The following is a 72089-nucleotide window of genomic DNA, read 5'->3' as shown; positions in this document are numbered from 1 at the left end:
GATGAATACTTTGATTTATCTTGTTGCTTTCCAGTTGCTTGTAGAGAACTGATGTGATTACTATGATTATCTTTATGATGTTTTCCAGTCACTTGTATAGGACTGAGGTGATTTTGCTATGATTATGTGATTTTTGATTTCATGAGCTTAGGGTAGGTTATCTTTATGCAGTGTGGGGAAGTGGCTTACAATGGGGGCCAAGGACCCTAAGTGGTCTTGGGGGTAACCCATTGTAAGTTGTTTAATAAGTGATAACTTTACACTTAATACTAACTTAAATGAACCTAATAAGAAATAATTGTATGTTCTCGCCCATGCCATGAGTGCTATTACAGAATAGGATGGGAGTAGAGAGAGCGCTTGGTTATGACCTTGCATTCCATAGTATGCCTTGTCAGTGCGAGAGGATACTAGTGGCCGCAGGGATCACTAGGGACCGGGGAGTCCTAAGGGATTGCTCGGGTAACTCGAAACGTGATTTGTGCAATGACACTTTCTCGCTTACATAGTAGATACCTACATGTCTTTGTGGTGCCTCTGGGTTTAGATGTCGATCTATTTTAGGAACCTTTGAGTTAGAATACTTATAGGATTTCCTGGCTTAGAGAGTATTTATGTTACATGTTTTTTTATCATATTGGGACTTGAGACTATCTCCTCAGCGCGGTGGGAGTGGACCATTTAGGTTCCACGTGATCGGGTGGTAGTGCTTTTTACTCTTACCATTGAGATCCGTTCGAGACACCGTGGCTGGAGTATTCCTGTTGGCATATACCTTCATTCTGTTCTTGGATCATTATGATAGATGGTTATATTATATGTTTGATGTAGTATCATTTTATGATGGATGTATATCTCTTGATGTATGGATTTATTATGAATGATGGATGGTTTCATTTATTTTATTGCACATGTATCATGGATCCGAAGAGGATGATGTATATTTATCTTGCTTATGTACATTCTTTTAAGCCTTTCATACCCTGTGACATGTACAGTGGATGAATGAGCATTCCGAATTAATTTTCCAAGAGGCATTCGGAACAATTGTATATTTTACAAACATTAGACTTTTTATTATTCTTTCATATGGATGTATTAAATGATGGACTTAGTTTTAGATTAGTTTTTAAATGTGATTCAACATCATGGGATCTTTAAGGAATGCAATATGTTATGTATGTTATTGCTTCTGCTACTTTGTGTTTGATGTGTATGTTATACTTTCTTTTTTAAAAAAAAAATGCTATCAAACTTAGTCAAACTTTAGGTTATTTCTTTTGGATCTCTTGGCAGGGCGTTACAAGGTTACTCACATGTTCCAATCTGTACATGTCCGTACACTCAAAATTTGTTGTGCTTTACAAGGAAAAATAGGTTCTTTATTTGATTTGAAATAAAAAAATTACAATGTATGACTTCCACCCACCTAAAAGGGCTATTTGAAGTCCTTCACAAACCATCTCAACCAAAATTCAATGGTTGTGACCATTGGGGGGTGTTTTAACAAATGTTGACAACTTTTTGGAAAAGTTGTCAAGCAACTTTTTGTTGCATTTAGCAACTTTTTGTAATTTTAACAAAGTGTGCAATATGACCCTTCTAGGACCTTTTCCTTGTGCCTTAGTGGCCTGTAATATTTTTATAAACTTAAATAAATTATTTTTCTATCCTAGATCTAAGAAATGCCTCTTCAACATACTCAAAACGCATGGTTTATAAAGTACCAAATTGGGACTAGGTCTTACAATTAGGCTCAAATTATTGAATAATTATGACTCCCTTATTAGAAATGTCTCTTAGGCTTAAATTCCTTTTATTAGAACTCATAAATAGTTAAAAATTAAGATTCCATGGTGAATGGAGGGTTAGGTGCTCGTACACCATACTCCCTTGCTTGAAAAACTCAAGTCTCACTTGAGGATAGTTGTCCAACAAATGTGCCATGATTGGAAATGTATTCTTCATTCATCCATGTAGTATCTATGTCTAGTAGACCCTTCCATATGAACAAATAGTCAGTATAGGTCTTCTTCTTTGTCTTCTTGGCAACCCTTGAAACCAAAATCTTTTCTGTCGGAAGTGGTTGACTAGGTGGTAGATCTTTGATCCGTTCTACCTGAATCTCATCAGTATCTTGCATGTCATCATTAGTACCTATATCACCTTTGAAAATGGTAAGATTAGAAATATTAAAAATAGGGGAAATTTCTATTTTAGGAGGAAAATAAATTTCATAGGAATTTTCTACATATTTGGTAAGGTACCTTAAAAGGTCGCCTACTGATTTGTTCACTACTTTAGTTTGCCCATCTATTTGTGGATGGTAGGTAGAACTAAAGGATAAGTTTGTGTCTATCTTTTTCCATAAGGTTCTCCAAAAATGACCATAGAATTTAACATCTTTTTCTTATATTATGGATGTTAGCACTTCATGTATCCTGACTACTTCCTTAAAAAACAAGTTAGCAATATGAGACGTATCATTAGAGCTCTTACAAGGAACAAAGTGAGCCTATTTTCTAAATCTATTAATAATGAAAAAAATGTTATGAAATCCCTTTCTTGCCCTTGGAAGTCCTAAGACAAAGTCCATACTCACACTACCCCATGGCTTTGTTGGCATAGGCAGGGGTTGATAAAGTCCCTGCTTTATCCTTACTCCTTTTCCTCTTTCATATATTGTGTAGCATTCAACAAATTTCCTGACATGAGTAGATAGTTTGGGCCAAAAATAGTTTCTTCTTACCAATTCCAAAGTTTTACCAATCCCAAAGTGTCCTCCTAAAGTACAATAGTGCTTCTCTCTTATTAGGTTTTCCCTCATGGAGAACTTAGGAATACAAAGTTGTCCTCCTCTGAATAGAAGGCCATTCTACAACAAGTACTTTGAATATGTGGTGTCATAGGCATCTAATAATTTAGAACAGACCTTGTGGATCTCTCCAAACTCTATATCATCCTTATACAAGTTTTTAATGGCATTTGTCCCCATACTTTGCATTTGAACTTCTTCTACCAAGGTGATTCTCCTACTTAGGGCATCTGCTACCTTTTATGCAGTACCTTTCTTGTGTTTGATGGAGAATGTGACAGCTTGAAGTTTCTCTACCCATTTCATATGTCTACAACTCAACTTGTCCAGGCTATTGAGAAAGCTTAATGCATGGTTGTCTGTATAAACAATGAACTGCTTAGGAAGAAATTAGTTCCTTCATTTCTTTGGGGTCTAAACCATAGCATATAGTTCTAGGTCATAGGTACTATACTATTTCTTGTCATCACTATGTTTTTCTAAGAAGAAAGCAATCGGTCTCCCCTCTTGACTAAGAACTATTCCTTTGGCAAGGTTGCTAGCATTAGTCTCTACTATGAATAGCTTGTTGAAGGTAGGTAGTGCCAAGATAGGATATTGTGCTACTCTACCTTCAAATACTCAAATGATGTATCTTCTTGAGTGGTCCATTGAAACTTTGTTTTCTTACCTCCATTGATTGTATCCAAGAGAGGTGCGCAAATGTGACTGAAGTTCTTAATGAATTTTCTCTAAAATGTGGCCAATCCATGAAAGCTCCTAACTTCTCTAGATGTCTTATGTGTTGGCTAATTTATGATGACCTCTATGTTTTTAGGATCTATCTTCAATGTATCCTTTGAGATGACAAAACCCAAGAATATCAACTCTCTCTAGAGGAATGAGCATTTCTCAAGATTGATTTCCAATTTTTTGTCATGCAACCTCTTGATGACTTGTTCAACATGTTTCAAGTGTTCCTCCTTACCGCTATTAAAGATCAATATGTCATCAAGATAGACAACTACAAATTTTCCTATGGAGTCATGGAACAATTTATCTAGTGTGACTCCTGCAAGGATTCCTTTGTATTTCTGAAGTAGGTTATTGATTTGTTTTGGGACTTCTTGATGGTTTGGTTATGTCATTGGCTTGAGGACTAGGGCATACCCAATCTAAGAGTCCTAAATGGTTTGTAACATTTCCTGTTCACCTGCCATAACATTTAGTTGTTCCTTTGGCTTCTCTTGGTGATGGTCAGGGTTGGGAAGGAGATTGAATTTTCTACCATCTTTCACAATTTTTTATTTGTTTGTGACCCCATAATTGTTTTCTTTGAGGTCATAGTGCCATTGATGACCTAGAAGAAGGTGATATATGTCCATGTCCACAATATAATAGAGAACCCTACCCATATAGTCTTTGATTGAGAAATCTAACCAAACTTATTCATTGATTAGGGTTTTTTGGCCTTTTGTTAGCCAAGATACATGGTGGGGTTTGGATGGGGCATCCTTTCAAGTTTCAATTTTTCTACCATTTCCTTAGAAACAAGATTTTTAGTAGAACCAAAATCAATGATAACTTTGTGTACCTTTCCATGACTTTTGTAGTTGGTCATGAAGAGAGTTTTCCTTTGTGGAGGTTCCACTAGCATAGGTGCTTGAATCAATGTCCTCTTCATCATGAGAGTAGCCCCTTCTTCACCAAAACAATTTCTGACTCCATCATCATCATTTTGTTTGAGGGTCAAAGCACAAACATGTGTCACCCTTTTGTGAAGGAAAAGGCTAACAAAAGTACAACTATCCACATTCAATGATATTATTATTTAGAATTTGAAAATGAAGTAAACTAATGAAATGTGTGAAATTGATCAAGCTTAAGATTATAATTTTTAACAATTATTTTGATTAAGAATTGATATAATTTCATAATTTTTATAGAAACTTTTTAAGTTACTAAAAAATACTAAAAATTAGGGGTCTAGTTCCCACCACAAACCTATATGGAAATAAACTTATTTCCCTTTGATCTCAGACTATGTTACTGATAGCATATATATCTAGAACATTCAAAAATAAAATTTGTCTTTAGACTTATATTTTCACTTTTATAATCATTCAAAGTTCAACTCACCTGAAATTGATAGTTTTTATCTCCCACCACATTTTTCAAAACAAATCTATTCTAACCAGAATAAAAATTATACATTCTAGAAGAGGACTCTCTCCTCTAGAATGTCATATAAGTTTTAAATTTTTATGATATGATTTACTATTTTTTCTTTCTCAAAATTGACATCTTTTTAAGTGTTAAAATATGTGCTTGTAGAATATTTTAATTATAATATGCTATATCTAATTAAAATGCTATAAACTCTATATTAGAATATTCTTGACTTTGGGCTCTATAAAATGATGTTTATAAGTTATTAAGAATATATCATAAAAAATGTAAGAGTTGTTGAAATGTCATTTTTTTGAAATAATTATGTTTCTTAAGTAATTGGATACAAAGTAGTATAAAACATTAATTTAATAGACATTTGTAATTGGAAAAGTGGGATACCATATATAACTTAGCTAGAGTGAATTTATCTAGATCATATCTTTGAACAAAATTAATTTTTAGATAGAAAAACTCAAATTTAGTCATTCTGATTAGTCAGCATGGAAGGTGACACAACTTTGTAAATTTACCCTGGACAATATTGGTCCTTCTTTCTCCTTAGTTGTTTTGCTTCTCAAGACACTTGTTTATGTAGTGGCCCATCTGATTGCAGTTATAGCACTTGATCTACCCATTGTTCTTTCCACCATTTCTATCTCTACCATTACCTCTCCTACCTCTAAATTTTCTCCTTAAACTACTTTCTCCTTGGGTATTCTCCTTGTTAGAGTCTCCTTGAGGTTTGTTATTCTTCCCTTTGTTTCTACCACTCTATTCATTTCTTCTTCTAAACTTCTCCTCAACTTTAAGTGCCAATTGATAGCACTGATTTGTAGTGGTAGGGCTTGTCAAACTTAGTTTATTTTGGATGACAAGCCTTAATCCTTGTATATACCTTGCAAGCTTTACACTTTCTAGTTCAACCAATTTGGATTTCATCACCAACTTCTAAAATTCTTTAGTATAAGTATGGATGTCCATCTCCTTTTGTCTCAAACTCATTCTTTTCTTATGAAGTTAAACTTCATATTCCTCAGGGACATATTTCTCTCTAAGTAGAGCCATCATCTTCTTCCATGAAGTGACTGGATTCTTCTCATTCTTCACCTTATCATCTTGGATGAAGTTCCACCATGTGAGTGCATCACCTTTTAGTCTAGATTTGACAATCTTCACCTTTTGGTTCTCAAGGATATCTTCACAGTAAAATAAATTGGTTAGGGCATCCATCCAATCCATTACAACATCTGGGTCCATCTTCCCATTGTAGGTAGGAAAGTCAAGCTTGGCATCCATGGTTCTCATCTCCATAGATTTGAGAGTCCTCATCAGCAGCCTCTGTTCTTTAGGGTATTCTTTTTCCTCCTGGTCAAGGGGTTCTTCATCACTCCTTTGTCCAATATCATTAGAGTTTCCACTATCTTTATTCTGGAGCTCTTCCCTAAGATTCTCTACTTCTTGTCTCATCAACCCTATTTTCATTTATGGGGGACCATGAGGGTAATAAATTCGAAATTTTCTTGGTTGAATTCAATCAATTATAGTAAAAGGAATGTCTTTACTTAATTATATTGTTGTCAAATTATATTTGTTTGTTTTTAATTTGAAGTGTGATAATTAAGATGATAGTTATAATTGGAAAGATATTTCTTGTTAACAATTATTATTTTTCAAAAAATAAGCTTTAATTTGTTGTAAAAGTTAAGGAAGGAAGGTATAGTTATTGTGAAGCAATTTTTTAAAAATGATTATCAACTTTATTAAGAATTATGAATTGTAGTATACATATTTGATGGTTATAATAAAGTATTTAGTGATCTATTTTTATAAATATATTTAAATTTTTAAAAAGAATAGCATATCATCTCAATGAGTTTCTTTAGAAACAATTATATGTGGGTGGAAATAAAATATGTTTTAATGTTTAAAAGAAAATCTTAATTAAATAACAATGAACCTTGACTACAAGTATTCTCCTTAACAATCAATTACTTTTGATACTAATGTTTCATGAGTGAGTACAATAGTTCTAATATTTTGTCTATGAAGCTCCCTGTTACACTACTAACTCTATATAAATTTTAATTTATTAAAAAATGTAAAATATGAGAATAGTGATTTAAGTTCAAGAAAATCTAACATTTTAAGAAATTAGTATTTGAAAGTGATTTAGATTTGACAATTGATGAGTGACCTCCCGGGAAGTCCCGGTGCTTCACCCCTGTGAGCATCACCTAGATCCAATGAGTGCTAAGTGTTCCATTTATTCTCATGAGAGATGGATTCATGTTGAATCACTACTCATGAAACATGGGTCAATGAGTTTGACTCAAAAATTACACAGTTAAATCCTAATAGCAATATCACAATTTGACTTACTATGGAAATTATCTCCTACTTATCAATTCAAATATGCTTAGTTTAATTATAACTATATTAATTAGAAGCATAACTATATAATGGCATCACCATTCTTACTATTGTCATAAAAAGAAGAAGAATAAACTTTCACTTGTTTTCGTATCTAGTTAGAAATGATAACGTTGTCTTCCCTACGTACAATTGTATTTCTATTTTTATTTTATTTTAAAAACTTGTAAAAAACAAAAACAAAAACAATAAACACTCTTCATTCTAATTTCTAAATGTGAAAAGCTTGTGAATAAAATTATATTCCATATGGATCTTTAAATTACATTCTATTTGCAATATAAAATTTAAAAAATAATAAAATAATTGTCATGTATTCTTTTTTAGTATATTGATTTTTAGTTGAAGTATTTATTTAAATCCTGATAAATGTTGTTATTAACAATTAAAATGTTGTTTATGATTATTTAGTTGAAATATTTTTCATATTAAATGTTAGTATTAAAATATTTAGTTGAAATATTGATTTTTCAAATTCTATAAGATATTAGAATCTTTTTATGACTAAAATTTATTATTAAATCTGAAAATAAATCTACCAAATTTTTCCTAAACAAAATTCAAATTATCATGCATGAAAACAGAAAAATGTGCAAACTATTCAAATGAAGAAATTGAATCCAATAAATTCTCAATAAATTCTCACTAGAAAGCAAAATACCTATACAGTTTTAGAGATTCGCATGTAATTATCTCAGCCGCTCAACAAAACTTATTCTCCCTTTTTACTCTTTTGCCCTCCAACGGCGTACGAGAAACTTTCAAAGGATTTTTAACTATTAATTTTTGTAAAAATCTTATAAATTATATTTTTATAATTAATTATAGTGAAAAAATGTGTTTGAGGGATAGAAGTCTCTTGTGAATGAATTAATCACACTTAATGTGATTCTAAGTATAAAACCTCTATTTACTAAATATAAAATTATAAGATATATAATAGTAATTTTTAATTTTTAAAATAAATCTATGATAAAATCGTTTTTTTTTTTTAAATTTTTCTATATCATATTTAGAATTTCATTAAATTCAACTACAAAATTAAAGTAAAATTTAATAAAATTTTAAAATAATTTTTTAATGTAATATAAAATTAAACTTAATAATACACTATTAAATATAAATAATATAAAATTTAGATAACATAATATTATATATTACACAATCTAAGATATATTATTTGAGAAAATATAAATGACACTTCAAATAAAAAATTAAAGACACACATTTAAGCATAAAGATTGTATATAAGGATATAAATATTAAATTGCATTGGATTTGAAAGTGACTTCAATATAGGCACAGGCTAACATTCTGACACATGACATTGGATGAGAGACACATGCATGGTATGGGATTGAGGGCCATGGCATCTAGTGCAAATAGTCTATGCGTCTGATCACTGAAAGTGATATGAGATTTATCTCTTTCTCTCTAACTCAAGAAGATTTGGAAATCGATTATTTCAAGCTAATCTCCAGACAAAATGCACTAAAGATAAAACAAAGTCAAACTAATTTTTTTCCAATTGTACAATTTGTAGGGAGGATAGCCGCATCCAAAAGAAAAGCATTTAGTTAAGCAACATCTAATGTCCTTAAGAACTCTCTATTTCTATTTGTTCTCATGCGTAATTTAAAAGCTACATGTTTCTTTCTATCTACTATTAGTATAAAATATTTCTATCAAATATGATTATAGTAGAAATTGTGAATTGTAATAGGCACACAAGAGAAGGGGGAGAATGTTCCACTCACATTATTACATTATGGTAAATATTCTTTCAATTAAATCAAAAGGTTCACTCCCATTATAAAATGTAGAATAATTCTACATCTAGATGAGAATGGTCAACTCACATTATTAAATAAATATTCTTTCAAATAAATTGAAAAAAAATACAACATCAAAAGGAAAACACAAATTTTATAATTCATATCACATAGATAAAGATTCAATCTTAATAGAAAGAACAATCACAACACATAGAGGGAGATTCAAATTTATTCAAGTAGTACCTAGTCACTTTTTCCCTCTTCTATTGGTCTTTTAGTGTATGTGATGTACTTACAAAAAATAGTGTGAATAACTAAAAAAGATCAATAAATTATTAGTCCCACCTATATAGGGGGAGACTTATGTTTTCACCTCATATTCTACCATTAGTTTCCCTCAATTATAGAAATATTAAATTATATTTGTAATGTTTCACAATTATCTTATTTTAATTTTTAATTTTTGACAACTATTTCTTTTACCTAATTGGTTCCTCTTAATTTCCTAGTGGTTTTTTTTTTTTAAATTATTCAAAAATTCAAAATATTTCTTTTGCAACTTGTAATTTCCCTCTGTTAGTTTTCCTCCAATCTAGAAATATTAATTACACTTGTAATGTTTGATGGTTATCTTATTTTTATTTTTATTGTTTAACTACTATTTCTTTTTTCTAATTGGCCCCTCATATTTTTGCTAGTACTATTTTTTTTTCTTTTCAAATATTCAAAATGTTTCTTCTACTGCCCATCAAAAGAAAACAAAAATAAACATTTCTACACTTAGTAAAAAATTCCCGAAGAAATATTTCAACATTTCTTGAAAAAATCCTTATGTATTTTATTTTTTGTTTACATTAATACAACTACTCATATAGCCAATAGTAAATCACTAAGAATGAAAAATGAAATTTTTTATTATGTATTTTATTTTCCTACATGAAAATAGATGCCCAAAATAAATCATTGATATGCATTAATATGATTATGAATGAAAAAAAAAAAATTGATTAAAAAACTTGTTACAGGACACATTTTCTCAAAGTTATTAGCACATTCTTTTGCTATTAATTTTTATTTTATTTTTGCATTAGGCAGGACTCTAGTTGTATCTCAACTCTTGTTCAATTAAGTTCTTGAAATATTATTGAGAGTTGATTTTTTAAAATTAAAATTAATGAAAAAAGAAGAAGATAAAACCATTTGTGAAGGACAATAAAAAAGAATCATATTGCATGTTATTAGTGTAAGTATCTAGGATCATCTAGAGTGTATGGATTCAAAAAGGCTACATGTAAGAAGTTGAGGGAACTTTAGAAAGCTTGTTTAATTATTTTCTTTTCCACTTTTGCATTCCATAATTTTAGTGGAAGGTTCTTTGTATATGTAATCTTTGCGTTCAACTAATTAAATTAGACAATGCTTGGAACTTTCATGTAATTCAAAATATTGATCAAAAAATGTTAAATTTAGTTTTGATATATTATATTTTTTTTAAGTAGAGGATTCTCATTGTAAAGTATATATTTTATTTTATTTTAAGTGGATAATTCTCATTGTAAAGTATATGAAAAACATTGTCTTTGTATATAACAAAATGTTACAATCTAAGCATAGTAGTAGAGTGATAAAGAATGGAACTAATAAATTTATAGCACCTATAAATTTTTTATGAAAACAATAAAAAAATAGTAATAATAATAATCCAACTAGTATGAGAACCTAGACTTAAGCTTGAGTCTTAATGAATTAGTCCATGCTCATTAAAAAATAAATAAACAATTGTCATTAAATTTTTTAATACTTTAATATAAAGGTGGTGTATTTCTATTTGTAAATTTAAAAATACAATCACTCTAACTAAAATGTAGTATAATCAAAGAGTGGTGGAAAAGAAGAGAAATGCTAAATTTATACCATTTATATATTATATTATAGAAACAATAATAAAAAATTAATAATCTGACTAGTGGTGTTGAAACCAAGAGAAAAGATAAATTTAAGCTGGAGTCTTAATTAATTAGTGCATCTTAATTAGAAGAAACAAAGGGTTGTCACTATTATTTTTTAAAATTTTAATAGGAACCTGGTGTGTTTCTATTTTGAAAATCTAAAAATAACATTTAACAACTAGTGGAAGGAAAAAAAGGGGGGTGGGAAAGGAAGGCTGAGGACTATAAATACAGAGGGTGTGGACCATAAATGCCTACCCCTCTCCACTCTTGTTTTTCAATTTGAATAGGAGAAAACGGGCATATTGAGGACTAGAAGGAATGGCGTCTTTAGTGAAGTTATTAGTTTTGTGTATGTATTTGTGTGCATTTGCAAAGGCCACGGGCACCCAGTATGTTGTTGGAGACGAACAGAGGTGGGACTTCGGTGTAGATTATACGGAATGGGCTTCCACCAAAACATTCCACATGGGCGACACCTTGGGTAAATTTATCTTTTAACTCTTCTATTTTTCCTTGCCAATAGTAATAGTAATAGTAATAACAAGAGGTTTATTGAATCAACTGAAACAGTGTTCAAGTACCGAGGTGAATGGCATAACGTCTTGGAGGTTGAGAAGCGGGCATATGAATCGTGTGACACAAGTAATCCAATAGAGGAGTTTCGAGGGGGTAATAACAGGATTTCACTTACTAGCACTGAGACAAGGTATTTCATTTGTGGAGTTCCGGCTCACTGCAATGTAGGAATGAAGTTGGAAGTCACCATTTCCCTTGGTACTCATGTCCCTAAACACAACAGCATGCAAACTGCTCCAGCCGGTAATTTTACTCGCACATCCACGCCTCCTTCAAGTGACACTGCACAGCCACAGCAGCAGCCTACCTGCGTAGGACACATGTTACAGATGAGAAATGTGCCTACCTCCCTCCACATCATTCCATTCTTTTATCCTTCCATCCTCCGGCTTTTCTTTCTCCTTCCTCTTCTCCTTCTTTTCTCTCTTTTATTCTCCTCTCTTTTTCTTCTTCTCCTCCCCACCCCGAAACTCTTTAAAACTCTTTCACTCCCTCTTTAGAACTCTTTCACTCCCTATTGTACCAGATTTTAAATTCTAATGTAGGAACATGCACCAGATTTTAAATTCTAATGTAGGAACACCACTCTGTACTTATCTACTTTTCTTATATTTTGGATTAATTGAAAAAATTAGATGTAAGATTTCTCGCTGTAGTTCACTTTTTCCATAGAATAAAATGAAAAAAGTATTTTTGTACAAATGGTGTGAATTAATTCCAAGCTATTTGGAACTAAAAACTGCTTTCCACATTCATTATTCTTTGAAAAGGGCGAAACAACCGGCAACCACGAAAACTGGAATCTTTGAAACAACTTGCGCATAAATAATTTCTGTGTACACGATAAACTACCTTGGTCCGCCGCCATTCACCTCTAATCGTTAAATAAATAATTATTTTTTAAACACACAACAACATTGGAATTGTTGGTAGTTAACGCAAATATTTGAAATACATATCCCTTCACAACACGTTTAAATAAAAATAGAGTTTGCGTGTTTCTTCACCACATCAACGGAATCCATACGAAGTCCACCGCATGAGTCATAACAAGAATGCGTGATGACGCACCTGAAGAAGTAAATATGGATTCTGAAATGGTATTGCTTTTCTTACCAAATCAATCCAATTTTAGTCATGTCCCCATTAATGATTTTCATTTTAAGATACTGTTTTCCCTATATCATATAAGTTTGTATTTTATCTAAAAATAGATTTCAATTTTTATTTTTAGAATATATTTTTTTGAAATAAGAGATAAATATTTAATACTTTTATTATACTTTAATCTATTTGTTTAAACTAAATTTCATATTTTTTAGCATAATTTAAATGAAATTTTTTTTAAATATAAGATTGAATTGATATTATAAATTAATTGTAAAATTTAGTTTGGTTTAGTTAATTAATTTAATAAAGATTAAAGGTTTTTTTTTTTCTTTCATTTATTGTTGAATTATATTTATTTCTAAAATTAGAATTAATAAAGATTGGGTTGAGCTATTCAACCCTAATAAAATGATTACAAAAAATCAGATTAATTTAAATTTTAAAAAAATAAAAACAACTTATTATTTAAATTTAAGTAGTTGCCTACCTTTATTTACATATTTTAACTCCGAAGTAACTTAGTTTAATTAATTTAAAATCTTGGTTTCATAAATTGATTTAATAGTTTTCAATTTGAACAATCCAGAATAACCAAATTTTATCAATGCTAAGGTTACAATTAAATTAAAAAAATTCAAACTATCACAACTTTTAATCTACAGAGATTCTACTCTAGTTTTTCCTATATTGATGGCTAATAGGTAATAGCTAATAGCTTGATTAAGTTGAGATTATTTATGAGGAGATTGATGATATGCTATTTATAAGGGAACTGCCAATGTGAATCTAAGGTTTCACAGAGAGAAGATGGAAAAACCAATGAGATGGAAAAATCAATGAGCGTGTGAAAATGTATTTTAAATTTAGTTATGTGTTGGATACTAGAACAAAAAAGTCAACTTTGACTATTTAACACTTTTGCTCTACGAATTAAGCTTAGTGTGTGATATTTTAGCCATTCCCAACAATCACAAGTGAAACTGAATAAAATTAACAAGAAGAAGGAATCATTGCAAGGATTCATCGTCACGTAACCAATCATGGATAAATTTTTGAATGATCTCTTGTTTTTTTCAAATTTATGCCTCATAGATTTATAAAATAATATAATTGTAACAAATTGTAAAGTACACGTGAGAAACTTAGAAAATTAGTTCATTGTAACTAAGAAAAAACAAACAGTTAGTTATTATATTCTTTTAATATTTTAATATCAAGTAAATCTAAAAATAACAATAGAAATATAACAGGAAGAAAATATTTATAATAACTATTAGAAAAAATATTCATCATAGTTATGCGCCGGAGTTACCTCTCTGAGGTAGTTAGATTAATTGGGAGACTGCATATATCCTCTGCCATGAATTGCCATTTGTGTCTCCAATTACCGATGGATGGTTGTGTACGACGTAGATGCGAATGCGATGGCTCCAGATCACGTGATGGGAAATTTTTGTTTTATTTGGGAAGTGCCTACTCTCTTCAATTTATAATTTATAGAATTGATATCTAACCTCCTAAATTGTTGATATTCTCCATGTTTTAATGTGTTGACTTTATGAGAAAATGTGGAAATTTATTCAAGATTACTGGATAGATAGAAAAATCTACGAGAAAACAATGAAATAAAAGACAATGTAATTAATCTATATCAGGACAACTCAGTTAGGGTTTAAAGGCACCAATCTTATCAATTGATCTTCAATTGATTTTGACCCTTCATTATAATTAAACATCTATAAAATATCAAGGGGCTTATCATTTGAAGAGAGATAGGGTATTGATTGATTATATTAGGGTAAGATAGCAGACATATTGGATGGTTTTTCATAATGGTATCAAAGAGGTTGAAGATTCATTTTTTCTTTTATTGAAGTGGTACACGATTACCTCAATACCTCACTTAAAATTTATTTGATTTTGACTTGTTTAGATTAGAATTTTCTACGAGTAACTTAGATGAAAAAAATTATGAGCTCTTTTTTGTAGACTGAGACATAAAAAAATTATGAGCTCTTTCTAACTGTAATCATATACTGCATTGGAAGCTAATAATTGCACTGTAACACCATATGATTCCTCCACAGTGTAATCAGCAGTAGGATCATCTTGAGAGACATGGGAACAAATCGTGTCGACATATCTGGTTCTGAATGAAATTCCAGATGGGTCACCACCAATATCCTCAAGTAATACTAATACATTGTTTGTGAGGTTTAGCCAAGAGCGAGGGACATGGTACCTGATAAATGAATCAAATTTTTGCATCAGAAACCATGCAATAGCTATAAAACAAATGTTTTCTTAATTCATGTAAATCCAATTACCATTCTTGAGATGATTTTCGACAACCGGTGACACAGTGATAATCACATGTTTTTGAGCACCCATGTGTAGGAGTGAATGAAGGAAAATAGCGCCCAATATGATGGCCATTCACCCATGCTTGGCCTTTACTCATGGTGCTCAGGTCTAAAGCCACTGCATTGTCTCCTTTTGGTGCAGTGAACTCAGTCTACAGGATCCAATGGACCATATTTTCAGTTATATACGTGACAGCCTTTGGCGAAGGAAAACCAAAACTATAAATTATTCAAAATTGCAAACTGAAGCATAATTAAACTTCTTACCTTGTACCATATTAGGGCTGTATTATTGGGAGGGTTTGTTCCTGAATTCCACTGAACAGCATTTGCCCCTTTGTCTGAATATAGACGTTGGTCTTCACCTGCTAAACCAATCTGTATGGAAGATACAGAAAACATAGCAGTCAAAACAAATACTTATGATGTTCTCAGTTCATAGTATGACATGACAAATCTTTGATCACTATTCTCAACAATAGAAAGATTATATGCAGCAATTTTTAATTTTATTTTAAATTAAGGGTGTGCCTCTGCTATCTGCCCAGCAGTCTACACATGTCTGTAGCACATACACATGCACATGCACACCTCAAGCTGGACCATTAAGCTAATTTGATCACATTGTTCCAGAAATAATTCTTCAAATTTTATACTATCATTGATATTACACAAATGTCAATATTAATCAAACAGAGTCTGGCAATGTAGGAACTTCAGTGTTAGTGGATTCAAGTCTGGCAATAAGGGAACTTCAATGTTAGCCAAGTACAATTGGGCAATAAAGAAATCAGTGTTAACTAAGTAGTCTGACATCAAAGGGATCCTATATCAATAGTATTAATCCAGTAACACTAGATTGTACTTGTTAATTAATTGACTAATTAAGGTTGACTAGTTGGATGTGTAATGGTTATTTGAAAAGTTATTCAAGCCAACTTGAGAAATATGATGATTGATATAGCTTCTTCTTTGAACTATTATGAATTTGACCAAGTTAAAGAAAGTCCAACTATATTTGAAATGTGGAAAAAACTGCAAAACATTTATGGAGGTGACAAAAATTTGCAAAGAGCCAAGGTAGAAAGTTTAGGAGGCAAGTTTGATCAAATAAAAATGAAAGAAGGTTAAAATATTGACCAATATAGTAAATGAATCAAATAAATTGTGAGTGCAATCAGAGATGCACAAGAAAAAATAACTACTAAAATAGTGGTCCACAAGGTATTAAGAACTCTTCTACCTATTTATGCAATTAGATTTTCAATAATTCAAGAGATGATATGTAATCCAAAAAATGATATAACCTTGGATGCACTTGTGGGAAGATTGATTACTTTAAAATTGGATAATTTTGATTACTATTCTCCTAATCCTAGCAACATTGAATCTGTATTCAAAGCCAAACTACCTCTTGGAATAAAGGGAAGAAGCTAAAAAGGAAAATAGGTAGATAGTGAAGAAGAAGCTGATACTAATGATCTTGAAGTCATTGAAGCCCTAATTGCAAAATTTATTACCAAGAAGGAAAGGTAAATTTAAAGGCAAAGTTTTATTAATTTCTTTCTTATGTGAAAAGGTTGATTATATTGTTCTAAGATGTCCAAACAAAGATGATAAATATGAAAGAATAAATACAAGGTTCCAAGGAAACAAAGACATCAAAAGCTACAAGGATTACAAAGACAAACGTAAGAAACCTTGTTACATCAATAAAGATTATGATAGTATGATCATAATGAAGAAGAAGTAGTCTATATTGCTACTAAGGATGAATCTAATAATGATGAAGATGAAAAGATGATACTTATTTCTCATGTTAGAAACAAAAATGATACATAGATAATAGATAGTGTTTGTTCTCATCACATGAGTAGGGACAAAAATAAGTTTGAACCTTTATAACACTATGATGGTGGAATTGTTGACATTGTAGTCAATTTGTCTATTAGTGACTCAACACTTAGTCAAATGGTTGCATTGCTACTGAGCTTATCAGGAAGTTTGCAATGTTAGCCAAGTGATTTAGTGGTTCCTAAGCCAAGTAGTCAGAATATAGTATCTACCAAACACCTGAGTTAGTTTGTAGTGTTTGCTAAGCCACACAGTGTTGACCAAGCTTCAAAGACAATGTTCAGTACAAATTGAGTGCAGTAGATGCTACCGAGCTATTCAATACAAATTGAGTGCATTAGATGCTACAAAGTGAAGAAGATCATAGTGTTAAGCGATCTTACCATGTTAATAATATGAATCTAGTGTTGATCCCGTCATGTAGTGTCAACCAAGTGATTTAGCAGCTACCAAGTTTCTCAGTGTTCACCAAGTCGCACAGTGTTGACTAAGTTTGAGCTACTTCGAAGTGATCAGTATGGACCGAGCTTCTAGTTCAACCAAGTGCCAAAGATTGTCAAGCATTGAAAGTGTTTTTAGAGTATTAGAACATCTCTGAGTTTGTGTCTAGTATGTTGTGATTTGGTTTGGTATATATGTAATGCATGTTATTATATCCAAGTAAGTATGTGAAGAAACAAGTAATGAGCAGGAGTATGAATTGAAGAAGGCTACAAGTAGTATAAGTGATAATAGAGACTTATCTATCATAGTCAGGTGATCATTGTAATATAAAGAATCTCATTTAGTAAATCAGTGTTGTAGATTAGACATCAACCACTAGTTCATCCTAATAGGTGTATCAGTTAAATCCTTTAATAGGGTAGACTTAATAGTCTTTACTAAATTTCTTAACTGAGTGCGTACTTCATTGTATGCTTGTAAATCCTTTAATAAGGTGGACCTCATAGTCCTTATTGCTCTTAACAGAGAAAATCACCAAAAGTTGTTAGCTGTAAGCCTTAATAGGTTAACTTTATACTATAGTACAAAAGCTTGTGGGTACTATCCACACCGCATTTTTACTTTCTAATAGGAAGGTTTCTGGATACCATGGGTGAACCACTGAAGAAGAGAGCTAAGCAACAGAAGCTTAGAGAAGAGAAGAAAGAAAATCAAGTTCTTGAAGACGTTAAGAGCATATTTGTTGATGCTCTGAGTATTGAGGTTGATTGTAATCAACCCATTCTAAACCAATTAGCAGAAATTGTTCACAAATTTAATGAAGACTTGAATGGATAGGAGAAATTGCTATAAAGAGATGAAAGAAAGTTTGAAAATAGAGTGTTGGAACATGTTGCATAAAGAATTGCAATAGATCAAGTAGAGGTAGCTACTATTCTTGGTTCATTGGAAACCTCTGTGAATAATGTTGTTTCATTATTTTTCAAGCTAAGTGATACATCTATCTTTAGAAAGGAAATAAAGGAGAAGTTGTCCAAAATAGATAAAGACATGAAGTCAAGTGCACACTAGTTGTCACTTGACCCATGTCATAGTTCTGCACATTACACAAAGATTAGATATCTAACAAATCTATAGGCATAATTATTGAAGGAAGAAGCCAAGATTAGGGCCACACTTTCAAAAATCCAAGGCATGATTCTTCCAAACATGGATGCATTGTAGAAATACACTGAGCATGCAAAGACTCTCATTCATAACAATAACTTCTCCATAGTTGATCACATGATGGAAATATCAGCAGAAGTTCAAATTACATTACATGCAAGTAGGGTTCTACAAGAAAATTGGGACAAGACAATGGTATGTATTCTGAAGGTACATTCTAATTTCTTATCACATTTTTGTATTAGCATATAGATAGTATACACCTTTGGCATTTATGTCAAAAAAGGAAGAGAAGTATATATATTATACTATAAAAAGGGATAAGATATTGTAAAGGAAGAGAATTATACTATACTCCAAATACATACATCTCCTATATATATATATAGGAGATGTATGTATGGGGGAGTAGTATGGTATTATGAAGATACTTGTACAGATAAGCAAAAAATATCTTTACAAAAGCAATTTTGAAAAATTAGAAAAACAAAGTATGTCATCGAGTTATAGCTTCAAGAAGTCAACCCGAGTTGAAGACATGAAATGATTATAAAAGAAGTGTTTGACTTATAGTTTTGAAGTTCATATTTTTTGTTTGATAAGTGGCTTTGCCACCAATGCCAAAGGGGGAGATTTTTGACATTATGTTCAATTTTTCTATTAGTGACTCAACACTTAGTCAAATGGTTACATTGCTATGAAGCTCTATAGTTGCTACCAAGCTTATTGGTAAGATAAAGTTTTATTGGTTCTTGATTCACCCCTCCCCTCTTAGTAACCTTTCCTACCTTATATTTCCAACTCACTATGATGGTGGAAGTTTTAGGTTTTGAAATAGTGAACCATGTTACGTAAAAGGAAAGGGATTTATGACATTAATTGAAGGAATCAGAAGTGACAATTTCTATTAGGTTGAACGACTTAGATGCAATATACTAAGAATGGCACATCTAAAAAATATAGGATACAAGGTAGAATTCAAGAATGGAAAAGGTAACTATTGGATGGTAAAGGAAAGCTAGATGGGACTGACAATAAGACAAAAGGTAACTTGTTTTACCTAGATCATATCAAAAATACATGTTTATTGGTACAAATAGAGGACATTTGGATATCGCATAAAAGTATGTATCATGTTAACTTTGGTAACTTGGTTACCATAAGCAAGAATAGAAGAGTAAGAGGCATATGAAATCTAAGGAAACCTGAGATGGCCATGTACAAACAATGTCAAATTGGAAAGATAAGTAAAATAAAGTTTAAAAGTAAGACTTTCAATACTAAAGAAGTCTTCGAAATAGCTCATATAGATCTTTATGGACCAATAGGTATAGAAAGCCACTATGAAGGCATACATTTCATTCTATTTATTGATGACTATTCTAGGATGATGACTAGAATATTCTTAAAAGATAAATGTGATACTTTTCAGAAGTTCAACTGAGGAAATGTACAAACCAAACAACTCATGAATTATAGTATCGATATAAGCCTAATGCTTTTATTTTTAAGGTATTTGGAAGTAAATTTTATATCTTGGAAGATATAAGGAAAGGAAAGCTTAATACAAAAAGTAATGAAGTCATATTCCTAGGTTACTCCAATAAGAGTGACACATATAAATGTTTGAATCTTTCTACTCACAAAGTTATAGGAAGTGCACATGTGAAGATTGACGAGTTTGAATAAAGAAGTGAAGAAAAAAGGTGCAAGGACCCTAAAGACTATAGAAAGTTTTCTTACCATGAGAAGGAACTTTAGACATTACCCAAGTACAAAATAGCTAAATCTAAGTAGAAATAAAATGAACGTACTCAGTCACCTAGTTCATCAATTCAACTTGAGTTATAGATAGTGCAACCCAAGTTGTAGCTAGTTCAGCTAGAGGAACCCAAGTCAAAGATAGAGGAGCCCAAGAAAAAGGAAGAAGATCACAAGCATAGATAACCAAGTGAGCCTAGTTTAGAAACAAGAAGGAGAGAGCCTAAACTTTCAAAATATGTCATAAGATATTATGCACATGAATAAATAATTAGAGGAGAGATATATGGTATATTGAAAATGAACAATTTAAAAGGTACATGCTTTCTTAGTGTATTTGAACCTAGATCAGTAAAAGATGCTTTAGAAAATAAAATTTCAGTAGAGGCAATGAATAAAGAAATTAAGCATATAGAAAAGAATAATACCTAGACTCTTGTACCTAGGCCTAAGGATAAGAATCTGATTGTTATAAAATGGGTATTTAGAAATAAATAAAATGAAAAATGAGAAGTAACAAGAAACAAGGAAAGGTAGTATGCATAGGATGTGCACACGAAGAAGGTATTGACTCTGGAGAAAACTTTTCTCCTCTTGTAAGACTTGATCGAGTCAGAACACTAAAAGCATATGTTGCACATAAATGATACAGATTTTATCACATGAATGTGAAATCAGCTTTCTCAAAAGGAACCCTAGAAGAATAAGTCTACATTGAATAGCCTCAAGGTTTTATTGATCCAAACAAAAGAGACATGGTATGAAAACTACAAAAAGCACTATATAGACAAAAACAAGCTCTACGAGAATGGTATGAAAGGCTACACTGATATCTAGTAAGAATTGGTTTTTTTTTTAAAAATGATAATAATATTCTATATAGAAAGGAAGGATTATAGGACAACATATTGCTAGCCAAAAAAAAATTTATGATATCATATTTAGAGGACATGAGATGTGCAAATAATTTGCTAAAGAAATTAGGAAAGAATTTGGAATATCTATGTTTGGAGATATGGAATTCATTATTGGCCTACAAGTACATCAAATGAAGGATGTTATATACATCATTGAATCAAAGTACGTCAAGGAAATATTGAAACAATTTGGAATGGAAAATTCTAAACGAGTTGGGACACCTTTATCTACTAGACATAAACTATCAAAGAATGATGATTCAAAGGAGGTAAATTAGACTACCTCCAGATCTATGATTTGGAAACTTCAATATGTGGCAAGCACCAAACTTGATATTGCATTACAAGTTGACATAGTTGAAAGGTTTTCTACAAATTACAAACAAAATTACATGATGATAGTAAAAAGGATTTTGAGGTATGTAAAAGGAATTGAAAAATATGGTTTATGATATGAGAAAGGAGGGAACTTTGAGTTAAAAATCTTTACTGATGTTGATAGGGTAGGAAGCATTGATGAAAAAAAGAGCACTGGTGGAGGAACATTCTTTACTGACATCGATTATACCAAAAGACTAGAACTACATCAAATCTCAATTATCATGAATTTACAAAAATTATATACCTTTCATTAGGTATGAGATATGGAGATTTAAAAATTGTTACTTGGTTCTACTCCAGTACACCTTGGGAACACTTACATCTTGCATATGCTAGAGCATTATTGATGCTAAATGAATTAAAAAATTGCATTACATTTACCTAGCCAACTATCGATAACAAATCTGAAAGATTGGTCCTATGATGAAATTTGGAAGATGAACTCTTTAAATTATTTTGATTGACCATGAATGCAACTTTTTCTACTAATTAAAATGTGCCCACTGTGATGAGATAAAGTGTTGTATCCAAAAACTAATCTCTATGCAAATGGAGCTTCTTAACACTATTCTTATGAACTTCACAAATCTCCAATATCATCATGAGGTCTTAAATATCATCATCAAAAAGTTTTTACCCAATTCTAGTTAGTTCACCTTGGGAACACTTAGTTCCATCATGTGTCAGAGCATTCTCTATGTTACATGAATGAAACAAGGTCTCTACTAGTGATTATCTTGCAATAAGGAATTGACAGAGCTAAAATTTACTAATCCCATAATGAATAGTCTTGAAGATTACAATCTTTCACTTTATTAAAAAATTAAAATTTTTGTGCCAACTAAGATATGTTTTCCAAAAAATACCAATTAGAGTATGTCAAAACCGAGCTACATGTATTTAGGCCTTCTTAACGCAATCCTTGTATAGTTCATAGATGTATATTATATATTACAAGGTCTAAGCTATTGCCAACCAAATATTATTTTTGGAACATTTAGTCTTGGAACATGTCAAAGTGTTCTTGACACTAAATAAATGAAAAAAAATTCCAATAGTATCAATCTATCCAAAAAGTGATAACAAAGCTGATACATTGGTCTCATGCTGAACGGTTCGGAAGATGCACTATTTAACTTTAATCTAATTAAGAATGCAATTTTTTATGCCAAGAGAGATGTTCTCAACAAAATAAGACCATCTTAATTATCCCAAAATTGATCTATGTCCGCTTAGCCCTTTTTGATATCATCCTTGTGCACTTCATGTATCTTTGATAACTATCACAAGGTTCGAGATATCATCACAATAATAAAAATTCCAATTGCACTTAGTGTGCCTTAAGAACAATAAGGACTAACATGCGATAGAGTGCTCCCAATGGGAAATGAATGAAATAAGGTGTCTAATAAAATTTACTTAGAAAAAAGGGGCTTAATATTCTGAAAAATTGGTCAAATCATAAACAATTTAAAAGATGTATCATTCAACAGCTTTTAACTGATCAAGAATGCAATTTTTTTTACCAACTATGATGTGCTTGTAAACATTAGACCAAGAAGAGTATTCCAACATTGAGCAATATGTACTTAGGCCTTCTTAATAGTGTCCATATGATCTTTATGGATGTATGATACCTATTAGAGTAAAGGATTAATTTAATTTAATTTATTTAATTACCGTTTACTCATTCACTTTATGCGATGTATGCATTTCCATTTAATAATTAAATAGGAAAATATAAAATGTCATTTACCTCTTAGGGATAGTCTATAAGGGTTTTATGATCACCTTTATTGGGATTGATCCATTGTATTTTCATTCATTCTTTTTAGTCTGATAATATATTCTTCTATATTAATATATTCATCAAATCCTTCATGGCATTGAAGTTGGAGCAGTTATTTCTTGTTCTTGTTTGGAGGAAAATAGGAATGAGGGTTTGAGAGAGTAGATCTAGCTTTTTTGAGTTGTTTGTGTGGAAATATGGTGGTCTTTAAATTTTAGGAAACTTTGAGTCCAAAAAGACCTCACAATTGGATTTAGAGGATGCCAAAACACCTATTTCCATATAAAGCGCTTCATTTTTGGAGTCTAGAAAATTTTGAGGCAATTTTTGTTTTTCCTACTAGGGTCGTGCAACCCTTGGCACACATTTTGATGTGTTCTCTATCAAAAAAATTGAAAAAATAAAATAAAACATTCAAATGAACACATTTAGAATTTAAAAAACTATACCACCATCGTGCCACCTTATCCCTACCATTGCGCTACTACTATTGATGTTCGCAGCTCGTACGCCACCTTGATTTCCCACCTCTCATGCATTGTTTGTGTGCTACTACTACTAGCTTCTCTTCACATGCACTACTCATGCTCCATTTATCTCTCATGAAATGTGCATGAAAAACATCTCCTTAGTATGTATGAGGTAGAAGATCAAGAAGATCCTCTAATGGGAGGGAAATTGATGTATGGGGGAGAGAGTGAGATCTCCTATAAGAGAAATTATTTCTGATGACAATGAGGACAAACATTTAATGCAGGAGAAGCTAAGCCTTGTTCAATGTGTGAACCACTAATGTGAGTAAAAAAAGTTGCAGAAAAAAGTATTTTTCATGTGAGATTCAAATTTGATTAATGAAGAGAATTTGAAAGGAAGAGAACAACAACACTTGAAATAGAGTGTTATTTTGGTATTCTTTGAACTTATATGTTTTTAATATATGTTACCATCAATTCCAAATGGGGATATTGTTAGCATGAATTCTGATGGTATTCCTTTGGGGTAGTATCCTAAGCATTGGAGAGCATTTAGTATGATTGACATGTTGCATTCATGAATGATAACATAGTATGCTTTCTATGAAGACTAGAAGAGTAGCATACAAAGATCGAGGTCATACAAATAGAGGTTTGATGCTTAGGTCAAGCATGGTTAAGAACATGTTCTATAGTGTGTCTTGATGATGAGGTTAAGTGGGAATCAAATAATTTGAAGATGTAAAGAAGATATATTTTATTTATACAAAGCAATACACAGATAGAGTACTTGATAAGAAGTTATTGGTGATTGGATTGTAACTCCTAGTAGAGATAGAATCAAGGTATGTAAAGTTATACAATGAAATAGGACAATATGATGATGACATTGGTGAGTGTACATGGTCTAGAGTCGCGAATGTGAGAAGATGTAAAGATTGTGAGCTGATAGTTTGTGTGATCATGGAATAAATAACTATCTTAATATAGTCCTATTATAATTAATTAGGAAAGCCTCAAGGATGAATCAAGGAATTTTTTGAGGACATGGCATTAAGGAAAGTATTTTCCTTAGTTGAGAAGTGTGTTTGTGATATATGTGAATTATGGAATGTATGAACAAGAAAAGAGTATTTGGTAAATGTGAGTAAGTGAACCAAGGAATTATTGAATGTAAAGTTGGTGATCTGGTATCAAGATCGAAAGGAGGAGTAGAAGTCTTCTTGACAGGATAGAGGAAGAGGAAGTACAAGTACAATTCATTTCTCTTATTCTACAAGGAATAATACAAATATCATTTGGATAGTGGGTTCATTTTTCTTTCCCCTAAAGTTGTTTGGACAATGGGTCCATCTACCTTCTACAACTCCAAACAGGGTTGGCACAACTCCTAATAGGGTTGGAATCTTCTAACAGGGATTCAAAGTCTCCTAAAAGAGATTGATATGTACTAAATGTTTTTATTGACTCCTAATAGGGTCCAATCTCTAACATGGAACATTTATATTAGTACGTCATTTTGTGGGTACCATCCCCACCAAGGTTTTCCCTTTAATCAATGCTTTCCCTACTTAACATATCTAGTATTATTGTGTATGATTATCTTTTTATGGTTGTTGATTATATTTCTCGTATGGTTAATGATTAATAAGGTTGATAATTGTTGCAATAATTGTATAACTGATTCCTCCCCACCCTTAGTTATATTGGTGGACTTTATATTCTAGTTCATGTATCATTTGTTCTCCCTTCTATCTCTTCCTCCTTTGAACTTTTTGTTTCTCCTTCATTCTTGTCATCCATGTCAAGACATCTTGTAGCAATATGACCAACTTTATTGCATGAAAATAGATTATAGAAAGTTTAGCTTTGAAATTTCCTTTACCTCTAGGTAGTCTCTGAGCCATTAATGCTTCAAGATCCTCCAAATCATCATCCAGAGATTCACTACTTTCCTTTCTTCTTTTTAGGCTTATGTAAAACCAATTGTGACCAATAGCAGGGGTTGTAAAGTTATAAAACTTTGGCAATTCAAATGCACTAAGTCTACCAACTAGAGTATCAAGGGTTAAGTAATTATTGGGAGTACATCTTATCTATTGTAATGTACATACTCTAATAGCATAAATATGAAGCAAGATTCTTAGTACCTTGTACTTCATTAATCTTTCCTTTAACTCCTCTATTAGTATTCACAATTTCTTTGATTCTTCCAACATATGGAGCAATGTTCTCACCTTCTACCACCTTCATGTCCTCAAACTTTCCTCTCAATCTTTTTCATTTGGCTCTTAGTAAATCCTTATCTCCTCGTTGGATCTTTTCTATCTTTTCCCACATTCACTTTTCATTATTGAAGTCCTTTATATCATCAAACTTTAAATAGCCTAGGTAGATGCAATCTCCAACATTGCATGATTATCCTCATATTTATCCTTTATCTATTGGTCAATCGTAGGTGCAAGCACTGTTACATATTCATTTTCCAAGTAGAATACTATTGAAGCTCCAAATCTAGTAATGTGCATCTTTATTAGACTTTTTCATGTAGCAATGTTCTCCTTGTTCAACTTGGGAACCTTCCATCTATACATATTGATATTTAGCTTCAAGTTCCTTCAATATTTTTACTACAAGTACAATGCCCCTCATACCTATTTTTAGAATGATTTAGAATAACTAAGAGGGGAGAGTGAGGTAGGGTGTGGGGGTTCAGGGAAGGGGGTGTGAGGTGAATCAGTTATCCTCAAGTCCATATGTACTAGTTGAACTTTTGAGCTCATCAAACAAATTAAATCTGATATTTAGTCCACTTGGTCTATATAGCAACATAACACTTAGTACCATGCAAATTTTAGTTCACTATCCCAATTATAACAAAATTGTAGAATATAAAACATTAAATAGTAAAAAAATCTCAAGTAACATCTATAGAAGTAAAACACCTAGATTTCAAGTGAAAACCAAATTTGGGAATAACCACCAATAACATGTAACAAAATGTTCACTCTTCTAAAGTGAGCTCTATTAGGAGCCAACCTTGTTAAAGGTTACAAAACACACTATTATGAGTCATACAAGGAAGAAGAGAATTCACTTATTTACAATTCATAGGTCAAAAAGAGATGCAATCATGAAAATTGTAGATAGCCACAAAACATTGAAGAGAGGTAAATGGATATTACATAGGCATCAATGACTGGAGGAGATAAGGTAGGATGTCATTAGGTCTAGAGGCAAAGGGAATTTATAGTGAATTTGTAGAGCAATATTAGAGAAAAAGAGAAGGCTCCACCTTCAGAAAGAATTATGACCTCACCTTTATAGTTCAAGCATAACTAAGATATTTTTAACTGAAGTTACTCCACAACCACTATCATTAAATGCTCAGAGAAAAATCAAGATGATCCAAATAATAGATTTGATTTGGTACACTTGCAAAGGCATGAAAATCATGGAAACCCTGACTGATGTAAACCTTGAAGTGATGGCAATGACGTCAATCAATTCATAGTTTTGTAGATAGATAACTAGGTGATGAGTGCATGCTCGTTTTACATTTAATAGGCATAGGGATGTTGAATGCAATCTACAAATGATCAAAATCTAATCTACCATTAAAGAGTTGTTTCGTCTTTGCTACCAACATGCCAAGTCATATGTATCAGTAGGTTAATCATATTCAATGTTCATCCTATACCTTTCTTGCAATTCTATTGGTCAGAGACCCCCTTTTCTAGCTCGTACACATGAAACATCTTTACCATTGTCAACCAAGGTTCTATGATCTTACAATCATTAACCTACCTGAATATCGAGCTCCCTTTAAGGTTTCTTTACGATCTTAACACTTGCCACGATGTTACAATAAACCTTCATTTCATGCCTTTAGAAGACCTCTACAACTATGCCTATGATCTTACGACAATCACATATCATAAGATCACCATCCTTCTTACCACCTCCTGTAACCATACACTTCTACGATGTTACCATTACTACATATCATAATATCAAAGGCTCTATTAATTATCTTCATGATCTTACACTAGGTTGTAAGATTGTAACATGATAACATAGTCATATCATCATAGCCTTGACTTTCACCCTTTATGATCTAGACAAATGGGGCCCACTAGGGACACACAATTCCTATCACTAAAGATTGATCAGTTTTCCATAGTGACATAATGAGAGATATTGATGTCTTTATTTGACGGCTCAAAAATATGTAACCAATTTACTAACCATGCCAAGATATGAACCAATTAGAACCCATCCGTATGCCAACTTGTCTGACAAACCTTTACTTTTGTGGCCTGTCAAGGGAGTGACATCATTAGGTACACATGTCATAATGTCACCTTCCATAAGATCCTTGTAAATTTATAAGGAAACAAGGCAATGTCCATAGATTTTAGGAAGATTTGACAAAGAGTGAAGAAACTAAGAACATGCAGCCACCAAATTGGTCATGTTAGAGACTCGACCAATGAAACACCCACTATACACTAGCTTGCTATCTCTCCAAAGTCATCTAGCAATAGTAACTAAGTAGGGGAGTATAAAGTCATGTTCTTAGTATGGATACCATTTACTATTATCATCTTTCCAAATCGACAAGCTATATAGGCATCTACAATAGCCAACCATGGTCACCCTAAAATTAAAGGATATCCACCCATGTTAGCCTTTGGGGAGAGGACAAAAAAATTAACTAGATACTACCAAGAGTTTAAGGTGACTATGACATCTTCTATCATCCCATTTGGCTTGATAATAGAGTTATCAACAAGATGAAGTGTAGTGGGTGTTTCTCTACGACCAATGATATGTAAGCAAGACAATACTTCCTTTGTCATGACATTTATAGATCCTACTGAGTCAACTAAATCATTTTGAACTTGCATCCCAGTGATGGTGACAATAACCATAGGACTCCCAGGGTCAAAATATTTAGGTATAGTTAATTTCTCTAGCATTAAATTAGATAATTGTCCCAAGACATGAATGGTTTTTGGATCTTTTTTCTTCCTTCCTAGTTGTTTAATACATGCTTCCTTGATAGATTTAGTATAGGTGGGGACTTCCTTGATAGCATCTAGTAATGGTATTTAACTGTCATTTTCTTCAATTGATTAAGCAAATCAATTACTATATGGTTTTCTGTACGCTAGCCTTGTTCCATCAACCTATGAGGAAAAAAAGGTTCTTTGGCTAGAGAAGAGGTCTACTGATTTGACACATTCATCTATTCAGTTGGGGAATCCTCAACTTTAGTTATTATAGGCTTTTGGGGTTAAGGAAGAGTAGTGCCTGACCTTAAGTGAATATCATTCAAGGAGATAGCATAGCTTTGTTGATGTGCTAACTGTTTTGTATTGTTGGGATTACGATTAGGCTAAATTGGTAGTTTAGTTTGCTTGGGAGAAGTATTAGTGGTTGCAAGTGGAGGCGTTAGAGCCTGCTGCTGAGGTGGTGGCATTAGGGCTTGCTGACTAGGTTGGGTATTCCAATTTTGAGGTTTTGTCCAACCTTGATGGGGTTGGTTCCAACCTTGTTGAGGTTATTGCCAACCTTGTAGGGGTTGTTGCCAAATTTTATGAGGTTGTTTCCAATTATTATTTTGACTAAAACAATGACAAAAATGCTATCAAATCCCTTTCTTGCCCTTGAAAGTCCTAAGACAAATTCCATACTTACACTACCCCATGGCTTTGTTGGAATAGGTAGGGGTTGATAAAGTCCCTGATTTATCCTTACTCCTTTTCTTCTTTCGTATATTGTGCATCATTCAACAAATTTCCTGACATCAAAAGGTAGTTTGGGCCAAAAATAGTTTCTCCTTACCATTTCCAAAGTTTTATCAATCCCAAAGTGTCCTCCTAAAGTACCATAGTACTTCTCTATTATTAGGTTTTCCCTCATGGAGCACTTAGGAATACAAAGTTGTCCTCCTCTGAATAGAAGGCCATTCTACAACAAGTACTCTAAATATGTGGTGTCATAGGCATCTAATAATGTAGAAAAGACCTTGTGGATCTCTCCAAACTCTAGATCATCCTTATACATGTTTTTAAGGGCATTTGTCCCCATACTTTTCATTTGAACTTCTTCTACCGAAGTGATTCTCCTTCTTAGGGCATCTGCTACCTTTTATGCAGTACCTTTCTTATGTTTGATGGAGAATGTGGAAGCTTGAAGTTTCTCTACCGATTTCATATGTTTGCAACTCAACTTGTCTTGGCTATTGAGAAAGCTTAATGCACGTCATATAAGTTTTAAATTTTTCAAAACAAATCTATTCTAACCAAAATAAAAATTATACATTCTAGAAGAGGACTCTCTCCTCTAGAATGTCATATAAGTTTTAAATTTTTATGATATAATTTACTATTTTTTCTTTCTCAAAATTGACATCTTTTTGAGTGTTAAAATACGTGCTTGTAGAATATTTTAATTATAATATGTTATATCTAATTAAAACACTATAAACTCTATATGAGAATATTCTTGACTTTGGGCTCTATAAAATGGTGTTTATAAGTTATTAAGAATATATCATAAAATAATGTAAGAGTTGTTGAAATGTTGGTTTTTTGAAATAATTATGTTTCTTAAGTAATTGGATACAAACTAGTATAAAACATTAATTTAATAGACATTTGTAATTGGAAAAGTGTGATACCATATATAACTTAGCTAGAGTGAATTTATCTAGATCATATCTTTGAACAAAATTAATTTTTAGATAGAAATACTCAAATTTAGTTGTCTAATTAGTCAGCATGAAAGGTGACACAACTTTGTACTTTTACCCTGGACAATGTTAGTTCTTCTTTCTCCTTAGTTGGTTTTCTTCTCAGGACACTTGTTTGTGTAGCGGCCCATCTGATTGCAATTATAGCACTTGATCTACCCATTGTTCCTTCCACCATTTCTATCTCTACCATTACCTCTCCTACCTATAAATTTTCCCCTTAAACTACTTTCTCCTTGGGTATTCTCCTTGTTAGAGTCTCCTTGAAGTCTGTTGTTATTTTATCCTCTTCCTCCAAATTTTTTACCTCTGTTATTCTTCCCTTTGTTTCTACCACTCTGTTCATTTCTTCTTCTGAACTTCTCCTCAAATTTAAGTGCCAATTGATAGCACTGATTTACAGTGGTAGGGCTTGTCAAACTTAGTTTATTTTGGATGACAAGCCTTAATCCTTGCATATACCTTGCAAGCTTTACACTTTCTAGTTCAACCAATTTGGATTTCATCACCAACTTCTGAAATTCTTTAGTAAATGTAGGGATGTCCATCTCCTTCTGTCTCAAACTCATTCTTTTCTTATGAAGTTAAACTTCATATTCCTCAGGGACATATTTCTCTCTAAGTAGAGCCATCATCTTCTTCCATGAAGTGATTGGATTCTTCTCATTCTTCACCTTATCATCTTGGATGAAGTTCCACCATGTGAGTGCAGAGCCTTTTAGTCTAGACTTGGCAATCTTCACCCTTTGGTTCTCAAGGATATCTTCACATTAAAATAAATTGGTTAGGGCATCCACCCAATCCATTGTAACATCTGGGTCCATCTTCCCATTGTAGGTAGGAAAGTCAAGCTTGGCATCCATGGTTCTCATGTCCATAGATTTGAGAGTCCTCGTCAGCAGCCTCTGTTCTGCAAGGTATTCTTCTTCCTCCTGGTTAAGGGGTTCTTCATCACTCCTTTGTCCAATATCATTAGAGTTTCCACTATCTTTATTCTGGAGCTCTTCCCTAAGATTCTCTAGTTCTTGTCTCATCAACCCTATTTTCATTCATCAGGGACCATGAGGGTAATCAATGTGAAATTTTCTTGGTTGAATTCAATCAATTATAATAAAAGGAATGTCTTTACTTAATTATATTGTTATCAAATTATATTTGTTTTTTTTTAATTTGAAGTGTGATAATTAAGATGATAGTTATAGTTGGAAAGCTATTTCTTGTTAACAATTATTATATTTCAAAAAATAAGCTTTAATTAGTTGTAAAAGTTAAGGAAGGAAGGTATAGTTATTCTGAAGCAATTTTTTAAAAATGATTATTAACTTTATTAAGAATTATGAAATGGAGTATGCATATTTGATGGTTATGTTAAAGTATTTGGTGATCTATTGTTATAAATATATTTAAATTTTTAAAAAGAATAATGTATCATGTCAATGAGTTTCTTTAGAAACAATTATATGTGGGTGGAAATAAAATATGTTTTCATGTTTAAAAGAAAATCTTAATTAAATAACAATAAACCTTGACTACAAGTATTCTCCTTAACAATTAATTACTTTTAATACTAATATTTCATGAGTGAGTACAGTAGTTCTCATATTTTGTCTATATAGCTCCCTATTACACTACTAACTCTATATAAATTTTAATTTATTAAAAAATGTAAAATATGAGAATAGTGATTTAAGTTCAAGAAAATCTAACATTTTAAGAAATTAGTATTTGAAAGTGATATAGATTTGAAAATTGATGGGTGACCTCTCGGGAAGTCCTGGTGCTTCACCCCTGTGAGCATCACCTAGATCCAATGAGTGCTAAGTGTTCCATGTATTCTCATGAGAGATGGATTCATGTTGAATCACTACTCATGAGACATGGGTCAATGAGTTTGACTCAAAAATCACACAGTTAAATCCTGATAGCAATATCACAATTTGACTTACTGTTAAATTCAAATATGCTTAGTTTAATTATAACTATATTAATTAGAAGCATAACTATATAATGGCAACACCATTCTTACTATTTTCGTAAAAAGAAGGAGAATAAACTTTCACCTGTTTTCGTATCTAGTTAGAAATGATAAACGTACAATTGTATTTCTATTTTTATTTTATTTTAAAAACTTGTTAAAAAAAAAAACAAAAACAATGAAACACTCTTCATTCTAAATTCTAAATGTGAAAAACTTGTGAATAAAATTATATTCCATATATCCTTGGATCTTTTTGTTACATTCTATTTGCAATATAAAATTTAAAAAATAATAAAATAATTGTCATGTATTCTTTTTTAGTATATTGATTTTGAGTTGAAGTATTTATTTATATTCTGATAAATGTTGTTATTAACAATTAAAATGTTGTTTATGACTATTTAGTTTAAATATTTTTCACATTAAATGTTAGTATTAAAATATTTAGTTGAAATATTGATTTTTCAAATTCTATAAATTCACAAAATAAGATATTAGAATCTTTTTATGAGTAAAATTTATTACTAAATCTAGAAATAAATCTACCAAATTTTTCGTAAACACATTTCAAATTATCATGCATGAAAACAGAAAAATGTGCAAACTATTCAAATTGACAAATTATCATGCACAAAACAGAAAAATGTGCAAACTATTCAAAAGAAGAAATTGAATCCAATAAATTCTCACTAGAAAGCAAAATTATCTCATGTAATTATGTGTGCGGTAACAATATTAGAGATTCGCATGTAATTATCTCAGTCGCTCAACAAAACTTATTCTCCCTTTTTACTCTTTTGCCCTCCAACGGCGTACGAGAAACTTTCAAAGGATTTCTAACTATTAATTTTTGTAAAAATCTTATAAATTATATTTTTATAATTAATTATAGTGAGAAAATGTGTTGGAGAGATAGGAGTCTCTTGTGAATGGAGTATCTTAATCACACTTAATGTGATTCTAAGTATAAAACTTCTATTTACTAAATATAAAATCATAAGATATATAATAGTAATTTTTAATTTTTAAAATAAATTTATGATAAAATCTTATATTTTTTTTAAAAAATTTGAATTCAATCTATACTTGTATTGATCTAAACCCAAATTTTTCTATATCTTATCTAAAATTTCATTAAATTCAACTACAAAATCAAAGTAAAATATTTCAACATTTCTTTAAAAAAACCTTATGTATTTTATTTTTTGTTTACATTAATACAACTACTCATATAGCCAATAGTAAATCACTGAGAATGAAAAATGAAATATTTTATTATATATTTTATTTTCCTAGATGAATATAGATGCCCAAAATAAATCATTGATATGCATTAATATGATTATAAATGACAAAAAAAAATTATTTGATTAAAAAACTTGTTAAAAGACACATTTTCTATTAGCACATTCTTTTGCTATTAATTTTTATTTTATTTTTGCACTAGGCGAGACTCTAGTTGTATCCAATTAAGTTCTTGAAATATTATTGAGAGTTGATTTTTTTAAATTAAAATTAATGGGAAAAAAAAGATAAAACCATTTGTGAAGAACAATAAAAAAGAATCATATTGCATGTTATTAGTATAAGTATCTAGGATGATCTAGAGTGTAAGGATTCAAAAAGGCTACATGTAAGAAGTTGAGGGAACTTTAGAAAGCTTGTTTAATTATTTTCTTTTCCACTTTTGCATTCCATAAATTTATTGGAAGGTTCTTTGTATATGTAATCTTTGTGTTCAACTAATTAAATTAGACAATGCTTGGAACTTTCATGTAATTCAAAATATTGATTAAAAAATGTTAAATTTAGTTTGGATATATTATATTTTTTCAAAGTAAAAGATTCTCATTGTAAAGTATATATTTTATTTTATTTTAAGTGGATAATTCTCATTGTAAAGTATAGGAAAAACATTGTCTTTGTATATAACAAAATGTTACAATCTAAGTAGAGTAGTAAAGTGATAAAGAATGGAACTAATAAATTTATAACACCTATAAATTTATTATGAAAACAATAAAAAAATAGTAATAATAATAATCCAACTAGTATGAGAACCTAGATTAAAGCTTGAGTCTTAATGAATTAGTCCATCCTCATTAATAAAATAAACAATTGTCATTAAATTTTTTAATACTTTAATATAAAGGTGGTGTATTTCTATTTGTAAATTTAAAAATACAATCACTCTAACTAAAATGTAGTATAATCAAAGAGTGGTGGAAAAGAAGAGAAATGCTAAATTTATACCATTTATATATTATATTATAGAAACAATAATAAAAAATTAATAATCTGACTAGTGGTGTTGAAACCAAGAGAAAAGATAAATTTAAGCTGGAGTCTTAATTAATTAGTGCATCTTAATTAGAAGAAACAAAGGGTTGTCACTATTATTTTTTAAAATTTTAATAGGAACCTGGTGTGTTTCTATTTTGAAAATCTAAAAATAACATTTAACAACTAGTGGAAGGAAAAAAAAGGGGGGTGGGAAAGGAAGGCTGAGGACTATAAATACAGAGGGTGTGGACCATAAATGCCTACCCCTCTCCACTCTTGTTTTTCAGTTTGAATAGGAGAAAACGGGCATATTGAGGACTAGAAGGAATGGCGTCTTTAGTGAAGTTATTAGTTTTGTGTATGTATTTGTGTGCATTTGCAAAGGCCACGGGCACCCAGTATGTTGTTGGAGACGAACAGAGGTGGGACTTCGGTGTAGATTATACGGAATGGGCTTCCACCAAAACATTCCACATGGGCGACACCTTGGGTAAATTTATCTTTTAACTCTTCTACTTTTCCTTGTCAATAGTAATAGTATTAATAATAACAAGAGGTTTATTGAATCAACTGAAACAGTGTTCGAGTACCGAGGTGAATGGCATAACGTCTTGGAAGTGGAGAAGCCAGCATATGAATCGTGTGACACAAGTAATCCAATAGAGGAGTTTCGAGGGGGTAATAACAGGATTTCACTTACCAACATTGGGACAAGGTATTTCATTTGTGGAGTTCCCGCTCACTGCAATGTAGGAATGAAGTTGGAAGTCACCATTTCGCCCGGTACTCATGTCCCTAAACACAACAACGTGCAAACTGCTTCAACCAGTAATTTTACTCGCACATCCACGCCTCCTTCAAGTGATACTGCACAGCCACAACAGCAGCCTACCTGTGTAGGACACATGTTACAAATGAGAAATGTGCCTACCTCCCTCCACATCATTCCATTCTTTTATCCTTCCATCCTCCGGCTTTTCTTTCTCCTTCCTCTTCTCCTTCTTTTCTCTCTTTTATTCTCCTCTCTTCTTCTTCTTCTCCTCCCCACCTCGAAACTCTTTAGAACTCTTTCACTCCCTCTTTAGAACTCTTTCACTCCCTATTGCACCAGATTTTAAATTCTAATGTAGGAACACCCACTCTGTGCTAATTTACTTTTCTTATATTTTAGATTAATTGAAAAAATTAGATGTAAAATTTCTCGTTGTAGTTCACTTTTTCTATGGAATAAAATGAAAAAGGTATGTTTGTACAAATGGTGTGAATTAATTCCAAGCTCATTATTCTTTGAAATAATTTCGACCAACTACCTTGGTCCGCCGCCATCCAGCTCTAATTGTTAAATAAATAATTATTTTTTAAACACACAACAACATTGGAATTGTTGGTAGTTAACGCAAATATTTGAAACACATATCCCTTCACAACACGTTTAAATAAAAATTAGTTGTTGCAATCAACGGAATCCGTAGCACGCAAAATCAAATCCAAATTCTATGGTATTGCTTTTCTTACCAAATCAATCCAATTTTAGTCATGTCTCCATTAATGATTTTCATTTTAAGATACTGTTTTCCCTATATCATATAAGTTTGTATTTTATCTAAAAATAGATTTCAATTTTTATTTTAAGAATTTTTTTTTTTAAATAAGAGATAAATATTTAATACTTTTATTATACTTCAATCTATATGTTTAAACTAGATTTTATATTCTTTTAGCATAATTTAAATGAAATTTTTTAAAAATATAAGACTGAATTGATATTATAAATTAATTGGAAAATTTAGTTTGATTTAGTTAATTAATTTAATAAAGATTAAAGGTTTTTTTTTTTATTCCATTTATTGTTGAATTATATTTATTTCTAAAATTAGAATTAATAAAGATTAGGTTGAGCTATTCAACCCTAATAAAATGATGACAAAATATCAGATTAATTTAAATTTAAAAAAAAATAAAAACAACTTATTATTTAAATTTAAGTAGTTGCCTACCTTTATTTTAACTCTTAAGTAACTTAGTTTAATTAATTTAAAATCTTGGTTTTATAAATTGATTTAATTGTTTTCAATTTGAACAATCCAGAATAACTAAATTTTATCAATGCTAAGGTTACAATTAAATTTAAAAATATCAAACTATCACAACTTTTAATCATATATTGATGGCTAATAGCTAATAGCTTGATTAAGTTGAGACTACACTAAATCATTAAATGATAGGCTATTTAGGAGGAGATTGATGATATGCTATTTATAAGGGAACAGCCAATGTGAATCTAAGGTTTCACAGAGAGAAGATGGAAAAATCAATGAGCGTGTGAAAATGTATTTTAAATTTAGTTATGTGTTGGATACTAGAACAGAACAAAAAAGTCAACTTTGACTATGTAACACTTTTGCTCTAGGAATTAAGCTTAGTGTGTGATATTTTAGTCGTTCCTAACAATCACAAGTGAAACTGAATAAAATTAACAACAACAAGAAAGAATCATTGCAAGGATTCATCGTCACGTAACCAATCATAGATAAAAAATTTAATGATCTCTTGTTTTCAAATTTATGCCTCAGATTTATAAAATAATATAATTGTAACAAATTGTAAAATACAAGTGAGAAACTTGGAAAATTAGTTCATTGTAACTAAGAAAAAACAAACAGTTAGTTATTATATTCTTTTAATATTTTAATATCAAGTAAAACTAAAAATAATATTCTTTTGGAAGGATGAATTAAGAATGCGAATGCTTTGTACGACGTAGATGCGAATGCGATGGCTCCAGATCACGTGATGGGAAATTTTTGTTTTATTTGGGAAGTGCCTACTCTCTTCAATTTATAATTATAGAATTGATATCTAACCTCCTGAATTGTTGATATTCTCCATGTTTTAATGTTAGTGACGAAGTGTTGAATTTATGACAAAATGTGGAAATCTATTCAAGATTACTGGATAGATAGAAAAATCTACTAGAAAACAATGAAATAAAAGACATTAATAAAATATCAAAGGGGCTTATCATTTGAAGAGAGATAGCAGACATATTGAATGGTTTTTCATAATGGTATCAAAGAGGTTGAGGATTCATTTTTCCTTTTATGGTGGATTAGTTTTAATGTTTATTGAAGTGGTACACGATTACCTCAATACCTCACTTAAAATTTATTTGATTTTGACTTGTTTAGATTAGAATTTTCTACGAGTAACTTAGATGAAAAAAATTATGAGCTCTTTTTTGTAGACTGAGACATAAAAAAATTATGAGCTCTTTCTAACTGTAATCATATACTGCATTGGAAGCTAATAATTGCACTTAACTTTGATTGATATTCATAATCTAGTTTGCATCCATTGATGGGTTTGGGGAGTTAAGAGGGGGAGGCACTGTAACACCATATGATTCCTCCACAGTGTAATCAGCAGTAGGATCATCTTGAGAGACATGGGAACAAATCGTGTCGACATATCTGGTTCTGAATGAAATTCCAGATGGGTCACCACCAATATCCTCAAGTAATACTAATACATTGTTTGTGAGGTTTAGCCAAGAGCGAGGGACATGGTACCTGATAAATGAATCAAATTTTTGCATCAGAAACCATGCAATAGCTATAAAACAAATGTTTTCTTAATTCATGTAAATCCAATTACCATTCTTGAGATGATTTTCCACAACCGGTGACACAGTGATAATCACATGTTTTTGAGCACCCATGTGTAGGATTGAATGAAGGAAAATAGCGCCCATTATGATTGCCATTCACCCATGCTTGGCCTTTACTCATGGTGCTCAGGTCTAAAGCCACTGCATTGTCTCCTTTTGGTGAAGCCAATGGACCATATTTTCAGTTATATACGTGACAGCCTTTGGCGAAGGAAAAACAAACTATAAATTATTCAAAATTGCAAACTGAAGCATAATTAAACTTGTTACCTTGTACCATATTAGGGCTGTATTATTGGGAGGGTTTGTTCCTGAATTCCGCTGAACAGCATTTGCCCCTTTGTCTGAATATAGACGTTGGTCTTCACCTGCTAAACCAATCTGTATGGAAGATACGGAAAACATAGGAGTCAAAACAAATACTTATGATGTTCTCAGTTCATAGTATGACATGACAAATCTTTGATCACTATTCTCAACAATAGAAAGATTATATGCAGCAATTTTTAATTTTATTTTAAATTAAGGGTGTGCCTCTGCTCTCTGCCCAGCAGTCTACACATGTCTGTAGCACATGCACACCTCAACCTGGACCTGCCATCCAACTGTCACACTAAGAAGATCTATTTGGGTAACCCACACCTCAAGGTGGACCATTACACTACACAGACTGGACTATTCGCCCATTATATGTAGTTATATTATTCTATGAATGCAATGTTCAAAATGACAAATAGGCAACAACTCCCGGATAAAGATAAATTCCACTTCTGGAAGGTTAAATCTTTTGTTCCATTCTCAAAGCCAAGCAACATTACAGGACCATTGATTCCTGCCTCCCATGTATCAAAAAATGGTCCATAATTTTGTTTAATCAAAGTTGAGATTAAGGATCATCACTTCCCTAAACATGTCACATGCATCAAGATTCCTCAGATTCTTGAGTAGGTTTTAGCTAATCTGCCATCCAACTGTCACACTAAGAAGATCTATTTGATTTGTACCAGCTTTCAAGGTGATTGGAGTATGTATTGTAAATGAAGTATTGGTATAACTTCCTGATTGAGTTCCTGTAAAGCAAACAAATGTCAAGTACTGTTTTTTCCAGCAGCCAAATACCAAACCAAATTCACACCCAAGCATATCCCATCCCCACTCTAATAAAATTAACTTGTGAGTGCTTAAGTAGCCAGAAATGAGTGGACCTATTGCCTACCTGCAAGTTGTCCATTGATAAACACATGGAGTGCATGCCCTCGTGTCGCAACATGCAAATATACTGGACTATTGTTCTTTAGAAAAGATTCATCTTCATCAACATGCACACTGTATTGATAAAGCAAAAAAAAATATAGCTTTAGAAATTACTTCCCTGTGGCAGCCATCCATAAACTGTAAGGAAACTTGGCAATAAAGAATATAACCGTTTCCACATAACCCATAATAAATCTGAAATAAACACGGAATTAAAATCCACATGCAAGAGAATAGAAAACATACCCACAAAATGTGACACAAGATATACCCTGGGAAACCCTCATTGAGGGAAAAACCCAGCCTCCAAAAGCATCCATCACCATGTATTATTCAGCAAAAATACCATTGCCATACAACCATGGAAGCCTTCATGGCCATAGCCACAACCGAGAAAACTATGTGAACAAGCATGAATCCACACATCCCATGCCATGCTTCCAACCTTCACAAATGCTCCCTTGGCTAACCTGTCAAGCCTTGTCCCGCTCAACTCTTGCCTTTTGTCTTCTCCTTGTCACTCTTTTTCTCTCCACAACAACTACCCTTGTGGCTGCTTATATAGTAGCAAGTCCCACAAAACCACCAAGTGGTATTACATAAACCGTGTGCTAAAACCATGTGCTACCTGACCCACTGACCCCACATTTAATATTGGGCATTTAATTCTTTTCCCCAATATTAAATAATTACATAAAATATTTTTACAATGTTACAATACAACTTATCAAGAATATTCCATAGGAATCTTTACATGTTGTACGTCCATCTAGGCACAACATTACATAATAAAATAAAATAATAAAATAACAATATTATGCAATGTGTGCAACACCCATTATCTCAACATAAACATCATACATTAAGGGAAAAATTAAGTTTTGAACAAGTCAACTTTGACTATTTGATACTTTTAATTTAGGAATCAAGTCTTAATATGTAATGTTTAAACCATCCACCCTAGAGCTTGTACAAACATGACTTTGTGACTTGCTCATTGAAACACTTAAACCAGAAGATCTTATAACAAGTTAAATTCCAGGAAACATCAACAAAATCATAAGGCCAAAATCAAAATTTCCTAAATAAAAGATTCTCCAGGAAGTCAAGTTGTAGCCAATTGATATTTCCAATCAGGTCATACTAATTGGTTCATATCAAATGTGTTCATTGCGAAATCCTACTAGTGATTATGATAGACAAGGGCTGATATACACCTATTTGTATACCACAAAAAATTACTTTTACCTTTAGCTGTCTACAATTGCTCTAGCAAGCCATTGCCAAACAAATTTTCGCCACTCCTAATTCCAACAGGTTCTTTTTGCCATGACCAGTTTATGAATTGTTTTGCATTGCTACTTGAGGTTTCAGTTTCAGTTGGAAGTAGTGATTCCAGGCTAACCTTCTCCGTTGCAATTGAAGAAGTCTGTGTACCGACCTATAGTTCATGGATAGAGACACCATTATATAGTTTTATATGATATTGCTACTTTGATAGCAGTAATGAAGTATACTTCACTCCAATGATTAGTGAAAGGAAGACTAACCTTTGCCGTGTTGAAGACGGCATGCTTACAGTTGGGCAAAATACTCACAGACCAAGCAGGTAAGTAATATGACTTTCCTTTGAATTGTACAGTTGCATCTTTTTTAGGGTTTATGTTGCTGAGAAATGCAGCATAGATGGCAGGAAGAATCACAGAATACACTATTACCTGAATGTCCCATTCAAAATCTCAGTTTTCTAAAGTTCATAATCTTTATTTGTACTTAAATGATTGTTCTCAGCAAAGTTCTTAAGACAGCTTTTTCCTTTAAACTATTTTTAATAGCCAAGCAAAAATAGATTTCTTATAAAATTTTGATGGTAATGCAATATTTTAATTTCAGTTCTATGCTCACAATGAAAATACAAACCTGAAAGTTATGCCTAAATGAAATGTTATGCATCTCTCCATTGACTAGAGCAGGTTCAGATTGCTTAAAGGCATGGTGTAATTCTTTAAGTTGTCCCCATTTTGGCTGCCTTATATACCCTATAAAGCAAGTACACATTAAGCTTTGCATGTTCGAGAAAATTAACAACAGCAATTTAAAGATTCGCATACCATATTCATCAATAGGTGCATCATAGTCATAACTAGTGGAGATGAATGGCCCCCCTGCTGTCCTGCCAAAATTTGTTCCTCTGTGGTACTGCACAAAAATGTATTTATCTGTAAATTTTTTGAGATATTGAAGGGCACTAGAGTCTTCCTAATTGTAATCATATACTGCACTGGTGGAGGTTAAGAGCCTATGCAGCCGAGTGCATCACCCTAATTGAATCTGTACTTGAGAATATTCTACCTCTCCTCTACATTTTTAAAGCTCTAATTAATGTCCTTAAGCCCTTCTATATATTTTTAAATTTAACGAGCAGAGGCCTTTGGGGGGAGGGCTCTTTATTAAGGGACTATTTACCTATGCCCTTCTAATAAGGGATACAGGTGAGGGTCTCACTTGTTTCACCCCATGTTTATCACAGACATGAGAAGGGACGCGACTTAAATGACTACCTTCTTCCCCTTTTCCCTAACTAACAGTCTCCTCCTCCTCCTCTTTGTATAATATATTTCCTCTGGCTACTTCTATTTTCATTTATTTTCTATAGGGGCTTGCATTTAGTACTACTTGTATTTTTATTTATTTTCTATAGGGGTTTGCATTTAGCACTACTTGTAGAGTTTGAGCTATGGGGGCTCTCAAGTTTGGGCCTAAGATCCACATTTACAAAATTTTTCTTGTTTCTAAGGGACCTCCTTCTAATAATTTTTGTTTCTATGTCAGAGTCTGCAATCTAGATATTTTTCTTCATCTTAATCTTCTTAAAGATGTGGTATATAGTTGGCTTAGGAATTTTGACATCACCAATAGACATCGACTTAGTAGAGATTTGGGGGATCGAGGTAGACATCACCTCACCCCATCCTTTTGTGCCTTGTAAAATAATACAAAATCTTGCAAAAGCCAACATTCCATTTTAGGCAAAAATCTCTCCCATTTTGAGCACTACTAAGAAGACCAATCAAAACTTGTAAATAATTAATGATATTACAACTACCTTTTGGAAAGATACTCCATGTAATGATTTCCAAAAAAATGGAGACTTTAAACTATATAATTTATTCAATCCCAAAGGATTAACTAATGTCTTTCACAATTAAAGCCTAAATATGACCTGGAAGCCCATCAATCCCAACAACGTCTGTTAGTTGTCATGTAATCAATCATTGCAAATTCATCCACCATTTTATTACCTTTGTGATATATGTATTGAATAGTAGCTTCTCAAAATATATAGTTTGATCATGCTATGATTTGGATGCCACAAACTTGAGGCTCATCAAATTTAAAATCTAGCATGATCTCACTATAACAAAATTGCGCTATCAAAAAAATATGAATCATGAAAGCCATAGCCATTTCTTTATTTTCACATTGTTATACTTGTATCCTCTCTCATTTCTATCTTCCAATAGTGCAAACATAGAATGCAAGGTCATTTTCATAGTCAAATTACTTTTAAAATGCCTTCACATTCACACCTATCTAAATCTAGGGGAGGAAGTAATTTTTTAAACAATTCTTTGTATTAAATTATAATTTTTTGAATTTTTTAATCAATTTTTTACTATGTTTTATTAGTTTTTAAAAATAGTTTTGTTTAACTACTACATAATGTGCAACAATGTCTACCTTGTCCTAAAAAAAATCTCCACCCACTCAACCACAAGATCCTCCACAAATTCAATCAAATTCATCACAAAACCCTTTGTTAAAAAGATAAAGAACATCAATGACCTCCACCAACTAAAATGCATCCTCCAAGGATGCAAGAAAATACATTAAATGAAATCAAAAGAGGGAGAACCAAACTAAAAAACTTTCCTTAGGAGTCTCAAAAAATTGGTTGAAAGAAATCCTAGTAGGGAATAATTGATGCACTCACTCAAGTCCATTTTGACCAATGTAGCCTAAGGTAGTGGGCTAATAAATGCATGTCATAATAAGGAGAAGAAAAAATACAATATTATTCTTAAAAATTATCCTATGAAGATGTAAAAATGAGAAAAGGTTTAAAATATGACATATATTTATTTTTTAAGTATCCAATAGAAAAGTGAAGGTGTTTCCCATTCATCGATGCATTAATGAAGACATAAAAATAACTCTAGGGATAGATATTTGATGGTATTTGATCCCCCTCCCTATAATAATTATGAGTTTCCCATTTATTTCTTAAGGAAATTATATTGAGTTTATCCCTAGAGAGATCCATAATTATTTTGATATACTAGACTCTAAGGGTGGAGGTGGAGGGTCATCATTTAAGGGGAAGATAGAACATCATGACCCTAATACACCTAGGGAAATTTTTTCGCAAGCCCTAAGTGAAGCATGTTGCTGCTCCTTCATTATGGTGGAACATCAACACACCATGCAACAATAGTTCCCTCACTTAGAGTCTTAATCATTATGTGACTCCTTTATTGAAGGATGGTCCTTTTAAGTCTAGAGAAGGACATATTTTCTAGTCATGTCAACCTTTGCTATAATTTGGTACTACCAACAAAGATGAGGAGGAGGATGGAAAAGTGATAGATGACAACCTCGATGCAATATTTCAAATTAATTCACAATTTCATAAACTAATTTGATCACATTATTCCAGAAATAATTTTTCAAATTTTATATTATCATTGATATTATACAAATGTTAGTATTAATCGAATAGAGTCTGGCAATGTAAGAACTTCAGTGTTAGTGGATTCCAATCTTGCAATAAGGGAACTTCAATGTTAGCTTATAAAGAAATCATAGTGTTAACTGAGTAGTCTGCATGATAAGCATCAAAGAATATTTTGATCATCAAAGATATAGAGGTCAATCCAAAATAGAGATCTAAATCTACAAAATAAGTTGCTTCATAAATCATTTCAAATAATTGTTATCTTCTAACCATTGTAGAAGTGGAGAAATCTCCTAACAGAGTTGACTTAAAAATTAGATTATAAATCCTCTAACAATGTGACATTTCAAGATTAAAGTGTTTGAAGACCTCTAACTAGACTCCTAATAGGGTGAGCTAAATCCTTTAACAAGTTCACACTTAATAATATGAATTTTAACATTTAATAGGTTTCCCTCCTAGCATGGCTCACTTTAGAAAGAGTCAAAATATTGTAACTAGTTACGTGGTGGTTTTTCCCAAATTGGGTTTCCACATTAAATCTTGGTGTCATCTATGTTTATGTTATTTTATTTTATGCTTTATATTTTTACAACTAAGATACTAAATGTTAAATAGATTAACAATCATAAGACTAATTTGTTAACTGAGTTACAACAAAGAACTTTGTTTTAACTGAGCTAGATAAAGAAGTGCATTATCAGTGAAAAGCTTGATTTGACATCTAGGAAATTGGAATTGTTTTTGTGGCAACTAATTCACCTCTCCCCTCTTAGTTACTCCTTGCATTTCCATTAATTGGTATCAAATAATTTGGTTCTTGCAGCAAAGGTTTCAAAGACCTAAGTTAATGATCAAGATGTCATATAGAAGGGAGATTCCCAAGATTAACAAAGAATTTTTTTCACCATGAAAGGAATTGATGAAGCTACACCTATCACACATTGGAGATATGGGTCTATTCTAATTGGAAAGAAAATATGTTCCACCACCTTAACTGATGACTATGGAACAGATGGAGAAGAACAAATATCACAATACAATGATGATTGATAAAGCTTCCTCTTTGAAATATTATGAATTTGACCAAGAAGGAAAGGTAAATTTAAAGGAAAAGTTTTATTAATTTTTTTCTTATGTGAAACGGTTGATCATATTTTTCTAAGATGTCCAAACAAAGATGATAAAGATGAAAGAAGAAATACAAGGTTCAAAGGAAACAAAGACATCAAAAGCTACAAGGATTACAAAGACAAATGTAAGAAACCTCGCTACATCAATAAAGATTATGATTGTGTGATCATAATGAAGAAGAAGTAGTCTATATTGCTACTAAGGATGAATTTGATAATGATGAAGATGAAAAGATAATACTTATTTCTCATGTTAGAAAGAGAAATGATACATAGATAATAGATAGTGTTTGTTCTCATCACATGAGTAGTGAAAAAAATAAGTTTGAACCTTTAGAACACTATGATGGTGGAATTGTTGACATTATAGTCAATTTGTCTATTAGTGACTCAACACTTAGTCAAATGGTTACATTTCTACCAAGATTATCAGGAAGTTTGCAATGTTAGCCAAGTGATTTAGTGGTTCCTAAGCCAAGTAGTCAGAATATAGTATCTACTAAATGCCTCAGTTTGTTTGCAATGTTTGCTAAGCTACATAGTGTTGAGCGAGCCTCAGAGACAATGTTCAATGCAAATTGAGTGTAGTAGATGCTACTGAGCTATTTAGTGGTCCAAGTGAAGAAGATAACAGTGTTTAGCGATCTTATTGTGTTAATAATATAAATCTAGTGTTGACTGAGTCATGCAGTGTCAACTGAGTGATTCAGTAGCTACCAAGTTTCTCAGTGTTCACCAAGTCCCACAGTGTTGATTGAGTTTGAGCTACTTCAAAGTCATTAGTATGGACCAAGCTTCTAGTTCAACCAAGTTTCGAAGATTGTCGAGCATTGAAAGTGTTTTTAGAGTATTAGAACATCTCTAAATTTGTCTTTAGAACCCATGCCACAACAGTTGGGCCAACTTTGTGAATTATGATGAAATTGGTATTGTAACTAACTCTAGTAAGCTGTGATTTGGTTTGGTATATATGTAATGCATGTTACCATATCCAAGTAAGTATGTGAAGAAACAAGTAATGAGTAGGAGTATGAATTGAAAAAGGCTACAAGTAGTATAAGAAACAATAGAGATTTATCTATCACAATTAGGTGATCATTGTAACATAAAGAATCTCATTTAGTAAATCAGTGTTGCAGGTTAGAGATCAACCACTAGTTCATCCTAATAGGTGTATCAATTAAATCCTTTAATAGGGCAGACTTAACAGTCTTTACTAAATTTCCTAACTGAGTGCATACTTCATTGTATGCTTGTAAATCCTTTAATAAGGTGGACCTCATAGTCCTTATTGCTCTTAACAGGGCAGATCACCAAAAGTGGTTAGTTGTAGGCCTTAATAGGTTAACTTTAAACTGCAATACAAAAGCTTGTGGGTACTATCCCCACCCCATTTTTACTTTCTAATTGGAAGGTTTTTGGATACCATGGGTGAACTTTTGTAGAAGAGAGTTAAGCAATAGAAGCTTAAACAAGAGAATAAAGAAAATCAAGTTCTTGAAGACATAAAGAGCATATTTGTTGATGCTTTGAGTATTGAGGTTGATGGTAATCAACCCATTCTAAACCAATTAGTAGAAATTGTTCAAAAATTTAATGAAGACTTGAATGGATAGGAGAAATTTCTATAAAGAGCTAAAAAAAAGTTTGAAAATAGAGAGTTGGAAAAAGTTGCATAAAGAATTGCAATAGATCAAGTAGAGTTAGCTACTATTCTTGGTTCATTGGAAACCTCTGTGAATAATGTTGTTTCATTATTTTTCAAGCTAAGTGATACATCTATCTTTACAAAGGAAATAAAGGAGAAATTGTCCAAAATAGATAAAGACATGAAGTCAAGTGCACACTGGTTGTCACTTGACCCATGTCATAGTTCTACACATTACACAAAGATCAAATATCTAACAAATTTGTAGGCATATTTATTGAAGGAAGAAGCCAGGATCAGGGCCACACTTGAAAAAATCCAAGGCATGTCTTCCAAACATGAATGCATTGCAGAAACACACTGACCATGCAAAGACTCTCATCCATGACAATAACTTCTCCATAGTTGATCACATGATGGAAATATCAGCAAAAGTTCAAATTGCATTGCAACCAAGAAGGGTTCTACAAGAGAATTAGGACAAGACAATGGTACGTATTCTGAAGGTACATACTAATTTCTTATCACATTTTGGTATTAGCATATAGATATTATACACCTTTGGCATTTATGTCAAAAAGGAAGAGAAGTATATATGTTATACTATAAAAAGGGATAATATATTGTAAAAGAAGAGAAGTATACTATACTCCAGATATATGTATATAGGAGATGTATGTATGGGGGAGTAGTATGGTATTATGAAGATACTTGTACAGATAAGCAAAAAAATATCTTTAGAAAAGCAATTTTGAAAAATTAGAAAAATAAAGTATGTCACGGAGTTATAGCTTCAAGAAGTCAACCCGAGTTCAAGACACAAAATAATTATAAAGGAAGTGTTTGATTTATAGTTTTGAAGTTCATATTTTTGGTTTGATAAGTGTCTTTGCCACTAATGCCAAAGGGGGAGATTTTTGACATTTTTAAAAAAATTTCTATTAGTGACTCAACACTTAGTCAAATGGTTACATTGCTATTGAGCTCTATAGTTACTACTGAGCTTATTGGTAAGATAAAGTTTTATTGGCTCCTGATTCACCCCTCCCCTCTTAGTAACCTTGCCTACCTTATATTTCAAACTCACTATGATGGTGGAAGTGTTAGGTTTTGAAATAGTGAGCCATGTTATGTAAAAGGAAAGGGATTTATGACATTCACTAAAGGAATCAAATGTGACAATTTCTATTTGGTTGAACTACTTAGACACAATATACTAAGAATGGCACGTCTGAAGAATATAGGATACAAAGTAGAATTAAAGAATGGAAAAGGTAACTATTGGATGGTAAAGGAAACCTAGATGGGACTGACAATAAGACAAAATGTAACTTTATTTACCTAGATCATATCAAAAATACATGTTTATTGGCACAAATAGAGGAAAGTTGGATATTGCATAAAAGTATGTATCATGTGAACTTTGATAACCTGGTTACCATAATCAATAATAGAAGAGTAAGAGGCATATGAAATCTAAGGAAACCTGAGATGGCCATGTACAAACAATGTCAAATTGGAAAGATGAGTAAAATAAAGTTTAAAAGTAAGACTTTCAATACTGAAGAAGTCTTCAAAATAGCTCATATAGATCTTTATGGACCAATAGGTATAGAAAACCACTATGAAAACATACATTTCATTCTATTTATTGATGACTATTCTAGGATGATGACTACAATATTCTTAAAAGATAAATGTGATACTTTTCAGAAGTTCAACTAAGGAAATGTACAAACCAAACAACTTATGAATTATGGTATTGATATAAGCCTAATTCTTTTATTTTTTAAGGTATTTGGAAGTAAATTTGATATCTTGGAAGATATAAGGAAAGAAAGTCTTAATAAAAAAAGTGATGAAGGCATATTCCTAGGTTACTCCAATAAGAGTAAGGCATATAAATGTTTGAATCTTTCTACTCACAAAGTTATAGGAAGTGCACATGTGAAGATTGATGAGTTTAAATAAAGAAGTGAAGAACAAAGGTGAAAAGGCCCTAAAGACTATAGAAAGTTTGCTTACTATGAGAAGGAACCTTAGACATTACCCAAGTAAAAAGCAACTGAATCAGAGCAGAAATAAAATGAACCTACTTAGTCACCTAGTTCATCAATGCAACCTGAGTTATAGATAGTGCAACTTGAGTTATAGATAGTGCAACCCAAGTTGTAGCTAGTTCAGCTAGAGGAACCCAAGTCAAAGATAGAGGAGCCCAAGAAAAAGGAATAAGATCACAAGCATAGATAACCAAGTGAGCCTAGTTCAAAAACAAGAAGGAGAGAGCCTAAACTTTCAAAATATGTCATAAGATATCATGCACATGAATAAATAATTAGAGGAGAGATATATGGTATACTGACCAGGAATAATTTAAAAGGTACATGCTTTCTTAGTGTATTTGAACCTAGATTAGTAAAAGATGCTTTAGAAAATAAAATTTTAGTAGAGGCAATGAATGAAGAAATTAAGCATATAGAAAAGAATAATACCTAGACTCTTGTACCTAGGCCTAAGGATAAGAATCCGATTGTTATAAAATGGGTATTTAGAAATAAATAAAATGAAAAATGAGAAGTAACAAGAAACAAGGAAAGCTAGTGTGCAAAGGATGTGCACACGAAGAGGGTATCGACTATGGAGAAAACTTTTTTCCTATTGCAAGACTTGATGGAGTTAGAACACTACAAGCATATGTTACACATAAATGATACAAATTTTATCACATGGATGTGAAATTAGCTTTCTTAAAGGGAACCTTGGAAGAAGAAGTCTACATTGAATAGCCTAAAGGTTTTGTTGAGTCAAACAAAAGAGACATGGTATGAAAACTACAAAAAGCACTATATAGACAAAAACAAGCTATAAGAGAATGGTATAAATAGCTACATTGATATCTGGTAAGAATTGGTTTTGAAAGAACAAATGATAATAATAGTCTATATAGAAAGGAAGGATTATAGGACAACATATTGCTAGCAAAAAAATTATTGATGATATCATATTTAGAGGGCATGAGATGTTGTGCAAATAATTTGATGAAGAAATTAGGAAAGAATTTGGAATATCTATGTTTGGAGATATGGAATTCATTATTGGCCTACAAGTACATCAAACGAAGGATAGTATCTACATCATTGAATCAAAGTACATCAAGGAAATATTGAAACAATTTGGAATGGAAAATTCTAAATGAGTTGGGACACCTATGTCTACTAGACATAAACTGTCAAAGAATGATGATTCAAAGGAGGTAAATTAGACTACCTACAGATCTATGATTTAGAAACTTCAGTATGTGGTAAGCACCAAATCTAATATTGCATTAGAAGTCAACATAATTGCAAGGTATTCTGCAAATTGCAAATACAATTACATGATGATAGTAAAAAGGATTTTGAGGTATGTAAAATGAATTGAACAATATGGTTTATGATATGAGAAAGGAGGGAACTCTGAGTTAAGAACCTTTACTCATGTTGATGGGGTAGGAAGCATTGATGACAAAAAGAGCACTGGTGGAGAAGCATTTTGTACTAACATCGTTTATACCAGAAAACTAGAACTACATCAAATCTCAATTATCATGAATTAAAAAAAATTATATACCTTTCATTAGGTATGAGATATGGAGATTTAAAAATTGTTACTTGATTCTACTCTAGTACACCTTGGGAACACTTACATCTTGCATATGTTAGAGCATTATTGATGCTAGATGAATAAAAAAATTGCATTACATTTACGTAGCCAACTATCGATAACAAATTTGAAAGATTGGTCCTATGATTGAAAATTTGGAAGATGAACTCTTTAAAATATTTTGATTGACCATGAATGCAACTTTTTATACTAATTAAAATGTGCCTACTATGATGAGATAAAGTGTTGTATCAAAAAACTAATCTTTATGCAAATGGAGCTTCTTAACACTATCCTTATGAACTTCACAAATCTCCAATATCCTCATGAGGTCTTAAATGTCATCATCAAAATTTTTTTGCCCAATTCTAGTTATTTCACCTTGGGAACACTTAGTTCCATCATGTTTCAGAGCATTCTCTATGTTACATGAATGAAACAAGGTCTCTACTAGTGATTATATTGCAATAAGGAATTGACAGAGCTAAAATTTACTAATCCCATGATGAATAGTTTGGAAGATTACAATCTTTCACTTTATTAAAAAATTAAACTTTTTGTCCCAATTAAGATTCTCTTGTCTTTTTTTTCTTTGTGACAGGGTCTTGCATGCAGGTGTTCTTTTGGATCTATGGATTTTTTCTCATCAAATCCTTCATGGCATCAAAGTTGGAGTAGCTATAGCTTTTTCTTCTTTGGAGGAAAATAGGAATGAGGATTTGACAAAGTAGATCTATCTTTTTTGAGTTGTTTGTGTGAAAATATAGTGGTCTCTAAATTTTAGGACACTTTGAGTCCAAAAAGACCTCACAATTGGATTTAGAGGATGTCAAAACACCTATTTCCATATAAAGCACTTCACTTTTGGAGTTTGGGAAATTCTGAGGCAATTTTTGTTTTGCTTGCTAGTGTCATGCAACTCTTGGCACACATTTTGATGTGTTCTCTATCAAAAAAATAAAAAAATAAAATACCACATTCAAATGAGCACATTTAAAATTTAAAAAACTATACCACCATCATGCCACCATATCCCTACCATTACACTACTACTATTGATGTTCACAGCTTGCATGCCACCTTGATTGCCCACCTATCATTCGTTGTTTGTGTGCCACTACTACTAGCTTCTCTTCCCATGCACTACTCATGCTCCACCTATATCTCATGTAATGTGCATGAAAAACATCTCCTTAGTATGTATGAGGTAGAAGATCAAGAAGATCCTCTAATGGAAGGGAAATTGATCTATGGGGGAGAGAGTGAGATCTCCTATAAGAGAAATTATTTTTGATGACAATGAGGAGAAACATTTAATGGGGGAGAAGCTAAGCCTTTTTCAGTGTGTGAACCACTAAAGTGAGTAGAAAAAGTTGCAGAAAAAAGTATTTTTCATGTGAAATTCAAATTTGATTAATGAAGAGAATTTGAAAGGAAGAGAACAACAACACTTGAAACATAGTGTCATTTTGGTATTCTTTGAACTTATATGTTTTTCATCTATGTTGCCATCAATGCCAAATGGGGATATTGTTAACATGAATTCTGATGGTATTCCTTTGGGGTAGTATCCTAAGCATTAGAGAGCATGTAGTATGATTGACATGTTACATTCATGAATGATAACATAGTATGCTTTCTATGAAGACTAGAAGAGTAGCAGACAAAGATCAAGGTCATACAGATAGAGGTTTGATGTTTAGGTCAAGCATGGTTAAGAACATGTTCTATGCTATGTCCTGATGATGAGGTTAAGTGGGAATCAAATAATTTGAAGATGTAAAGAAGATATATTTGATTTATAGAAAGCAACACAAACATAGAGTACCTGATAAGAAGTTCTTGATGATCAAATTGTATCTCCTAGTAGAGATAGAATCAGGATATGTGAAGTTATACAATGACATAGGACAATATGATGATGACATTGGTGAGTGTGCATGGCCTAGAGTCACACGTGTGAGAAGATGTAAAGACTGTGAGCTGATAGTTTGTGTGATTGTGGAATAAATAACTATCTTAATGTGGTCCTATTATAATTAATTAGGAAAGCCTCAAGAATGAATCAAGGAATTTTTTGAGGACATGGTATTAAGGAAATTATTTTCCTTAGTTGAGAAGTGTGTTTGTGATATATGTGAATTATGAAATGTATGAACAAGAAAAGAGTATTTGGTAAATGCAAGTAAGTGAACCAAGGAATTATTGAATGTGAAGTTGGTGATCTGGTATCAAGATCGGAAGGAGAAGTAGAAGTCTACTTGACAGGATAGAGGAAGAGGAAGTACAAGTACAATTCATTTATCTTATTCTATACAAATATCATTTGGATAGTGGGTTCATTGTTCTTTCCCCTAAAGTTATTTGGACAATGGGTCCATCTACCTTCTACAACTCCTAACAGGGTTGCCACAACTCCTAATAGGGTTGGAATCTTCTAATAGGGATTCAAAGTCTCCTAAAAGGGACTAATATGTACTAATGTTTTTATTGACTCCTAATAGGGTCCAATCTCTAACAAGGAACATTTATATTAGTACGTCATTTTGTGGGTACCATCCCCACCAAGGTTTTCCTTTTAATCAATGGTTTCCCTACTTAACATATTTGGTGTTATTGTGTATGATTATCTTGTTATGGTTGTTGATTATATTTCTTGTATGGTAAATGATTATTAAGGTTGATAATTGTTGTAATAATTGTATAATTTATTCATTCCCACCCTCAATTATATTGGTGGGCTTTATATTCTAGTTCATGTATCATTTGTTCTCATTTCTATCTCTTCCTCCTTTGAACTTGTTGTTTCTCCTCCATTCTTGTCATTCATGTTAGGACATCTTGTAGTAATATGACCAACTTTATTGCATGAAAAATAGATTATAGGAAGTTTAGCTTTGAATTTTTCTTAACCTCTAGGTAGTCTCTGAGCCATTAATGCTTCAAGATCCTCCAAATCATCATCGAAAGATTCACTCTCTGTATCCTCATACTTTCCTTTCTTCTTCTTAGACTTATGTAAAACCGATTGTGACCAATAGCAAGGGTAGTAAAGTTATAAAACTTTGACAATTCCAATGCACTGAGTCTACCAACTAGAGTATCAAGGTTAAGTCATTATTGGGAGTACATCTTACCTATTGTAATGTAGACAATCTAATAGCATAAATATGAAGTAAGGTTCTTAGTACCTTGTAGTTCATTAATCTTTCCTTTAACTCCTCTATTAGTATTCACAATTTCTTTGATTCTTCCAACATATGGAGCAATGTTCTCACCTCCTACCACCTTCATGTCCTCAAAATTTCCTCTCAAGCTTTCTCATTTGGCTCTTAGTAAATCCTTATCTCCTCCTTGGATCTTTTCTATCTTTTTCCACATTCACTTTTCATTATTGAATTATATTATATCATGAAACTTTACATAGCCTAGGGTAGATGCAATCTCCAACATTGCACGATTTTCCTCGTATTTCTCCTTTATCTATTGGTCCATCATAGGTGCAAGCACTGTTACATATTCATTTTCCAAGTAGAATACTATTGAAGCTCCAAATCTAGTAATGTGCATCTTTATTAGACTTTTTCATGTAGTGATGTTCTCCTTGTTCAACTTGGGTACCTTCTATCTATACATATTGATATTTAGCTTCAAGTTCCTTCAATATTTTTACTACAAGTACAATGCCCCTCATACCAATTTTTATAATGATTTAGAATAACTAAGAGGGGAGATTTAGGTAGGGTGTGGGGGTTTGGGGAAGGGGGTGTGAGGTGAATCAGTTATCCTCAAGTCCATATGTACTAGTTGAACTTTTGAGCTCATCAAACAAATTAAATCTAATATTTAGTCCACTTGGTCTATATAGCAACATAACACTTACTACCATGCAAATTTTAGTTCACTATCCCAATGATAACAAAATTGTAGAATACAAAACATTAAATAGTAAAAAATCTCAAGTAACATCAATAGAAGTAAAACACCCAAATTTTAGGTGAAAACCAAATTTGAGAATAACCACCAATAACATGTAACAAAATGTTCACTCTTCTAAATTGAGCTCTGTTAGGAGCCAACCATGTTAAAGTTTACAAAACACACTATTATGAGTGACCCTATTGAAAGATTTAATCAACCTATTCAGAGTAACCTTGTTAAAGTACTTTAAAACATTCTATTAGAATTTCACCATGATTAAACATGTTGTCACAAAAGTTTGCACCCTTTTCCAAAGTTTTTACTTAAGGACAACATTGTGAAACATGGAAACAACCTCCAAGCTGTGGGACTTGAACCTTGAGGTTGAGTCTTTAGAGAAGGTTGACTTCTTTACTATTTGGATTCACCTAACCACACTTCAAGAGGAAAAGGGATAAGGAATGTATAGAAGCAAACTATCTAATCTATTCTAAGGAGGTGATGCACCAAGATAGAGTGTTCAAAACAATCTCTACCCATACATGAACACTTGAACTATTATGATATCAAAGATATACATATTCAAACTAGTTGAAATCCAAAAGGTTCTATTGGAATTTCACCATGATTAAAGGTGTTGTCACAAAAGTTTGCACCCATGTTCAAAGTTTTTACCTAAGGACAACCTTGTGAAACATGGAAACAACCTCCAAGTTGTAGGACTTGAACTGTAAGGTTGAGTCTCTAGAGAAGGTTGGCTTCCTTTACTATTCAGATGCACCTAACTACTCTTGAAGAGCAAAAGGGAGAGGGAATGCATAGAAGAAAACTACCTAATCTATTCTAAGGAGGTGATGCACAAAGATAGAGTGTTCAAACCAATCTCTACCCATACATGTAGACTTGAACTATTATGACATCAAAGATATAATGATTCAGACTTGTTGAAATCCAACTATCACATGTAGATTAGACAACCAAAATTAATCATACAAGGAAGAAGAGAATTCACTTATATACAATTCATAGGTCAAAAAGAGATGCAATCATGAAAATTGTAGATAGCCACAAAAAATTGAAGAGAGGTAAATGGTTCTCACATAGTCATCAATGGCTGAAGGAGATAAGGCAGGATGTCATTAGGTCTAGAGGCAAAGGGAATTTATAGTGAATTTTTAGAGCAATATTAGAGAAAAAGAGAAGGGTCCACCTTCAGAAAGAATTATGACCTTACTTTTATATTTCAAGCATAACTAAGATATTTTTTACTGAAGTTACTCCACAACCACTGCCATTAAATGCTCAGAGAAAAATCAAGATGATCCAAATAATAGATTTGATTTGGTACACTTGCAAAGGCATGAAAATCATGGAAACCTTGACTAGTGTAAACCCTGAAGTGATGGAAATGATGCCAATCAATTCATAGTTTGGTAGATAGATAACTAGGTGATGAGTTCATGCTCCTTTTACATTTAATAGGCATAGAGATGTTGAAAGCAATCTGCAAATGATCAATATCTTATCTACCATTAAAGATTTGTTTTGTCTTTGCTACCAACACACCAAGTCATATGTATCAGTAGGTTAATCATATTCAATGTTCATCCTCTATCTTTCTTGCAATTCTATTGGTCAGAGACCCCCTTTTCTAGCTTATACATGTGAAACATATTTACCATTGTCAACCAAGGTTCTACGATCCTACAATCATTAACCTATTTAAATATCGGGCTCCCTTTAAGGTTTCTTTATGATCTTATGCTTGCCACGATGTTACAATAAACCTTCATTTCATGCCTTTAGAAGACCTCTACAACTACACCTATGATCTTATGAAAATCACATATTGTAAGATCGTCATCCTTCTTACCACTTCCTATAACCATACACTTCTATGATGTTACCATTACTACATATCATACTATCAAAGGCTCTATTAATTATCTTCATGATATTACGCTAGGTCGTAAGATTGTAACATGAGAACATAGTTGTATCATCATAGCCTTGACTTTCACCCTTTACGATCTGGAGAAATGGGGCCCACTGGGGACACACATCAAGAACTCGCTATGTTCCTATCACTAAAGATCAATTAGTATTCCATACTGACATAATGAGAGATATTGATGTCTTTATTTGACGGCTTGAAAACATGTAACCAATTTACTAACCATGCCAAGATCTAAACCAATTAGAACCCATCTGTATGCCAACCTATCTAACAAACCTTTACTTTTGCATCCTACCAAGGGAGTGACATCATTTGGTACACACGTCACAATGTCACTATGTCACCTTCCATAAGATCCTTGTAACTTTATAAGGAAACAAGGCAATGTCCATAGATGTTAGGAAGATTTGACAAAGAGTGCATAAACTAAGAACATGCAGCCACCAAATTGGTCATGTCAGAGACTCGACCAATGAAACACCCACTATACACCAGCTTGTTGTCTCTCCAAAGTCATCTAGCAATAGTAGCTAAGTAGGGGAGTATAAAGTCATGTTCTTAGTATGTATAGCATTTACTATTATCATCTTTCTGGATCGACAAGCTATATAGGCATCTACAATAGCCAACCATGTTCACCCTAAAATTAAAGGATATCCACCCATGTTAGCCTTTGGGGAGAGGACAACAAAATTAACTAGATACTACCAAGAGTTTAAGGTGACTATGACATCTTCTATCATCCCATTTGGCTTGATAGTAGAGTTATCAACAACATGAAGTATGGTGGGTGTTTCTCTAGGACCAATGATATGTAATTGAGACAATACTTCCTTTGTCATGACATTTATAGATCCTTCTGAGTCAACTAAATCATTTTGAACTTGCATCCCATGGATGGTGAAAACAACAACACAAGACTCCTAGGTTCAAAATATTTAGGTATAGTTAATTTCTCTAGCATTAAATTAGACAACTTGTCCTAAGACATGAATGGTTTTTGGATCTTTCTTCTTCCTTCCTACTTGTTTAATACATGCTTCCTTGATAGATTTAGTATAGGTAGGGACTTCCTTGATAGTGTCTAGTAATGGTATTTTTACTGTCATTTGCTTTAGTTGATTAAGCAAATCAATTACTATATGGTTTTCTATAGGCTACCCTTGTTCCATCAACCTATGAGGAAACAACGGTTCTTTGGCTAGAGAAGAGGTCTACTGATTTGACACATTCATTTGTTCAATTGGGGAATCTTCAACTTTAGTTATTATAGGCTTTTGGGGTTAAGGAAGAGTAGTGCCTAACCTTAAGTGAATATCATTCAAGGAGATAGCATAGCTTTATTGTTGTGCTAACTATTTTGTATTGTTGAGATTAAGATTAGGCTAAATTGGTAGCTGAGTCTGCTTGGGAGGAGTATTAGTGGTTGCAAGAGGGGGCATTAGAGCTTGCTGCTAAGGTGGTGGCATTAGGGCTTGCTGATTAGGTTGGGTATTCCAATTTTGAGGTTTTTTCCAACCTTGTTGGGGTTGGTGCCAACCTTGCTGAGGTTGTTACCAACCTTGTTGGGGTTGTTACCAACTTTTCTAAGGTTGTTTCCAATTATTATTTTGACTAAAACTAGTATTTTGAGAATTTTATCATTGATTGTTACTATTATAACTTTGAAGAGCATCTTGTGGCATACCTTGTCTTTGAGCCCATGACCTTCATTGAGAAATGTATAACATTTCTCCATTTTCATCAATGGCTTCAAACTCAGTAGGCATTGGTTGTGTCTCCAAACTTGCAATAGATTTGCATCTACATTGTCTTTTCTTTTCCCTACAATGCAGACAATATTTCGCTAATATGGCATCAGCTTCATCTTTCTTCCTTTTTGCATGCATGGTATCAGTTGTGTCGCTACATCATTAGTGGTGTCTAGCTTGAAATATGACAATAAATTGTATAATTCTATCTTTGATAGTCTTGAACTACCATTAGACTTATGTGGTAGATCTTTAAGTCCCTACCTTTCTTCACAGTGGCCCTATAATAATTTAGACATATACTTTATATATCAGTCAATTTTTTCTAAGTGCTATCTCATCTTTCTATAGGATCTAGAGCTTCAATGCTTACATCATTTACACCTCTTAGAAAAAGATGTCTATTTCATTCCTTATTCAGTTGATGTTGTGTGTTACACTGCAAGTTGAACATGAACCAAGTAATATAGTCTTCCAATGTTTCATCGTCCTTTTGGGACATTTTGAAAATGTCACCCCCCTTCAAATCTCAACTGCAACAATATTCTTTATACTTTGTAAGAAATAAGTTGCTCATAGCAAGCAAATCTGCTATAGCATTCGCACCCAACCCCATGAACCATCTCAAAGAAGCTTCCTTTAAGGTAGATGGAAACAACTTCAATTTGTGGGCATCACTTGTATAGTCATTACTTCTAAAAGGATGTCAAATGCAAAGAGATAGGTTTTAGGGTCTTCAGTGATTAGGCCATAAAACTTGGGAAGTGCAGTAGCAGGCATGTTCTTCAAGTTTTTTTTACCCTATCGAGGAGGGATAGGAAAATGAAATGCAAGCTAACATTGAGTTACTCCTAGAGTAGGACCTGGTGGTGGTGGTTGATATATAACAAGGGCAATTAGATTATCTTGATATTCAAGTTTAGAAAAAAGATCATTCAAATGCAAGGATTCTCCAGAGGATGAGGGTATTCATTCTTGACCAGCAACAAAAGGATTTTCAAATGGTTCTTCTTCTTTGTTCTCACTATGAGGTTCTTCAAGTTTAGAATTAAAAATTTCTTCTTGATTATTATGGGGAAAAAATCTCCCAAGGAGGTCTCTTCTTCTATGCATGCAAGATAATGCAAAATCTAAAGTAACATAACAACTTCAGGGCTGAATTAGATTGACACCTTCCTTGCCAATGGCACCAAAAATGGTTGATCAACTTAATACCTTAGTAACAAAGGATTGGACATCCTTTCACATTGATTCCATGGTTAGACAACATCATTTCTTTTTCTTAAAATAGTAGACTAACTTCATTTAATTTGTGAACCTAGGAGTGTAAGCTTGAGAGGGTGACTAGAAAGTATATGCTTTAATTCCTCTTTAAGTCATTACAACTAAAGAAAAGGAAATGTTGAAGGAGACCTATGCTAGAAATTAAAATGACAACTTAACTGAAAGTATTTGAGAATGGTTTGTTGATAATAGTAATATTTGTTGATGGTATCATATTTGGAGGTAATGATGACATAAGCGATAAGTTTACTAAAGCAATGAAGAATAAGTCTGAGATGAGCATGATATGAGAAATGAAGTTTTTCCTAGGGTTGGAGATTGTGAAGAATAGTGATGGTATTTTCATTTCATAAGCTAACTACTTGAAATACTTATTGAAGAGATTCAGATTGGAAAGTTGAAAGCATGTTGGTACACCTATGATAACTAGTCACAAGTTATCTCACAAAGTTGAGGCACCTATAGTTGAGAAAAAGAAGTATAGATCCTTGATTGGAGGTTTGAAATATCTGACTCACACCAGACTAGATATAGAAAATGCAATTGGAATTGTAGCTAAATTTCAAGTTGATCCTAAGGAGTGTCATTATATAATAGTAAAGAGGATATTCAAATATTTGAAAGGAACATTTGATTATGGTATTTGGTATGATAGATCAAGTGATTTTACTTTATGTGCATATACTGATGCATATTGGGCAAGCAATATGGATGAAAGAAAGAGAACCAATGGTGGAGCATTCTTTCTTGGAGGAAGATTGGTTTGTCAACTATGTAATAAACAAGATTGTATTTCATAGAGTATGACTAAGACAGAGTATGTTGCAACAACAAATAAATGTAATCAAGTGATGTGGATTAAATAGATGTTGAAGGATATCAGGACTAAGTTTATAGAAGTTGTTATCATATACTATGGTAACACAAGCATAGTGACTATATTTAAGAATAATGTATTGTAGGCTAAGACTACGCATATATCTATTAAGTATCATGTCTTGAGATAGAAGGAATTTAAAAAAAAAGAAAAAGATTAGAATATGTGAGTACTAAAGATCAAATTGCAGATATCATTATGAAGCCCTTACCTAAAGATACATTTTAGTACTTGAGAGGTATGCTTCAGGTTATGCCCCTGGCTACTTCTGAGTAGATGATCTAGAGATTGCATTAGTCTAGTAGTACAGAGCACTATTGTTAGATTGGATTGAATGCTGATGCTTTGCATATGGGGGAGTATTTGTGATGAGCTAAGTCATTGAGGAATGTTGGTATTTGGTCTTGAATAATGTCTTTAGACACTTGAGTTGATTAAATACTTAGATCAATAAATTGACATATTGATGCCTTTTTTCATTGATGATAATGGGGGAGAATATGCATGAAAAAAATCTCCTAAGCATGTATGGGGAGAAGGCATGGAAGTTGAGCTACTCTATTAGGGAGATTTAGAAAGATTCATGTAAAGAAAGGAGGAGGAATATCTCTATGGGGGAGATATGCAACATGAGGAATTCTGATGTATTACGAGTTGTTTAGTGTGAACAACTATTGCCAATCCTAAAGAAGAAGAAAAATAAAGCAGTATTCCTAAAGATTTCAGATTTGATTAATGAAGAGAATTTGAGAAGATGAGAACAACAACAATATAGTACTATCTGGTATTCTTGGAACTTAGATATTTTTCATCTATGTTTCCATCAATGCCAAAGTGGTAGATTGTTAGCATGAATGTTAATGATACTACTTTGGTGGAGTATCCTAAGCATTGGAGAGTATTGACATGTTGCATTCATGACTATGTTTGTCATTGATGTCAACATAGTAGTAAGTTTGTAAAGACTGACAGAGTAGAAGACAAAGATCTTATTTGTACAGATAATGTTTGATTATTGGGTGATGCACATTCAAGGACATGTTCAATATAGTGTCTTGATTTGAAAGTTAAATGCACAACACGTAAGTTGAAGATGTTTGAAAGTTGTGCCTGATTTACAAAGATAAGTATAGATCTAGATAGAGTATCTCAGAAGCGGTTTCTAAAATTTTCTTGATATCCTTTGATAATGATCTAATATGTTGATGCACAGTCAACCAGTAATAGAGGACACTCTGATGGTGATGTCAACAAGCTCCCAGGTCCTGAAGTTGCACGTGCAAAGTTTTGTAACTACTATGATTCAATAGTGATACTATAATTGTAAATCAATTAATTATATTATTATAATTAATTGGGAAAGCCTCAATATTGACTTAAGGAATTGTTTTGAATATATGGTATAAAGGAAAGATGTTTTCCTTGTTTGTAAAAGGTATCAAGTATTGTATTGAGTGCAAAGTGTGAAAAGGAGCAGAGTGTTTACTGAATGCAAGTAAGAAATCTAAGGGATTATTAGATGCAATTTTTGTAATCTAGTTACAAGATCAGAAAGAGTAGAATTCCAGTTACAAGACAGAAAGAGGAAGGAGCACTACTATTCATTTCTATTATTATGCAAGGAATAATGTAGAGATCATCTGGATAGTTGGTTCATTGATCTTGCCCTTGAAGCTATTTGGGAAGTGGATCCAACTATCTTCCACAACTCCTAATAGGGTTGGAATCTCCTAATAGGGATTCAAAATCTCCTAACAAGGACCAATATGCACTAAATGTTGTTATAGACTCCTAACATGATCCATCCTCTAACAAGGAATATTTATATTAGTACATCATCTTGTAGGTACCATCCCCATTGGGGTTTTCCCTCTAATCAAGGGTTTCCCTAGTTAATATATCTGGTTATATTGGTGTATTGTATATTCTAACAAAACTAACATCACCCCCCCCCCCCCCATCCTCGTAGTTATATTGGTGGACTATATATTCTAACAAAGCCTTGGGTTGGAAATGTTCAAGTGATGCATTGTGGTGTTTATGCATTTACAAGATTGTATGTTGTATCCCATTCGAGCCTTGTTTCCACTTTCTTGGGGATAGTCTCTGAGGAGACCTATGGTTAGGAGGAGAGTCTCTATGGTTCTTGTTTGTTTTTTCCCTTTTTATGTATTTTTAGATATTGTGTTCAATTGATCAATGTGAAAAGCTCAGATTGCTCAATGCGATGTTGTAGCATGAGGAAGAACCTTGTAATTATGTGATGTCTTCAAATGAAGATTTATCCTCCTATGTTGTTATGTATTATAGTTGTAAAGATGAGATCACCTTCTTATGTACATTATTGTGAAGTGTGATTTCATGGAAGAGATGAAGAACATGGGAGATGATCATAAATATTTGTATTTTAGTTTCATTAATATGCATTTAGATGCATTGAAATGGAAGAGTGATGTATCATAAAAGTTTGCATCAATTTTCCCTTGAAAAGTTGGGATACCAAAATTTACTTATACTTTAAATGAGGTTTTCTCACCAAATGTTCAATTCCTTGGACTAGCTTGCAACTGATATATTTGTGTTATTAATGATTTGTTCTGAGGAAGAGAAAATAATCTAGTATATGATTCTCATACCACCATGTCCATCATAACAAAACACTAAAGAAAAATGAATTTTTTTTTTTAAAACATCAAAATGTGTTTGAGTTGCCAGTAGGAGTACCCTCACACTACCAAGTTAGACATTCTACCGATTTGATTATGGGAACACAATTACCTAATGAGCCAATATATAGGAGATTTTTGTTAGAAAATGACGAGGTTAAAAGGAAAACACAAGAACTGATTCAAAATGAGCATATTTGCCCAAGTGCATCTCCTCGTGGTAGCCCAATTGTACTTGCAAAGAAAAAGGATGGAATATTGAGACTTTCTTATTCCTGTGTACTAAACTTGAGTTTTCTTATGCAAAGAACAAGATGTTGGTGGCCTTTCTTATTCATCAAACATTGTAGAAACTTGAGCTTTGAATGAAATGAACTACTTTTGGCTTGCATAATCCTGTGTACTAAAATTGTTCTATTCGCATCAGAATTAACAATACCACAATTATCACACTAGGTATATCAATATATAGTTAATATGTGCCAATTACTAAATATATCAATATAATTATGACATATGTAAAATAACGTACTTATTATATGTTATTTAGTGCATATTGAGTAAAATATTTACTAAATGCCATACATTAAAAAATATTTTTTTATATTTAAATATTAATAAACATTTTATATTTTGTAAATACGGATTATAGCATTGCATAATATACAAGGTATCATACAATTAGTGATTAAGTTGGTTGATTAGTAGGTAGTGATCATTAGATAACAAATAACGTTAGCAAATTTAGTTAGAAGATAATGAAATAAAAGGTAGTTAGTAAAATTAATAAATTAGAATGTTTGGATGTTAGTTGTATAGTGTAACATAAATGGAAGGTTAATAAACTTACTAGGTTAGTTGGTATTATGTAATTAGTATGTAAGGAAATGAAATTAGTTAGTAATTGATATTAGTAAGAGATAAATAATTTAGTTAGTGGTTAGTGTAAATGGATTAGTAAATATTAATAAGGAGGTTAGTTGTTAGTTTTTCGAATAACTCAGTCAGTTAGATTTTGATTTGGGATTGGGGTTAATATAATGGTAGATGACAATTGTGTGAATAGTTTAACATTATCAAATTTAACATAGATAAATACAACACCATGATTAAGCTGAGAGGCTTTCTATAGTGGCAGCAATCTTCAATGTAAACATTTTTCATTTTGAAAAAAATTGTTGTTCATTTACATGTCGGAAAAATAAAATAGGAATAGACTAAATATAATTATAATTATAATTGTGAAAATTGCAGAGAGGAAATGGAAGTAAAAGTGAGTCAGATCAAGAGTCTTGAATCATTTCATCACGCCTCTTAGACTCACATAAATATGCGATGATAAAAATTATGGAACTAGCTATATATACCTCTATATATATTACGCCGAGAGTAATCGTTCTCGAGATGCCTATTTTTATTTAATCCCAAAGTTATTTTAATCGAAGTTGGGATTAATGAAAATAAAAATAGGCGCCTCGAGAACGATTACTCTCGGCGTAATATATATAGAGGTATATATAGCTAGTTTATATATACATAAAAATATATATAAACTAGTTAATGTACTTGTGTAATGCCGCAGTATTCCCAATGGCATATAATTCGTAGATTCTATTCATTCTAATTAGAAATGCAAACCGCTACCCTCAATGCAAATGATCCTCATGAAATTAGCATAGCTACGGCAATCAACATCATTCATGTTTTCTTGATTTCGGGTGTCATGAATTACAAGTTGAAATATTTTCCCTCGAGTATGTACGATTGCAGATTTCACGAGTATGTAATATTTTGTGGTCATTTCTTACAAATTAAACACTAATCCGAGTCATTGTTAAACTTTGTTATCCGAGTCATTGTTGAGCAACGTCCACGTGTGGTGTTTGTGTGGCGGACTTCAAAGGAGTATAAACAATGTTTTTGGGGTTTTTTAAAGAGGAAAACTTTTGCAGCTTCACGTATTTTATTTTACCCTAATCATAGCAAGCGGCCGACATGAATGTTTCTTCACAGCTCTTGAAGATCTCTTCAGCAAATCAGGTTATGGGTTTTCAATATGTTGTAAAGCTTTTGCTGCTGATTCTTTCAATAGTATTTTGGTGAAATGCACAGGAATGTTTAAATAGGTATTATGAAGGTTTTGGCTTGAGCATACAAATTGTGGAAGTTTTAAATGCAAATGAGCAAAGAGAATTTTATTCCTTTTGCACAACTCAGGTATGCAATGTTTCTCACATTTTTCTTGAGAAAGAAAGGGGAAAAGTGCTCTACTGTAGGAGAATCTTTGCTTCAGGAATCAATATATGGCGTTTGAAAAAGTCTTCCTATGAAGACAGTTTTATATTTTTTCTAATGAAAATATTTCAGTTTATGAATTCTAACATGAAAGTTTTATATGGTTAAAATCTGCTTTCCTTTAACCATAAGAAGATTGTTAAGTTTTATAGTTATTTGTGGTTGTTGGTACGGATTGCATGTTTCAATGGAAATGGTTAAAAGCTTAAAATAAAATTTCTTGGTAGAATTCGAAGGGCAGAACAGTTTTTAATAGTCTTCGAGGCAGAACGACAATTTTTAGGTAAGGTAATGTGATGTTTGTACATGCCGGGATGAAGTGTTAATCTGTGTACATAAGATAATTGCATAGATCGCTTTACAATGTTCTCCATCTACCTAATTATAGATATTCTACATCTACCTAATATTAATTTAAAAAAAATAAAATTAATTCAATTATATATTTTTGAGTCCGACTCAAATTGAAATTGAAATTTATGTTTTATGAGTAGTGGGTTCACAAGAAATAACTAAGGAAAATAAATGGAATACTCAATCTAGATGGTGATCACTACAAATTAAAAACTTAGTTACACTGGTAAATTTGGACCTATTATATTTATGAAGAAAGGAAATTGTTGAAAATGTTTAAGATATAACAGCACTGAATGAAGGAATCGAATCTTTCACGGCATGAATGTTAAAACAATAAAAAGGAAACCAGTTTTGTGAACTGTCTAAACTATTTTTGTAAAATTGTAAAACATTGAATGCTATATTTTAGAGCACCTCCATGTATGAAAGAAGATAAGGGTGTGGTAATAAAAATAGAGTTGAGATTGTGGAGAATGTTTTGATAATTATTGAAAGAAAATCATTTAGGTTGGTTGCATATATAAGTGTGTACCATAGAAGCATACAGATATATATGTATTCAACTTTGCCTAATTGTTTGTAAGAAGAGGGGTTGTAGCCCAAGCAGTTGTAGCTGCTGATTGTAACAGAGATATATATTATTCAATAAAGATGGCAGGTTCAAATGGAGTGGTTTTTCTCCCAATGACGAAACCAAAAGGCTTTCGAGGGTTTCCCACTCAGCACAAATCTTGTGTATCTCTATTCTGAGTTATGATCTTTTCAAATGGAGTGGTTTTTCTCCCAATGACGAAACCAAAAGGCTTTCGAGGGTTTCCCACTCAGCACAAATCTTGTGCATCTCTATTCTGAGTTATGGTCTTTTCTTCTGTTGCTTGGTTTCAGTTCATGATCATTTATCTTGCAATGAATGTTATATTTGCTTTTTAATTTTCCATAAAAGTAATTTTAATCAGATAAAATTCTACTATTCTGATTCAATCCCTCTCAGAATAGCATTAGCATTCACTTCCACCCCTCTCAGAATAGCATTAGCATTCACTTCCAACAGATATCACTTCTGATACCTATGTCCCTATTTTTGCTGATTTGTGCATCTAAATACCATTAACACACATGTCATGATCATTTTTCTAATAAAATTGACATAGAGTAGGAGCAGTGTATTACAAAACTACTGCATTTGCCAAGTATATACCTATTGGCCTTTTATGGTATCTATAGATAATTCTAAATAGAATCAAGAAATATTAATCAAGCATCCTGAATCCAACAAAAACATAACGATTTCTGATAGAAACAAGATACATTGCTAATAAAAACATATCATGCCAAATGCCATTTGAGACCCATCTTCACCAAGATACATTGCTAATAAAAACACTAGAATGCTTCTTCAAACACAAACTCGTTTACATCTGAAAATACATATAGCTACCTATCAACTGCTGATTCTGTCAATATACAAGATTCAAGTGAGCTCTTCATTAGGACCCTCATTTTTTTTTGTTATGTGGTGATTTCTACTTCACAATTGCTCCAATTTATGACGGTTCTTTAATCTTTGAGATGTTATAGTTTCCTATGGTAAATAGAACTCTCTGGTTTTACCTATACATCCTAGTTTTTCATTTGCTTCTTTTTCTCACTATATTCTCTTAGCTTTATTCTATTCTTTTAATTTTAGGTTATCAGGTAATGATAGCCTAGCATGATATTAGTACTGTAGCAATGGCTTCATGTATCATTAATAGTTAAGCATTTCATGACAGAGATATAGTCATGGATTTAAATTTATGCAGACTTAGTTGATCCACCTGGTGTCACTTGACCTCAGCAGATATTATCTTTCTGGAAAACATTATTTGGGAGCTAGGCGACTACAATGAATTGAAGTTCCTCTACTCAATGCCCGCCGTGATTCTCAGACGCATTCTACTTAGTCCACTGTGATTCTCTATTTATATGTTGCTCATTTTGAAACTTTTAGGTTATCCTATACATTAAGGCCACATTTGTTTTACCTATACATCCTAGATTTTCATTTGCTTGTATTTCGCTATACTCTCTTAGCTTTATTCTATTTTTTAAATTTTAGGTTATCAAGTACTGATAGCCTAGTGTGATATTATTAGTACTGTAACAATGGGTTCACAGAGAAATTCGAGCTCGGTAAAATCATAGACTCTTGGTTTCATTCAAGAACAAGGCAAAACTACGAGGGGAAGGAGTTGATAACAACTACTTTCATTTACATTGTTTGAGATGATAATGCAACAACATCATGAAACAAAAATTTTATAACCGATTTGCAAAACCAGTAACTGTACATATCACTGCTTTAAAAATCAGTAAGCTAGCAAATCCTATTTCCAGCCATAAATACGAAAACAAGAGAGGAAAAAGATAACACTATAACACTAAAACAACAATAAAAACAGGAATTCCAAATAATATCCAGAGAATTGCAACATCTGGTGTGATTATTTTTGTTCAATGTTTATTTGTATGCAATCTTTGAAGGTCTTAGGAAGCATGGAATCCTAGGACGCAAATCCATTTAACTTATGGATTTTTTTCCTTCAAATTCGGCTGCACAGGTAAATATAGGATTGAAAGATTTGAGATGTATAGATGGAAATGTTTGTTTAAATGTCGAAATGGAAAAGATTTGAAGGTCACAGAGGAAAGTTGTGCCTAATTTAATTTCCGGAGAATTGAAAGAATTTTTAGATTGTTGAGTATTTAGAGGGCTGTGTAAGGGTTTTTAAATATGCGAAGATTTGAACAATATACATAAAAATTTACAGGAAGGATTTGTATAAAATGTTCACTATGTACAACGAAATATACAGATAATATTTGTCGAATGGTTTCACTGCGGAAAGATTCAGACTGCAGAGAAGAAAAAATGATGGAAAGATTTGTTTTAAGTTTTGTAGAATATAAACATTCGGAGTAGAAATAGAGAAAGACTTGGATAAACACTATTTGGATTTTATTTTCAATCAAGAACAAGTCAAAACTACGACGCCTCTGTCAAAATTATAAAATACTAGAGTGAGCATAGTCGGATAATGCGACAGAAATTATAAAATAATTAACAATACAAATTGAAATGCACTACAAATAAACAGGAGTCTGATTAGATGAACGTCTGTGCCACAGACTTCACCAAAAATTATGCTCCTACACAAAAGAACTAATTTAAACATGGAACAAATTTTATAAAATTATAAAACACAAGGTAGGAATCTGAAAGCTTAGCATGCTTCTTGAAAGATTGGAAAACGAGTATATTTGATCGAACTCAAAATCGAGCTCAGCAAAATTATTTGATGGAACAAAAGATGAAAAGGCAGGGACGAATTCACATTGATTCCTGAAAAACATAGAAAACCTTTGAGGTCACAAAACCCTCTGAATTAATATTTCTCAAATCATGCTGCAGAAAACTGTAGTGAATTAACATTTCCAAATCAAGAACCCATATTCTTCTCCACAAACAAATTAGTCCAGCATCATTTTAGGGCAAATTATGCCGTGATTAATCTTTCCAAAGCGAAGAATTATGAAAGTTTGACGTCATCCAACTTAACTTAGAAAAATACCAGAAGAAAATGGTAAACTTCTCATTACTTGGACAATAGATGACGGGGACCAAAAGGGAGAAGAACGAAAATCAGCACAATAACCAGTGAGAGAAGAAAGATAAGCAGCACGAGGATAGCATAGAGAACGTCTTGAAACAGGAGTGAGCGGGAAAGAAACGTGAGGAAGACCAGCTCGCTTTGCGACATTCCCGTCATATCACAACAAGAAACTCGAAACTGTTCCCAAATTGTTGTCAGGTTTGAGGAGATGGGCGCCGGAGTTACCTCTGTGAGGTATTTAGATCCTGGTGAAAACAGGAAGAATTAGGAAAGCATAAAGATTAATTGGGAGACTGGTTCAAAGAAACACCTAAATGCTGCATTGAGAAAGATCCGAAAGATCCGAAAGAAACAAATAAGAGATTTGGAGCATACCATCGTTGAGTCCGGCGAGGCCAAATCCTGTTGCCACCACGATTGCCAATCCGACAGTGAAAAGAAACAGATATCCTCTGCCATGAATTGCCATTTGTGTCTCGAATTACAGATGGATGGTTGTGTAGCGGCTAGAAGAGAGAAATTTTTGGAAGGATGAATTAAGAATGAAGCTTTATACGACGTAGCAAACAAACAATGTAGAAAGGAACAAACTTACTTAGCGTTTTACTGTTAAAGACCATCCTTAAGTTTTGGGAAATTTTTGTTTTATTTGGTAAGTACCTACTCTCTTCAATTTATAGAATTGATATCTAACCTTGTGAATTTTTGATATTCTCGATGTTTTAATGTTAAAGACCATCCTTAAGTTTTGTGACAAAGTGTTGCTTATGACAAAATGTGGAAATTTATTCAAGATTAGTGGATTCTACCATGTCGGAAAATTCCTCATAGCGCTTAAAATTATGCCTTCAAGTATTCTAAAGAAAGTTCTAGGTTACAATCTATCCCAAATAGTAGACGGATATATTTGAATTTTTGTTTATTAATTACAGATTTACGAGATGCGAGGAATCCAAATTTTCTTATAATATAATTTTTAACCTAATATTTTGGGATTATATTTTGATTTATTTTCTCTTATAATGAATGTTAATTGAAGGATTCAATTGAAAATACAGACACTTGTGGAGAAATCGTCAAATAGTGGAAAATTTTGCCATCCTAAGAGTATGATCTCCTCTCATAATGTCATTTTCCTCTCATAGTGGAGAAATATATTCAAGATTAGTGGATTCTACCATGTTGCAAAATTTCTCATAGCACTTAAAATTATGCCGTTAAAAATATTCAAACTGTCACAACATTTTGATGGGAAATTTTTGTTTTATTTAGGAAGTCCCTACTTTCTTAAATCCATAATGTCGTTTTCCTCTTATAGTGGAGAAATATATTTGCATTCGATCCAAGTGGTGGATGAGACCTTGGATTACATAAGGACGGTGACAAGTACTAGACTGACATATTGAACAATTAAAGAGTGACTAAAACACGGATGTGAAATATAACTAAATCTTAGGCTTCCACTTAACTTTTCCTTACAAGTTCAAATTTGGAAATTCTTCTCTAAATCATAAACTAAAAATGTGAGGTAAAATGTTAAAGGGAAAATAGTATGTTGGATGATTAAGGAAAGTTGAAGAAGTTAAATCATAAAAGAAATCTAATTTATACCCTAGATATTAAGGAAAATCCTCTCTACAAGGTAAAATCCATAATGCATTATTAAAATTTATAGATGATAATTATCATCCATGTCTAAGCAAGGAAGAAAATGATAAATTTGATAAGAGTTTGATTAGATAATATGAGGGTTAAGGATGAAGTTTGAACATAATTGAAGACAATTACTTTACAGATTACCCAATTCTCCATCCCTCAGGGATAAGAGTATCTCTTATACTATAGTTTATTCTTATATTGATTGGATAAGGCATGAATAAATAGAAATATTGTTTAAAGGGGGCTAATTTCCAATAATAACATTTTTACCTCTATAAGTATAAAATTGAGCTATCTAAATTTCTCTCCAATTAGCACATAATTTTTCATAAAATGAGAAGAAAATTGTGTAATAAAATAGAGTGCATTGAAGAAAAAATAAATTAATGCATTGAAGGAAAAATAAATTATCTTGAAGGGAAACCAAATTGTAAAGCTATAAATGATTTTTCCACAAAAAATAGAGATAATTTAGGGTGAAGAGAGAATGAGTTCTAGGCAAGTTGGTCGTTAGAAAACATACTTATTTCTTATATTTTGGCATAATTCCATTCCAAAATTTATAGTGCAATGAAATATTTGATCTTAAAGTCGAGAAAATTCATTTTTTC

The 72089-nt window shown here is 32.2% G+C and overlaps 1 protein-coding gene, 1 long non-coding RNA gene and 2 pseudogenes across 2 annotated transcripts; 2 read left to right on the top strand and 2 right to left on the bottom strand.

Moving 5' to 3' along the window:
• Positions 1–11441: 11441 nt before the first annotated feature.
• On the top strand, positions 11442–12508 carry LOC149546590 (stellacyanin pseudogene; annotated as a pseudogene).
• Positions 12509–14828: 2320 nt separating this feature from the next.
• LOC149546589 (beta-galactosidase 6-like) lies at positions 14829–42543 on the bottom strand (annotated as a pseudogene).
• Positions 42544–65186: 22643 nt separating this feature from the next.
• On the top strand, positions 65187–68220 carry LOC149546588 (uncharacterized). Its single transcript, XR_016353748.1, has 2 exons — positions 65187–65731; positions 67969–68220. It is a non-coding gene; the product is annotated as an uncharacterized LOC149546588 (long non-coding RNA).
• Positions 68221–69542: 1322 nt separating this feature from the next.
• Positions 69543–70341, bottom strand: LOC149546587 (uncharacterized). The gene is made up of 2 exons (XM_089791282.1): positions 70195–70341; positions 69543–70064 (listed from the first exon to the last, which is right to left on the bottom strand). Exons 1-2 carry the CDS (start codon positions 70286–70288, stop codon positions 69802–69804), a joined length of 357 nt encoding a protein of 118 aa, XP_089647408.1. The 5' UTR covers positions 70289–70341; the 3' UTR covers positions 69543–69801.
• Positions 70342–72089: the final 1748 nt, after the last annotated feature.

This window comes from Cupressus sempervirens, chromosome 7 (assembly GCF_028749045.1).
Source record: "Cupressus sempervirens isolate cs-2001-9-10 chromosome 7, ASM2874904v1, whole genome shotgun sequence".
Lineage (NCBI taxonomy): Eukaryota > Viridiplantae > Streptophyta > Pinopsida > Cupressales > Cupressaceae > Cupressus > Cupressus sempervirens.
The sequence above is the reverse complement of the archived record's forward strand: the minus strand, read 5'-3'. Positions and strand labels throughout refer to the sequence as shown.

What these genes read in the sequence shown, in the direction of transcription:
- LOC149546587 (XM_089791282.1), bottom strand. Translation starts at nt 70,288, where the DNA reads ATGGCAATTCATGGCAGAGGATATCTGTTTCTTTTCACTGTCGGATTG. An exon ending in CCTCGCCGGACTCAACGATG is followed by an intron (nt 70,065 to 70,194) that starts GTATGCTCCAAA and finishes TGTTTTCACCAG; the next exon opens with GATCTAAATACCTCACAGAG.